A 66,239-nucleotide genomic window follows, 5' to 3' on the forward strand; every position below is an offset into this window, starting at 1 on the left:
AGTCTGCCAACACAAAATGTTAATTGAATCGTTTTAGTTTTCAGGAGGTTACGAAAAAGTCTCAAACGGTTTTGAGAAAACGATAAACGGTTATATTTAGAATCGATTTAAACGGTTTCTTGGAATCTAGATTGCAATAAAAATAAATGTTTATTTATATATTTTTTGATGCTAAGAATATCTCATGCATATAATGCCAAAATTGCAACACAAATGCCTAATCAATTTTTGAAATTGCATTTTGAAATGTATTGGGCAATTAAGCAACATAAGAAAATATAATAGCAAATAAGGACATCAACAATTTGTATAAATACAGACAATTTAATTTTGCTCATAAATTCATGAATACATGAAAATTCTGCAGATAATTGTTGATGCAATTTCAAAAATTGTTTGTTGTTTTCTCATAACCATTTGTTGTATTTTCCATAACTTCCTGTGATTTTTTAGTAACCTCCTTGCACAGACATACAAAATCTAATTTTTTTTTTTTCAATTTTAAAAAGAATTATCGAAGAACTGCTTAATGATCGATTTCATAAAAAGTTGCTTTTTTGCTTTTATTTTTTGTTTTCGATATGTTATCTTTTAATAATTTTATCCAGATGATATCCTCTCTACATGAAAAATTAGATTTAAGAAATTTAGAGTTATTATGGTAAAAAAGAGGCAGCAGTGCTTTATTGTTTCCATGATGGAAAAAAAATCTGTTTAACAATTCGAATGGAATATATAAAAACTATTTGTTAAATTCACGAATAAGAGGGTCAATTTACTTGACTTCATTTATGCTTTAGACATTGAATTTTGAATAAATTTATTCTTTTTTCTTTAGAATTCAACTGCCAACATAAAACACTTACTGAAAGTTATTTCAAATTTATTTCGCGAGACTTTTTTTAAAAAATTGAATGAAAATCATGATTTATTTATTAACATGTGGATTCATTTAATGCTATTTAGAACAATCACCAAGAAATTGGTGTTGAAAAATGAAGAAGATAAATTTGATACCACTTTATCTTACTTTATTTATTCAGGCACTTTAAAAATAACAAAGCAAAGGATTAAGGTTAAAAAGATATTTTCAAGCTTGATAGTTAATTTCCCTTTTAATGTTTTCTTTTTTAGTTTTAAGGATAATAGATTAAATAAATCAAGTTCTTTTGAATATCATTATAATAATATTTCAATATCGAATTTATAGTAAAACAACGTTGAAAGTTATTTTTTCATGTGGAGTTACAACAATATAAAATAGCGCATTCTGCAATTGGATCTCACTGGTAACAGTTAAACTTTGCGATACAATAGTAACAATCGGAAATTTTTCATTTAACAACTGCATATGTTTGAAAAACATTACAATTCCAAATTCTGTTACCGAAATCGGACGTGGAGCATTTCAATTGTGTAAAAGTTTAGAAGTAGTTGAAATTTATGGAAATATTTCGTCAATTAATGATTATACATTTTTAAATTGCATAGCACTTACAAATTTTAAAATTCCTACATCTGTTAATACTATTGGTAATTATGCATTTTGTTCATGCACAAGTTTAGAATCAATTACTATTGAAGGAAATTTAGAAACAATAGGAAATTATTCATTTCAAAATTGCAAAAAGCTCAGATGCATATATTATTATGGAAGCAATTCACCAAAGTTAGGAATAAATTCATTTTATAACATTAATACACAAACAATTATGGTGACAAATTTATATGTAAATAATTCATTTGGAACACTAAATGCAAGTTATACAGCAAATGATGGATGTCTTCCTCCATCACTTACACAATCTAGTATATTTTCCAATACATTCACGCAAAGTAATACATATGTACAATCAAATACATTTACACAATCATATACATTTTCACAACCAAGTGCATATACACATCGTAATACACTTTCAAAATCAAATATATTTTCAAAACAAAGTTCACATTCTTTCAACAATTCATATACTATGGTTTTGATAAGTTCATATTCAATAACAAAAACAATTACTGTAAAAATATCTTATGTAAACACAAATTCATTTACTCTCATTGATTTAAAACCAACCTTTACCAATACCGGATTTATATATTATGAATATACCATCATGAAATACTCATCACATTATTTTTATTATTCATTATTATTCACTAATTTTTATTCCAATCAAAATCCAAATGAAAAACGTCCAACAATTTCAAAAGGAATTTTAATTGGAATCATTTGTTTTTCAATCGTTATTGTTTTTATTGTTGTTGGAATTATTGTTTTTGTGGTTAGGTTTACCAAAAAAGCAGTTTCATTACAATCAACAGAAAATTATGAAATAGGTAAAACTACATCAAATAAGAGGAAAGAAATTGTTGATAATAAGTTTAGTGATTTCATACAAAACGAAAATGACCAATGGATTTAACTTAATAAATATTTTTGATGTTTTCTTTTATTTCAATATTTTTACTTGCAAATTTATGCAAATTTTAAACGGTCTGAATTGAATTGCGCGGTTTTTAAATTGGTGGATGAGTGAACAACAAGACAACCTCCCAACACAGCCAGAAGATCTCGCAAATTTCATGGACTCCATTTTCACGCAAATGGAACAAAAGTTCACCGACATGGCTCAACAAGTACTTGGTCGCATTGATGAGATGTCTTCAAAAATCAATGAATTAGAAAAATCCATTGATCAGTTAATGCAACAAGCTGATGAAGAGGCTAAGTAAATATCAAAATAAAGCAAAATATTTTCCTCTTTAATTTAAAAAATCAATCTGGGTTGAAGTTTTGGCTTGTGAAAATAATATTTGTACGATACATCTTGACGTCGAGCTAATACGCTCTTCATTTATCAAGAATGTGGTTGGTTTTCGTTTTGGATCTTGGGATAATTAGGGCACCCCAAAATCATTTCGGCATAATTCAAAAAGTGACAAGTGATATTTGTTCAGTAAATTTACATAATGATTTTCACAGTTGTTTTCCCTATAATTTGCATTGCTTGCTTGGGGATGATTGTTATATTTATTTTCCCATTACCATTCTCGTTTAGGGTTAAGGTAATTAGAAATGCTTCCCGCTTATTTAAGACATTTTTGATTATTTTGGGAATTCAAATTATGTTTTTCATCCAAGAATTTTTAAACCAGAAAGGACTTCGAGGTCAACTAAGTGGCAAGAATCAAACAAGCGGAAATAAAAACTTTATTGCATCAAATTATTTCCGTCATCAAAGAAACATGTATCTTATATCAATAGGCATAGTATTGTGCATTATTGTTTTAACTTTAACGCGCGTTTCCTATATTTTTGCTAATCAACATAATTTTTTATTAGAGCAACACAAGAAAAAACAGATGGAAGAAGAACAAAAAGAAACAAAAGAAAACACAGATGAAGTAAATAAGCCTAAATCAGAATAAGTTAGTGTTAAAAAAACAATAAACACCATTATTTAAAACCATAAGTTTTTAAAAACATCTTATTATATAAAAATATTTTTAAAGAGAGAATTAATTCGGTTCGTTTATGGAGCTTAATGTAATAAACAGATGTTTTTCTTCATCCGATTTTAAATTTAACGATTAAAAGTGACAGTCAAAATTGAAAAGTTGAAAATTTTTATATGTCACTGGTTCCAAAACAAATCGGAAATTACCTTGTTATAGGTAGTCTGGGTTCTGGAACCTCTTGCAAAGTAAAACTAGCTGAAAACAAAGAAACACATGAACGATTTGCAATAAAAATCTTAAAAAAAGGAACATTGTTATCTAAACCAAATCTTTATTCAAAAATACAGAGAGAAATCGCTTTAATGAGCCTCCTAAATCATCCTAATATTCTTAAGCTTTTTGAAGTTTTTGAATCAACAAGACATCTTCATATTGTTCTTGAATATGCAGAAAACGGTGAGTTATTTGATTTGGTTGTACAACATCAACACTTATCAGAACCAGATTCTATGCACATTTTTAGACAAATTATATATGCTCTTGAATATCTTCATATTCATGGAATTTGTCATCGTGATCTAAAACCCGAAAATATACTTTTGGACCAATATGACAATGTAAAGCTTGCGGATTTTGGCTTTGCTCGTTGGATGAAAACTGGTGTTGCAAATACATCATGTGGTTCACCACATTATACAGCCCCTGAAGTTATTAAATCGCAACCATATTCCGGAGTTCAAGCAGATGTTTGGAGTTCTGGCATAATTTTATATGCAATGCTTTCAGTATGTTTTTAAATATTTGGTTAAATTCCTATTTCGCTATGTTTATGAATGTGGGATTAACTAAATATCTTTTGTATGACTATCTAACACACAGGGTAAGCTTCCATTCAATGATGTCAACTTACGAAATTTGCTCTATAAAATCTCTAAAGGTGATTATCAAAATCTGACAGATGTAAGTTCTGATATTCAGGATCTTATATCACGGATTCTTATTGTTGATCCAGAAAAACGCATCACCATTCCAGAAATAAAGGAGCACCCCGCCTTTCGTTTGGGGTTACCCGACGGTTATGCCATTCCAAAACCGTTGACCCTCCCCGATGTGGGGTACCCCATTGATCCTCAAAGCATTGATTCCAAAGTTTATCAACTTTTGAAACAAGTTGGGTATCAAGATGAAAACGAACTGAACAATGACTTATTATCTGATGAGCCTACCATGATCAAAGTATTTTATTTAATGCTTACGAAGCAATATAAAGAATTTATGATACCATTTAAAAATGAACTCGAAAACAAAAAAGTTAATGAAGTTAATGAACAAATTGATGGAAAAGCAACAATGGGTTCAGTTGCAAAGAAAGTTGATTGGATATTTAATGATAATGGAAATGTAATTTTCGAAATCGAAGAATGTATTTGCGGACTTAAAATGCAATGTTCAGATGCAATGTTCGTTGTTCAGAAGCTATTGAAGAAATGTGAGTGTGAATGGTTTTATCCTAATGAGAGATTAATTATCGCAATGACTAAGTCATTGGCTGTTGTGCAGTTCGAAATTGTTAATGAGGATATGAATGAATATTCGATGTATGTGAAAATGGATGGAGCAGAGAGAAGTGAATTTAATGAATTGTTTGATGAACTCAAAAAAGAATTGGTAAATCCTATCTGTTAAATTATGTCTTTTTATTAAATTTTTTTGTTTTTACACATCCACAAAAATAAATTAAATAAAAAATCATTTTAAAATTAACGGTGACACGTTACATTTTGCCAGCGGTTTGATGTAAACAAAAGTGAAGTTAAAAGTGTCATGTTTAATTGTGTTTAGAAATCGACACTTGTTTATCTTAAGCTGTGCTTTGCCAATGTTTTGCTGCTCTATCAGCGCCAATTTCCTTGAAATCATTCTTGCTAATCCATGAATTAGATTTATCAGCAGTCAAATTAGCAAGAACAGTTGCACCAAGGTAAACAAGGTAACGACGATTTGGTGGATCTTCGACCTTAATCTTATAGCTCTTGAGTTGTTTTCTGTCGTTCTTGAGGACATTCTTAAGAACTAAGTTCTTAAGATCGTTCTCAATACGGGTAGAAAGGCCTGGGAACATTGTTGTGCCTCCAGAAACAACAATAGATTGGAAGAATTGCTTACGAAGATTGATATCAGCTTTCATGATGGTCTCGAAAATGAGATCGGAAAGTCCTGGCGTTTCAAGACCAAGTTGGTAAGGCTGGAAAAGAACTTCTGGGGCTTCGAAACGTTCACCGGAAACTTTGATTACACGGCCATCTGGTAATGTGTATGGAACAACATAAGTTGTTGTCTCTTTGGCAATGCGACGATCCATTTCAATGTCGGCTGAGATGAAGCACATCTTTTCCTTGATTTCACGAACAACATCAAAATCAGATGTCTTATGGAATGTATAACCACGAAGTGTAAGAAGCTTAACCATATGCTCTGTGATATCACGGCCTGCAATATCCATACGGCCAACAAGATGTGGGAGAAGATAGTTTTCGCAAATTGGCATAATGTGTGTAACACCATCACCTGAGTCAACAACAACACCTGTGACTAAACCTTGAGCATAAAGAACAAGGATGGCTTGTGGTGAGATTTGGATTGCTGGGAAGTCATATTTTTCAAAGAAGATTTCCATCATCTTCTTTCTGTTTTCGAGTGGGTTAAGTGGTGCTTCAGTGACGAGGACTGGGTGTTCGGAGCAGTTAATCTTAAGTTTATTCTTCCAGATATATTCAAGAACTAATTGTTCATCTTCCCAGTTTTTGACGACACCATGTTCGACAGGGAGTGAAAGGTCAAGGTATTGACGGACGTCGTTGATCTCATCGCAGATCATTTGGTCCTTAAGCTTTGCGCGTGAGAATGATTCATCTGAACGAAGGATTGGACGACCAACTGTGTTCGGGAGAACAAAATCTGGAATCTGGGAGGTGCTCATACCGACCTTAAGGAAACCAGTACCGAGATCGAGAACGACGGGTGTCTTATGTCCTGACATTTGATTAATGAACAAAAGTGCTTGGTTTCACTTTTTGATTCAAACCGCTTTCCAGGGTGTAAAAAATACAGAACCCCAAAAAATGCTACATATTATTAAATTTTTAAGGTAATACTTAAATGAAATAATTAACAAAATTAAGTTTCGGATTTCTTATATAGTGAAATGAAGAATTCTGAATTTGGTTATCGGATATTTCTATTTTGCGTATTTCTGTGCTTATTTGGTCGGATAATTTACAAAAATCGTTTTTACTTATTTCTAAATGATCATAGCTACAATTGGTAAAGCAGAAATTGCAACTTTTCCTAATGTCTTGAAGAACTTTCCTACGCCCTTCTTAAATTTTTGATCTTCTTTGAGATTACTTTTGCCTCATTGTTTAATTCTTCGATGCATTCACTTAACAATGAAGCGCTGTATGCCTTTAACTCACTTCTAATACTTTCATTTGCATCTGATATAACATAATCACATTTCCGATTAAGTCTACTTACAACATCACACGGTAATACATCCGAAGGACTTCCTGACCTATTTTGCATTTCAGTTCTTATTGACATTTTTTCTCTTTCTAATTCCATTCTAATCTTTTCTTTGAAGTCGCTTTTGATTTGTATTTTTGTTCCTTTCTTCTTCAGAAAGTTGATTTAAACTTTTCATATGTGTTTGAATTTGACTTGTGATATAATCTTCAAGTTTCTTATTAATACTTTCATTAACACTACCTGAATAACGTGATTTAAATTCATTAATGCAATTATTAGTTATCATATCATTTAAATTTCGTGAGATTCGATTTAACTTTTCGAAGTCGCTTCGTTTGATTTTATATTCTTGTGCTGTGAATTCATTCTTCATTATAGATTCCGCAATTTGTTTCAAGCTTTCGATAACTTTCTCTATTTTATGCGCGTTTTGTCCCATTTCGATTAATATACTTTTAGCTTGTGAACGTATGAAATCTTCAACTTGTTGTCGTGCAGCTTGATTGATATTAAATTGAAGACATATTCGATCGAGTTCAAGTTGACATTCATTTTCTAAGTTACGAATACGACTTTCATTTAATATTGCGGATTCATCAGTTGATAATATGTTATTAATTTTCTCTTGTGCTATTGCCATTCTTTCGGATATAAAAGATAACATTTTGTCTTCTTAATCTTTTGTAGTTTTCTTAATTCGTGTTTCTTTTTCTTGTTTAATTCATCCATTTTACCAATTAACTTATTATATATATAATTGTCAATTTTATTGCGTATTTCTTTCGGTATTTTTTCTTTGGATTCATTCTTAAGTGTTGTTAAGATTTTGCGCTTAATACTTCTTAATAAACTAATTGATATTTGTGTATATTGCGAAATATCACTGTTTTGGATATCAGCTTTTTGTTGTTCAATTTCTTCTTCTATAATATATGTATTTCAGTATTAATGTTTTCTTGTATTTCCATAATGATTGAAAAATCAATTTTTTCTTCGGATCCAATTCGATTTAATTCATTAATACAATCATCAGAATCTAATGAACATAACCTTAAAAGTTCACCTAAATCTGATGATTTACTATTAGTCATTGTGTGTTCTGATTGTTTTTTCTTTGTTTCGATATACGAATTAATTTCATCTTGTAAATATTTATGTTGTAATTGTTTCATTTGATCCCTAAGTTCATTAAATACTTTACATTTTGTTGATATTTCATCAGAAATTTCTCGTTTTAATTCTTTATATACATTTGAATCTTTTACTTTCTCTTCTTCGATTTTACTATCGAATTCTTCTGTTAATTCTTTAATAATTTTGACGGAGTCTATAATTGGTAATTCAATAATTGTTCCTTCTTTAATTGTTGATTCGATTTTATTAATTTGATTATCAAGTTCTTGAATTTTCTTTTTAATGATTTCTTCAACAATTGGTTTATATTTGTTCTCATAAGTTTTATTTTTCGTATCTAGAAAAACTTGATTAACAATCTGAATGATGTCTTGTTGTTCAGGCAAATTAATTAACTTTTCAAACATTTCACATGCGCTTTCACAATCAAATGTAAAATCTTTTCGTGCTTCTTCAATATGATTTATAAGTCTTTGCGCAAAGATTTTGAACCCGAGATTAAATTCATACCCTTGTGACATTATATCCGCATTTATAGAAGGGCGACAATAATTTCCTATGAACGAAATTCTTAGTAATTCCAAAAATAAACTCTCTGTATATCAGTTAATGCACGAAAATTCGGTATTTTTGGGATTCCATCGTAACGTTTTGTTGTTTGTATATTTCAATGCACGATGAGAATTTTTAATGTTTATTTTGTACGTTAAAACAAAGATGAAAATTTTGCACTTTGAACAGGCAACCAAATTAACGGCCATTGAGATATAAAAATTATATATTATGGTATCATTAGGAAATTCAAGACTTTTATCTTCAACTAAATATTCTACCATTAGAAGAAATGTTGAATCATCCCAATTAACTTAGTAAATTTTTCTTCTTGTATCTCTTTATAATTTTAAACGGCTTCACCATCCGACCAGATAGACTCAAATAATAATATTGAAAAACGTTACGATAAGATTTTAATAATTTCAAGATATTTGAGTTAATGAATCATATAGACAATGGATATATGATATCAAGGAATTTTGTTTAGCCGTTTTTTAGAAATTATCGATTTTCTGATTTTTCCAACTTTTAGAATGTTGTAACGCGTAAACCATTTAATATTGAATGTTGTAAAAAATAAATTATTTAATAAAAAAGGTGTTCTTACTCAATATCTGTATGTTAATATGAGATAATATTTCAATTTATATAATTCAAGACAATATTTTACAAAATATTGTATTTTAAATGATGGCATGTTCTTTATTTAGGCCAATATTCAAAAAATAAATTTTGGCGGTTTTTTAAACGGCTTTGTCGCCCCTTCTGCATTTATATTCATTAGATAAAGTGGAATAACATCATTATATTGAATCGTATTTTGATTCTTCCTGACATCTATCAAATTTGCCTTTACTTGGCTGATATTTAGGGACATTTCTTACAAGTGCAATTAAATTTTTGCTTAAATCACTTTTTAACGTTCCGCAATTATCAGATCAATTGTTTTGGGAATTTCTTTAATTGTATCTGCTTCGTCAATTGAAAAGGTTAGATTTAACATAGATATAATAACACTGGATAATGCAGCATATGGATAAATAAGTTGGCTCATAAGATAGTGACCGGCCTGAATTTGACAATTGAGCTTTAAAACCACCAGACCCTTCAGTATCAATAAAAAATATTTGAGTTTCGTTGTTTGGAATTATTTCCATTCCAAACTTTTTCCTAAAATCATTATAATGAAAAGGCCCATAAATAAAAGCGCCAGTAGTTTCTTCATCCCTCCCATTACCAACAACAATACTGTTATCGCCGGTAAGTAATTTTAATGTACTGGACTTCCCAATTTCGTATGAACCAAAAATTTTTACAAAAATAATTGGCTTTCCTTGTGCTTCCATCATTGCATCCTTGAACTCATTGAGAACATGCTTGAATTTCCGGTTTTCTCCTTTGTCATCGCGTATTGTTGTCTTGTGATGTGGGAGTATAGAGTTATTCATATTACAGATTGAGGTGGTTTTTTTAAAATAGTGACATATATAAAAGACGGTTAAGAGCAGCTCTTAATTTCTTTTAATATCCTTCAAATAATTATTATAAAAATCATAAAAATTTATTGAATTTGAAAGAGAAAAAAAATTAGAAGAATGAATTTTTTATGCATGTATAGTAAAAAATAAAATGATTCATAAATTATTTCATTTGAATTTTGAGATGTTACTTTATTTGATTAGGGAACTTTTATCAATTCCTTCTTGTTCAAGAAGTAATTTAACGATTTCTGTATAACCATTATCAGATGCATACATAAGTGCTGTTTGAAATATTTCGAATAATTTCCAAATATTATTTTGAAATATAAAATTATTAAAATAAATATTAAATAAAACAAATAAATATTTTGAGCATCCATATCAATTCCTTCTTGTTCAAGAAGTAATTTAACTATTTCTGTATGACCATTTAAAGATGCATTAATAAGTGCTGTATTAAATGAATTAAATAATTTCCAAATATTATTTTGAAATATAAAATTATAAAAACAAATATTAAATAAAACAAACAAATATCTTTAGCATTAATATCAATTCCCTCTTGTTCAAGAAGTAATTTAACTATTTCTGTATGACCATTTAAAGATGCATTAATAAGTGCTGTTTGAAATAATTTAAATAATTTCCATATATTATTTTGAAATATAAAATTATAAAAACAAATATTAAATAAAACAAACAAATATCTTTAGCATTAATATCAATTCCTTTTTGTTCTAGAAGTAATTTAACTATTTCTGTATAACCTTTTAAAGATGCCCAAATAAGTCCCGTTCTAAATAATTTAAACAATTTCCAAATATTATTTTGAAATAAGAAATTATTAAAATAAATATAAAATAAAACAAATAAATATCTTTAACATTAATATTAATACTTTCGTGTTCTAAAATATATTTAACAAGTTCAAAGTTTCCTGAACGTGCTGAAAAAACTAAAATATCTTTTGGAATTTGATTATGTTGAAGAAAATGTTTAACAAGAAAAATATTTCCAAAGTCTGCTGATACATTAATAATATCATCATTAATTTTCATTCCTTCTTTTTGCAAAAATGAGAAAATTTCAAAATTAAAATATGAAACACAATTCTTTCCTAATTCTTCCAAAATATTTTTTTTATTTGCGCCAACAATATATTGAATAACATTATTTTCACCAAATTTTTCTAATTTTTTTTCATAAATATATTTGAAGATATCATTTCGTTGAAACTTAATTGCTGTTTCATATGCATTTTGAAAAGATGAATGATTTTGTTCACATAAATGAATTATTTCTTCATTTCCACCTGCAACTGCATATTGACCTGTATTTGATAAATTTGCACCATTCATAAGTAAATATTTAAAACATTTAACAGATCCAAAGAATGCTGCATAATTAATTAATGAAGCATAATTATTAACGAAAGAACATCTTTCATAAGGTGATGGTTCAATTGTTTGATCAAAATCAAAATCTTCTTGAGATGAAATTTCTTGAAGTTTTTCTATTTCATCATTTCGAATTATTTTTGTTATTTCATTTGGGTTATGTCCATCTTCAATTAATTTTTTATGAAGTTCAAAATCATTCTTTGATAGTTCTTCATAATTATCTGTTATAAATTTAACAGATTCATAATATTCTAAATCTTTAATTTTTTCATTTGTCATGTATTGAAGAAAATACCCACCATGAAAGTTTATATCCCTAGTGCAAATGTTATCTAATATTTTCTTATCGATTAATTTACTTTCAATCATTTTAGTAATCATATAATGGAATTCTTGCCTGTTTTCATTATCATAAAAATGTGCATATATATAAATATCAAAAATATCAATTTCTTTTAGAAAGCTCATTTCCAATTTTTGAATTTCTTTGAGAAAATTCAAATACAAATCAATTTCTTTCTCTCGCAAAACTAGAGCCGCATGTGTAATTCTAACTATAAGTAAATTAAAAGAGAATGGATAAGTATTACTAAATTTGTCAACGATTGATTTTGCAGATTGTTCAATATTTTCTTTGTTTAGGTTAAAGATTAAATTTTTAATAAATAGTAGTAGATCCCACATCGTATATGGCTGTCAAAAAGGCCTTTCATTCAATTTTTGAATTAACGGTTATTTTAAATGAACGAAATTTATTTACAAGTCACTTTTTCAATTTCAATGCGTAAGGAGAACACTGGATATTTCTCTTTAATCTCTTATTCAAATATAGTAAAAGGAGATAAATTGACCCAAATAGTCAATATTCCGCATAATATTAATCCATCATATCATGACACTCAAGAACCAATGACTGTTGATACATTCACTGTTCGTATTCAAAATTTTGAATTTTAAATAATGATTTTATTGGTTATGCAGCAAACCTTTGAAGATTTTATTAATTTATCATTTTTTGCAAGTAGCACAACAGGATGGGTTACAAAAATATTTATCGATATTATGCCTTAATATTTGTATCCGAAGTATTGTATCATAGGCTTCAGATGAATCTTTACTTCTATTCGTTGATGGGCATCCTTCAAGATGGGATTTTAAAGCTAATTTAATTTTTTGGTTATTCAATATTGATGTTATTTCATTTCCGGGTCATTGTTCGAATTTACTGCAAATGTTCGATGTTGTCATTGCAAGTCTCCTTAAAAAAAGAATTAGTACTATAAAAACTCATTTGAACGCTTTTTAAATACATTAAATATAAGTAGCTTAAAAGAATTTCAAAAACTGGATAATTAAGAATATTATTAATTTTCAGTTTTATTACAGCAATGCAAGGAACATTAACAACAAAGAATTCTTTAAAAAGTTTCAGTAAAATAGGAATTTTTCCTTTTAATCCAACTGTCCCTCTTAAAAACTATTATGCAATGGATCCTCCAGAGGTATCTTCAAAGGAGCTACTCTAAACCAAGTGCTAAATGGTTAGCAAGCGAAGAATCTTTATGTCAAATGATTATGGAAGAAAATAATCGACCAATGACAAATGAAGATTTTTAAATTTCGATACATAGAAGAATGGAAGAACTTAGGAATGCAACTCTCGAGCAAGTAATTCCATCAACATCAGATCCGGATATACTATGCATTACACAAAAAAACATTTTCAATATTTAATGAAAATAACTATTTAAATCAATAAACAAGTCTGAATTTAATTTTATGTATTTGACGGAATTCAAAAAAAATTTTTTATGTAAAATTAATTTTGTGATTTCGAAAAAATATCAAAAATATTTGAAACAACATATGCGCTATAATATCTATTGGGTACTTGCTTTGTTTTGTGAGTAAAAACTATGCAATACATATACAAATAAATTTGTTTCTATAAAGGTCTCTGTGTTCATACAGTGCATGTTTGGTAATTTATCTTATAGTATGATAAATTCAAAATTGAATCAATAATTGGATAATCTTGTAAATAAAAAAATAAATTTAAAACCTCTAATTTATTAATAATATAATCCGCAGAGTGCAACGTGTCAAATTATATTTATATGTTGTGGCCTTAATCAACAAATCCACTTGTTGCAATACAGTCAATGGTTCTGTATTTTCGAAGTCCAATGCATATATTTAATCGGAAATTCCTTTGACAAAAATCATGATTTTTGATAGATTCAATTGTTTAGTATTTTTTCCTTTTTTCTTACCTAAAGTTTATTCCTTTATAACTACAAATACAGAAATTATTTGATTCATTTAAATAAAAGAAATCTCCTTTTGAAAATTGTTCTCTGATAAATATTTCCTAAGTTGGCCAACGCATGGGGAAAGTGGTGTAGTTGAAATAATAAAATTTTGTGATTTATAAGAAAATTTGGAAAGTATTTTCAATATATTTTACTCCACTTATTTGGGTATCTATTAATGGACATAAAAAAATAGTTCAAATATTACTTAAACAAAAAAGCATTGATATTAATGCCAAAAATTTATGCTTTTTCTTATATTATATTTATATGAATCTTTTTATATTTCCAAATTATTTTTGAAAACAGCTCTTATAAAAGCAATTGAAAATGAACATGTTAAAAATGATAATATTGATATGAATATTAATGATTTAAATGATTTTCATATTAAATATTCAAAATTTTAACATAATTTTTGGAATTTATTAAAATTAAAAGAAACGGCTCTTATTCATTCAACTAAAAAAGAAAACACAGAAATTGTCAAATTACTACAAAATATAAACGAAAAAAGGGTAAAAAAGAAAATATTTTATGTATGAAAATGTTTTTGTATTTAAATAGATCCGTCTTTTTTTCAAAATGTTCAACAACACATTACAAAGATACATATTTTTTCAAACGAAATTGATGTAAATTTACCTTACCAAAATATATGAAGTGATAATAATATTTTTGAAATATTAGAAAATCAAAAAAGACTAGTTCTGATATCTTCCCATTATAACTACGGCTGAATTTCGTAAGAATAATGTCGTTTTACATCTGCAAAATTTGAATGATAATTAATTTTTTCCAACGTTTAAATATTTAAAAAACAAATTTAAAATATTTTTTGCTAAACAATTACAGGAGATCAATTGATAATAGTATCAAAAGGATCGTAGTTAGTCACAGGCCTTCTTCTTGTAGGACATCTCTTAAACCAAAAATTTTACCTCTTTCCTATAAAACTGATATCGACCTTGAAGATGCCCGCCAAGTCTATATAAAAAAATGTGAAGGGCTTGATGTACCAAAAAATGCCAATTCAGAAAATCGATTTATTGAGCAATTCATGTCATCTATAAAAAATAAATCGTTATTATTTTGTAATCAGGCACTAGGTCCTTTTGGTATTTTAGCGCTTCTTGATATTATTTCTAAAACAAAGAAATATGTTTTACTTGATTTATCCATGAATCGTGCAATTGATCAAGGTGCATTCTATATTTCGCAATTTCTATCAACAGACCCACCTATCATCAGCTTAATTCTCAGGTCAAATTCGATTTCTATTGAAGGATCTATTACTCTTTTTCAAAGTCTTCACCAAAATACACATCTTGCATTTTTAGATTTATCGGCTATTGATGGGATTGAACGAAATCGCATGGGTACGCAAGGTTGCAAAGAACTTATGGATTTATTACTTGTTAACCAAGTTCTTTCTCATTTAAACATCTCAATGTGTGGAGTAACCGTTGAAGGCTGCACTTTTTTGGCAAATGCATTATCAAAAAGTTCATCACTTATTTCACTTGACATTTCAGGAAATAACATCACTTCACAAGGAGCAATAAATCTTTTTTCTAATGAAGGCTGTTTTGGGAATCTTGAATATCTTAATTTATCTAAGAATCAAATTGGTGATAAATTTTCTAATATTTTATGTAAGCAAATATCATTAAATAATACACTTAATTCATTAGACTTAAGTAATAATAATTTAACAAAAATTACACTTAAGAAATTTATAAAATCAATTAAAGGGAAAACATCATTACAACATTTATCATTATCGAATAATAAATTAAATGAAGAATGCTCCGAACTTTTATATTGGTTAATAAGTGAAAACAATTCGCTTTTAAGTTTAAATTTATCCGGAAATATCTTAAAAGATAAGTCAATACTTCGAATATCAGAAGCATTACTTACTAATAAGGCATTACTAAATATAGATATAAGCGAAACACGAATGACTGATATAAGTTCAATTACATTTTCGAATGTAATTACACAAAATAAAACACTTCAAAGATTAATACTTAATGGAAATAATATCACTGATAAAAGTGCAATTCCAATTGCAAAATCACTTATCAATAATTCGACGTTACTTCAATTATCACTTAAGAACAACGAAATGAAAGATGAATCAGCAAATGCATTTGTCGAATCATTAAAACAAAATCAAGTTATTATTGATATCGATTGTGATTTTAATGATTTCTCTTATAAATCTCATTGTAAACTTATTAAAGCTATTAATGAACATAAGAAAAAGTTGACAATGAATTCTTATATGGCTACAAATAGACGTATTAAAGTATTAAAAGAAAAAGAATTAAAATTGTTTCAATTAAAAGAAGATTTAAAAGAACGTTTCGATTCCGTTAAACAAAATCGTTTAGAAAACGAACAAAAAGAAAAAGAAATAAAACAATTTATTGATGAAAGAGAAAAAACTATAATTGAAAATGGTCAAAAACTTGAACAATTAAAAATTGATTATAATGAAATATGTGAAAAACGAAAACAACAAATCATTGAATATAATAAACTAAAATTAGAAATAGATAATGAACAAAAGTCAACAAATAATATGTTAAATGATATAACAACCAAAAAAAATCACGCTAAATATCGATTAAAAAGAGTGAAAAATAAAAAAAGTGAAGCGGAATTACATTCAAATCATATTATCGACGATTTGAAATTACATTTATTGTCATCAAGAGCACATTTAAGTACTGTAATTAATGAAGCAAAAGAAATACAAAAAGAAATTATAAAAGAACAAAAGGAAAAAGAAGAACAATTAATTGAACAACAAAACGCTATAATCGCTGCACGAAACATTAAAACGATTAAAACTCCTTTAATGAAAGAAAGAAAGAAATTATCAAAAACAAAATAAAAAAAATGATCTTGAAAAACCGTTAAAATATTGTGAAGTTTACAAATGTCACTTTTATCACTGCTTCAAGTAAATTGTTGTATAATCCATTTAAACATTTCATTTATGCCTTCACCAGTTTTTGCACTTGTTTCAAAATACTTAGCGTTAAGTTTCGTTGCCATTTCCATTCCTTCTGTCCAAGTCAATTTAGTTACCACATAAACAAACAACTTTGTTAAATTGTGTAAACATTTCATTATAATATGTTATATCATTAAATGTTTTTCTGTGCATTAATAGAAAGATTTCTGTCGAGCAATTTTATGTCTAAATCGAAATTTCGATATTTGGGCTCGAATCAAATAGTTCAATTTTTGTGTGACAAAAATTTTTGATATACATCCAATTGTAGCTAACATCATATATTTAAATCTGTTATGTAAAAAATATTATACAAATTAAATTTTTGTTGAATAAAAGGCATTGATGAGAAAAAACTTACAAATTTTATATTTTCCTTTTGATTTAAATAGTTCCATTTCCTTTAAATGGTGGATCAAGGATACATAACTCATAAAGAATACATCCCATCAATCAAATGTCTGTTTTAAAATCATATCCTTTAAAACCAACAAGTTCAGGTGACATGTAGTGTGGCGTTCCGATGAATGTGTTACATTGTTGATGAACAGTTTCAAGTGTTTTGACATCATCAAGATCACCAATTCTGATTATATCATTTCATAATTTATTATTTCCTTCTTGAAATATTTTAACTAATTCTATATCACCTTTTTCTGATGCATAGGTGAATGCCGTTTTAAATATTACAAATAATTTCCAAATATTCTTTTAAAATATCAAATTCTTAAAATAAAATTTAAATAAAACAAATATATGTTTTTAGAATCAATATCAATTCCTTTTTGTTCAAGAAGTAATTTAACTATTTCTGTACGACCATTTGAAGATGCCCAAATAAGTGCTGTATTAAATAATCTGAATAATTTCCAAATATTATTCAAAAATATAAAAACATTAAAATAAATATAAAATAAAATAAATAAATATCTTTAGCATTAATATCAATTCCTTTTTGTTCAAGAAGTAATTTAACTATTTCTGTACGACCATTTGAAGATGCCCAAATAAGTGCTGTATTAAATAATCTGAATAATTTCCAAATATTATTCAAAAATATAAAAACATTAAAATAAATATAAAATAAAATAAATAAATATCTTTAGCATTAATATCAATTCCTTCTTGTTCAAGAAGTAATTTAACTGTTTCTGTATGACCTTCACAAGATGCCCAAATAAGTGCTGTATTAAATAATTTAAATAAATTTCAAATATTATTTTGAAATGAGAAATTATTAAAATAAGTATCAAATAAAACAATTAAATATCTTTATCATTAATATCAATTCCTTCTTGTTGAAGTAGTAATTTAACTATTTCTGTATAACCTTTTATAGATGCTTCCATAAGTGCTGTATAAAATAATTTAAATAATTTCCAAATATTGTTTAAAAATATAAAAATATTAAAATAAATAGCTTTAGTATTAATATCAATTCCTTCTTGTTCTAAAATATAATCAACAAGTTCAATATTTCTTGATACAGATGAATGAACCAAAATATTCACAGGAATCTTATTTGATTTAAGAAAATATTTAACAAGATATATGTTACCAGTTCCTGCTGATTCATTAATAATATCATCATTAATTTTCATTCCTTCTGCAAACAAATCTGCTAATATCTCATAATTACAATATCGAATACATATTCTTCCTAATTCTTCTAAACTAGTAATTTCTTCCAATTTATTTTCATAAATATATTTAAAGATATCATTTCGATGAAATTCTATTGCTGCTTCATATGCACCTTCAAATGTTGAATGATTTCGTTCACATAAATGAATTATCTCAAGATTTCCACCAGCAACTGCATATTTACCTGTTTTTTCAACATTAGAACCATTCATAAGTAAATATTTAAAACATTTAACTGATGAAAAAAATGCAGCATAATCAATTAATGTAACATCTCTTTTATTAACAAATGAACATCTTTCATAATACGAAAATTTAATAAGCTGATTAAAATCAAAATTTGTTTGTGATGATATTTCTTGAAGTTTTTTTATTTCATCATTTCTAATTATTTTTGCTATTTCACCTGGATTAACTCCTTCTTTAGCATATTTTTTCTGAAGTTCAAAATCATTCGCTGATAGGTCTTCCAAATGAAGATTTTCATTTGTTAATAATACATTTATTTTATTTAAGTATTTCGAAGACATGTAATGCAAAAAATATGGGTCAAAAATATCTTGTACAAGTTTTGGTTCAACAAAATTTTGTTCAATCAAATTTTCAAGAAAATAAATTGATTCTCTTGTATTTTTGTCAACAAGAAAATTTATGAACACATCGGAAAATTTTGATTTATTACCATTGTTTTTTTCTAATATATCAAATTGCTTTATAAAATTGAAATATAAAGAAAATTCATTGTTTTTTAGAGTAAACGCAGTGCATATTAAATTACTAATAAGTATGTGAAAAGACAATGGATAATTTTCATCGAATTTATTGATGATTGAATCGGCGCATTGAATAATATTTTCTTCTTTTAGTCCGAAAATAATTTTCTTTAAAGATATGAATTTTTCAAATTCATTATAATATTTATTTATTATTTTTTGCTTGCATTGCTCCATTGGGATAATGAGGAACAAAATGAAATAAACGGTTTCTAAATCAAACATTAAATAGGAAATCCCAACATAAGAAATGGACCTAACACAAAAAATGGTTTGTTCCATCTCAATGTGTGAATAACAGTTTTTAAATAGTTTTTGCTCTATTCAATCAAAATGAAAATAATTATTTCAAAATTCCGCATTTTAATAAAACATACTTTAGGATATACCTTAATTAACTACAACTTAACAGCATATAAATTTTATGATTTTATTTGTGAAGATTAAATTTCAGTCAATCTTATGATTATATATATTTTGATATTATTCCAGATTTTGATTGTAACTTTGATTTGTTAGCATTCTCTTTTCTCTCACTTTAGTGTACAATTTCTTGATTCTTATTTGTTCAAATCATTTGCCGAAATTTCCAAATTGAATGAAAAATTTTTAGTCGAACGTTCTAAACTTTAAAATTTTTGTCAAATTCGTTTTCTTTGAAAAGCAAACAAAGCGCCCAAATTTTGTGAGTTTTGTATTGGCCGGCCATTTTTTAAATCAAATGGGCTCGAAAGAAGAACCCAAAGAGGATTTACCTCAATATTGGGATTTGCTTTCTTGCGCTGACCGAAATGGGTACAACAATTTAAAAATGACATTTAATGCAAGCTCAATAAGAAGAAACAGAGGACATGGAATTGAAACATTTGATGGAATTTTAGAAGCAATAAGAAGATATGCAGAACAAAGAAACGATAATGATTGGAAGCGTTTTTTGGTGTGTGGTGTTTGTTGGATGGATCAAGCTATTGCAATAAATACAAGGCAATTAAGAAAACTTATTTCAAAGTGTAAATCATCTATTAATGGTTCCTTACAAAAGCTTGGATACCTTACAAACACTTCTCATTCAGAATCGTGGAAAATTCTTTTTGCTAGAATTCCTTTGTTAAAAGATAATTTTACTGAAATCAGGCAGTGGACAATACGTTACAAAGTTTCACCGGGAATAGCAATTCAGAATGAAAATACACAGAATAAAATTAATCATAAAATTTTAATAATGCAACAGCCTCCAAATATTAATACAGTTGTTCACCCACTCCAAACAGATATGAACTTTATTCAATTTCCAGTAAATGTACCAAATGACCCAATTAAGAAAGAAATTTTATCAGATATGAATCGTGAGCAATTTTCACTTCAAAACAACAATATGACACAAATTGCACCTTTAAGACCTCCATATACTTCAGAACAGCAAGAAGAAACAAAAGAGAAAATTACAAATGTACAACAAATCCAGATTTGCCCACTAAAGTTTCGTGCCAAGTTTATGCAGTCGGGGCAGGTTAGCGTTAGAAGTTAATCCTGTGTTTATATTTTTCGAAATAAATTATATTTTCGATATTTTTTTATGATCATAAAAACCCATTCTTCAACTTCTAGTAATATTAAGAATTATATGGATTTGTTTCTTTTTGTGTTTTACATGATTTTTTTATGCAAAAATTTTAAAAAAGTGACAATATTTAGAGGTTTTGACACATCAAATTTTTGATGTTTATATTAATAATCAAATGACATTATCTTTTGCAATTGATTCTCTGGAATCAGCAACAAAATCAGGAAATTTTGATGTTCATAATGATATCTCGAATATAAGGAAAATTTTGGTTGACGAATATCCAATTAAATTATCAAATCAAGAAATTAAAGAACAAATTTTATACTTATGGAATATTGCTGTTAAATTGTCGATGACTATTGATAAGTATGGTGAAGCTGATAAAGCAACTCTTAAACTGTCAGTCATTCCTTCAATACGTGTGTTAGTTGTTGATGTATTACAATTATATTTTACAAATTCAGAGAAATATTTAATATTTTATTGTTCAGTTCATACGTATAAAGCTTTATTGGATTCTGGGGACAATGAAAATGCGGAAAAACTTTATAATGAAGCTCGTGAACTCTTTGATAAAGTTTCACAATCACCAGAAGCAACACAAACCATAGTACAATTAATTATTTGGAAATGTGATTTTTTATTATCACAATATAATTCTGATTCAGCATTAAAACTTCTTCAAAGTTTTTATTCTCAATATGACATTGAATCATCATATTTAATTTCATATATTTATGAAGAATCAATTTATTTAAAGTCGATTGAATGGTGTACATTTTGTTTAAATCGAATTGAGAAATCGGAATATTTAAAAGAAAAATGGAATCATCAAGTTACAACGTTACTAGTTCAACTCTTATTAAATAATAACCAACCAAACGAAGCGATGAGTTATGTACAGAAGTTACCATCTTCATTAAACACATTATATTTAGAATTAAAATGTTCAATTTTACTTGAAGAACCAAATGAAAACTTAAAGCAAAAAATGATATCTTTTATACAACAATCAAAAAATGATTATCGACTTTTAGTTGCTTTATGTTTCTTTGTATCAGATAATTATGAAAAAATTCAAAACATTGCAATTAGTTTTTTTACAGAAGTAATTAATATCAAAAATATTCCAATCGAATTAATGAAACATATTTGGATATCTTCGATACAAATTTCATGTAAATCAAATGATATTAATTTCTTAAATAGTTTCATCAATATAATACATGATTTAAATAATAATGAAAGAAAAGAAATCGCCGGAATTTTATGGAATAAAGCATTGGAATCTTTCGATGATGCTGATTTCCCAATCGCTACACAATGGATGAGTTTTTCGAGGAGTTTTGTTGCTGATGATGATTATCAATCTCAATCACGATGTTTTAGATTTATGTCACGTTGTATGTATGAAAGTAATGAGTTTTCGACTGCTTTATCATTTGTTGATGAAGCAATTCTAAGAGAACCTGAATCAGAACATAATTATCTAATGAAATATAAAATTTTAAAGAAAATTGGAAATGAAAAAGAATCAAAAGAAATGATTCAAAACCTTTTAAAGTCATCGCCTTATTTAGAAAAGTTTTCTGCAGTTTTTTATACGTCATTATCTGCAGAGTTATATGAAATTAAAGATCTTCAATTATCATTACAAGTTTTAATTACAATATTCGATTTAAATATACAAATTCCTGACGATTTATATCCAAATATTATAATTTCGACATTTTCAATTATACAAAGTATTGATGACTTATCAAATTCATATAAAATTTTTCGAATTATTTCTGAACATTGGAATATTAATATTAATTTTGATAAGTCTTATCATACTGCTTTTATGAGTCTTGCTTATAATAGTGGTATTTTATATGCTCAAAAAAGAAAATGGGAAAATTCCGCTTATTGTTTTTTATGTGGTGCAAAATTTTCTGGGAATTTCATTGACTTAAAGTTACAATGTATATTTAAAGCAATCGAAAGTTTTTTACAAACACATGAAACTAATAATATACAAAGAGCAAATTCAATAATTAATGAATATTCAGCAATAATTAATTCATGTGAATCACAAAGACAAAAAGATTTACTTATTCTTTCTAAAATCGAAGTATTAATATGTCAAAAAATTTCCGAAGATGAAATTATCGAATTAATTGAAACTATTACATCATCAGATGTTATACGGCAAGCGAGTAATTTCATATGTGAATATGATACACAATTAAATGTAATAAAATCATTGTTAAAAAGAGCAGAAAGAATTAGTTCTAATTGTGAAGTAATATTATCAATTTATCATCAATTTGTAATTAAAACAACTTCTTTAACTGATTTAAAAATTATTTATGAACAAATAATTGAATATATCAATGAAAATATAAATGAAATTAAATCAGATCAAATCCAATTCTTTATGGCACATGGTTGGAATATAGGAATACAATTAATTCGATCACAAAAGATTAAAGAAGGCGAATGGTGGTTAAGTATAGCATTACAAATAATGAAAACTAATAATGAACTTATTGAAACATATTCGAAGAATATGGAAGAAAGTTATTCAAGTTTCTTAACACAAGCAAAATCACAATTAACATTTTGTTTTTAAAATTTTTAAAGAAAATAACAGATTTATTTAAAGGAAGAGAAATGAAGAATTTCGGCAACTTCATTATATAATTCAATTGACTTATTTACATCAAGGAAATTACTCAATGCTTTTACATTTAACAAAAATAATTCGAAATCATTTTGTAAAGATATTGTAGATCTATACCAACCAGATTTTAATCTTTCTGATATAAAGTTTAAATCCATTGGTTGTATGATGAAACTTGTATCGAAATTACTAATATCATTAAATTCATTATATTTTTCTTTGGTAAAAATTGGATATAACGTTTGAAGCCAACCATTATTTGAAGAAGGTTTAACAATTGAACCAATATTTATTCCATCAATACTTAATAAGTCCCATGGAGAAATTTTGATGACTCTCGAATTATTTGTCATTATAGTAATTGATTGATAAATCGAACGAAGATAATTTTGATTAACAGAAATAACTTCACCATAACAACATTTTGAATTTAATTCGAATTCAACTTTTTGTCCTCGAGAAAGATCTTCTAATAAACCTAAATAAGTATTAAATGAAGAAAGTGGGAAAAGACAATCACATTCTGAATCATATGAATATGTAATTTGAAATGAAAAATTAGTGTTTTGACTTACATTTAATGTTACAAGAAATCCTAAATTTATTGGTTCTAATCTTAAAATTTTAGCACGAGTAATTTCAGGAAAAGTTATACCTGATAAAGATTGAGGTATATCAGAGTTTAAACTATGAAGATATATTACATCATCACCAACTTCAGGAATATAAACTTTCGATAATAATGATATTACCCATGGAGGTCTATTATATTTATTAAATGGTTCATAAATATTAAAATGATTCAAATTACATTCAATGAATTGATTATTATTATCATTAAATAATATAATTGTATCATTCGAAGTTTCTTCAATTGTTTGAAGATTTTCTAATGTTTCTTCTTTAGGAAAATCGAAATCTTCATCTTCAATATTAAATGGATTTAAAGGACGAACATATTGAAGTTGTATATGTTCCGGTGGTTGAGGAACTATAATATTTTCTGGTTGTTGTATCATTGGATTAACAGTATTAATATCTAATAATGAATGAGCTAAATGTTCTTCTAATTCATTACATCTTTCATTATATGATAAATCAACATCAATTTGGAAATTCATTGATGAATCCTTATCAAAGATTGGTGATGATAATTTACAAATTTTAGTAATACATTCACCAATACTAAAGTTTAATAATATGATATTACCCATAACATCTGATGCTATTATATATTTCCCACATTTACTCCATTGAATTTCGACAAGTTCAACATTCGATTGTTTATGTACCCACGTTGTAAGTAATTTTGGTTCATAAAAATCCCAAACAGAAAACACATTTCGATTAGTCGAAAACACGACAATGTTATTAATCTTTGGATGAATTGCAACTAATTCGACTCCTTCAGTAATACTTTTTTCATCTGGAAGTTGCGATATTATTTTACCAATAACTGTATCATATATTATAATATTTGTTTTCCGTACAATAATCGCTAAATGATCATCATTATCCCAAACAATTTCAACTATTGGACAAGTTTTCCGTGATGGTGACTTAAATATATTCGCTGGTATAAATCCATTTTGTTCTAATTTCCAAATAACCATTGATCCATCTTCTACTGAATATGTTAATACTTTAGGTGCCATCCCATGTGGTGATGGATAAAGTCTTTTCGAAAATGTTACATACATAACACTTCCAGTATGATATCGTAATTCATATTTCTTCGATGTAGATATCGAATATAAAATGACATGATTAGGATCACTCGTATATCCTATAAATTCTGATCCTGGTGAAAATGAAACCCAATCAATCGGATTACCTTCTGGAGAAATAATTTTGATATACGTATTCTTTGATTGCATTAAATCTTCAATCTTTATGATATATAATGTACCATCTCCATATGTAACACTTAAATATTTACCATCCGGTGAAAAATTGGAATAATACACTGGCGATTGTGATAAATAATCAACGTTACATAACATTTGTCCATCATTTAATGACCATAAAATTATTGATCCATCATGTGATGAAGATAATAATATCGAAGATGTACAATCAATAGAAACACTAACAACAACACTTGAATTATGTTGGAAAGTACAGATTTCTTGTATAAATGGTAGCCGAAATAATTTGATGGTACTATCATCAGAACCTGTAACAAAATATCGCGATAATGGATCAAACGCAATGCAATAGATGGCTTTGGAATGAACTTGTTTGCAGTCAATCAGTCGAAGTACACAATTTTGATTGTCGGAGATTTCAGGAAATGGTGTTAACCTTCGAAACAAAGACGGATAGTCATCACTTGGAGCTAATGTTTTGAGAAATGTTAGGAATTGATCTGGATGAAAATTTCGATATTTTACATCAAGTGCTTCATCAAGTGAATTACAACCATTCGGAAGTAACTGGTTTGAAATACAATACTCTTGAAGCCTTGCATACACATTTGGATTCCTCTGTCTGATATAATGTGATATTAGAACGCATAAGTCTTTACGAATTTGTAATTCATCCATTGTCACTTTTCTTTACACCTTAACGTTCGCTGTGATATTTCATCATCACTTTAAGTGAATACAATGTTTCAAAAAAAAAAAAGTCAATCAAACAACTTCTTTAAAAACAAATCAAAACACTTCGCAAGTGTTCTTACGAATCAGTTTGTCCTTTTCAAGATATACATCAACAATTGTCCAAAAAAATTCATCCAAAGCTGAACATTCGACATAACGTTATGTCCAATCAGCATTTGTAATTCTTTACCTTTAGATGTTGGTATGGATGTATATTCTTCCAAACTTCAATTTGGATTATTTAAATATTTGGTTTAAACCACTAAATATATGGAAGATGATTTCTGACCTTTTTATCTCATTGATCTAGAAACTATATACGTTTCCAAGTGAAGAAGATGTGTTCAACCAGCTGAGGATGGCAACACTCATTTTCATTAAGAATTCGCTTCTTCATAATATACATCCACAACTGACAATTACGCCTTGTCAAAGCTGTTTCGTGCCAATGATTCATACTTAGATGTTGTGCACAACCACTTTCCAAACTTATTTTTCATCACTTTTAACAAAAACATATCGTTTATCGCTTCCGTGCATTGCTGTCTCAGACCTTTTCAATTGATTTTGAAAAGCAAATAACAACGGTGCGCAGCATCCATAAAGCGTATGCAACGAATTCTTCAATCACTTTCACCTTCTTCAAAAATAAAAAGTGCACATAGTGATACATCTTAACTTTTTAAGTCAAAAAACGTTTTGCCCAAATAATCAAACAAAAAGTTTAATTGATTTTGCTGATTAAATTTGTTTTTCTTGAGCCACACATAAAAATTTCGATTGATAATATATTTATTTATTTATTTATTTACCAGTTCTGAACATTTTCCTATATGCGGCCTTCATTTGCCCTTTATATCTTTTATTAACAATTTTCGATGATAAAGGTGCAAATGCGAAAGGCCTTTGTCCGCTTTTTTGGTTATCGCCTTTACCGTTCTGTGTCTTAAATCGTTTACCACTTTCAGCCACGAATGCGTTTTCGATACTTTTCTTTTGTTGTTCTTTTTGTTTCAATTTTCTCTTCTTAATATGTTCTGCGATTTCATTCACTCCGTCTGATTCATCACTTTCGTCGTCACCATTTTTCATTTTTTCGTTTTTCTTCGGCGCCTCTTTCAGCACAAGTCGGCCTCTTTTATCGAATTCGAGTCCTTCGTCCTCTAAGTTCTGTGGCTGATTCATTATTCGTTGTACTGTTTCACGCGGATCATTTAAATCGTGGACATCTTCGTCATATCTACTGTCTAATTCGATGTCATTATCATCGAAACTTTGCGTTTCATCTGTTTTATTATTTCGACGTCTTAAGTTCTTATTCACTTCTTTACGCGCATTACGTAAAAGTTTCTCTTCGTTAGGTGGGAAACATTCAGTAACTTTCTCTATGCCAAACATTGATATGCATTTCTCTATTAATTTATGTCCTTTTCCTTTAATTTCCCAATTTGTCTTTTTACTAGAGTTAATTCCAAGTATTATCATGTTGCCAAGTTGCGAAGATTCAACAAATTTCGGTAATCGAGAAATTAATGTTTTCGAAAATTGTAATGCACTACGAAATACTTCTGATGTCGGATTAGAATCAGTTGCCTTGAAACATATCAAACAAAATTGTCCGAGGTCTTCAGGGTTAATATTTTCTGCAAATTTGTTTATGATACATTCAATGGCGTCAATTGTAGCACTTACAAAATTACTTGAATTTGATGCTATACCAACAGATATATGTAATAACAATGGAGTTAATGATTGTCCTCGTTTTATGAAATCACTTGCAATAGTATTAATACATTCATTAGCTGCTTCACGTGTTTTTGCTCCATGTTCTTTTAATGCTCCAACAATTTCTGGTAAGAAACTATTTAACATTTCATCATAATTTTCTGTGTTCGGTATTTGTAATAATGTTAACATTAATAATAATCGATAACGTAATGTTGATGATGATTGAACTTCTGTTGTATTATTTAATGCATTAAGTAACTCAGTTGTAACTGAAGGATTTGGAAACTTTTGGATATATGTACGTAATGAACGAAGTGCCTTTTTCTGGAAATTATTTTTTTGTTCGATAAATGATAATAACATTCTATAAAACACATTTCGATATTCTTCTGATATATATGACATTAAAGCTAATGCGATATCCATTAATGCACATGCAATGTTAATTTGTGATGGATCACCAGCTAAGACTAAAATCTTATTACGAATTAATGAGCCAAAAAATGCATTAACAGAATTTTGATCCATTAATGAAGCAACAACAGATATTGCCGGAATTACACATGATGCAGTGGATGGATCAACAGAAGCATTAGCTAATGAAATTAACATTTGTTCATGTCGATCAGTATATGGAGCAATGATTTGTATTATTTTACAAATCGGTCGATATAATTCTAATTTGAATTCTTCAAATCGATTTAATACTAAGTCAACAAAACCTGAAATATCAGTTAAATTCGTTTGTGCAACAATTTGGTATAACATTCCATAAGTTTTGCCATAATATTCGAGATGGATCTTGTCGTAAGTTTTCATACATTTCTTCTTCAATAGGTAATAAATAATTAAATGTGAATGTTAAATCATTAAGATTTTTCCCATTATAAGATTTTAAAATTGGAATTACAATTGTTTCTAATATATGTAAATCACTAATAGGTACTTGCGCTTTCTCAAAAAACTCTGTAAGTCCAATAGCTTCAGCACAACTTACAATAAAATTAACAATCATTGTGAAATGAGTTGAATCAATATTTGTCATTTTATCAAGTGATGCAGTAATTGGAGCTTGTAATACTTCGAATGTATTTTCTCTTGTTTTTTTCAGGAATTGTTTGTAATATAGAATATACTTGTGGCCAAATGTTAATAAATTGTACACTCATAGTTTGTGTAAGTTCATTTACAATTGGTACAAATGCATTTAAATCGCCATCCGAAACAGTTGCATGAATTCCATATAATATTATGTTATTAATTAATGTTTCACATTCTTTGTCATTCATTGTTAAAAATATTAATAATTGATGTAATATTCGTGGAAAATTAAATTTAAGAACTTGAAGATCTGAATGCGCTAACATAGTAACACATGATTGTATTAATTCACATATTGCATATAATATATCTCCTGCTGATTCTGGTTTAGATGAAATGTACTTATTAATAATACTAATGCATGTGTCAGTAGGCATATAATGAACTGCATTTGATAAAACTTGAATCGCTTTAACTTTTGTCGCATGATTTGGACTTTCTGTATATTGGATAACTTTTTCAATGTATTTGGGCCAGATTTGACTGTTAGCGACATGTGAAATATTATTAATGACTGTTAATGCTCGAAGTGGATTTCGATCTATGATTTCAAACATATAACTAAAGGCTATTCCATGAATTTGTGTAAAATCATATATTGCTTGTGAGGCACTATTTCGAAGTCGAGAGTCATCACTAAGAGAACGTTGGCAAAGTCTTGTACATACATCTCGAACCATCGTGTCAGACATTGAGGAATGTTTTGATAATTGAACAAGAACTGGACACATGGGTATTGAAAGTTCTGTAGAACAATTGGAAAAAAGTGGTACAAGAGAACTAAGAAGATGTGATGAAATAGTTGAATCAAGAGGTGCTGATTCAAGTGCAATATGAAGAAGTCGAAGTAGTTCAGGAAGACCATCTATTTCTTTTTTATCAAGTCTATGAACTGTAAGAGATGTGATTGCACCTAAATATACAGAAGCTGATGGATATGGGTCAAATGAAAGTGTCCCTTGATTAACTTGATTTTGAATTGAAGATCTAACAAGATCTAATATTTGAATAAAGCGCTTTTGATTTCTATCATTTCTAAGACATTCATAAGCAGCAAAAATATCAGTATCAGAACTTGTCATTGGATTTTAAATCGATGGTCGTATGTTTTGAATGTGAAAGATTTTTACATAAATATTTTCATTGAAATTATGATGACAAAATATCATTAATATTCAAAAAGTTTGTATGCAAAGGACGCAATCAACGTGAAGTGATTTAACGTTCTCCATTTTATCTTTCATCTCAAATTCGTTCATAGAGTCTATATTGATAAAATATACACAAAAAATGTATCATATTCATTGCATATGAAAAAAATTTTAATTATTGTATTAAAATTAGATTTTGATAAATAGTCTATATAATTCTCTGAGTCAAAAATAATATTTTTAATGTATTATTTCTGTATGACCTTTACCAGATGCTAAAATAAGTGCTGTAATAAATAATTTAAATAATTTCCAAATATTATTTTGAAATATAAAAATATTAAAATGAATTTCAAATAAAACAAATAAATATTTTTAGCATTAATATCAATTCCTTCTTGTTCAAGAAGTAATTTAACTATTTCTGTATGAACTTTTGAATATGCTTTAACAAGTGGTGTATTAAATAATTTCCAAATATTATTTTGAAATATCAAATTATCAATATAAAAATTATCTTTAGCATTATTATAAATTCCTTTTTGCTTTAAAATGTATGTAACAAGTTCAATATTTCCTGAAAATAATTTTGATATAATATTTTCTGGAAGTTGATTATTTTTATGGAAATATTTTACAAGAAAAATGTTTACAATTTTTGCTGCTTCATTAATGATATTTTCATTAATTTTCATTCCTTCTTTTTCTAAATATGTAAAAATTTCAGAATTAAAATATGAAACGCATTTTTCTCTTAATTCGTCTAATTGACTAATATCTTCAAATTTATTTTCATAAAGATATCATTTTGATGAAACATAATTGCAGTTTTATATGCATCTTCAAATGATGAATGATTTTGTTCACATAAATAAATGATTTCTTCATTTCCACCTGCAACTGCATATTTACCTGTATCAATTTTATTTGCATTGTTCATAAGTAAATATTTAAAACATTTAACTGAAGAAAAAAATGCTACATAATCAATTAATGTAACATTGTTTTTATTAATAAATGAACATCTTTCATAAGTTGATTTTGGAATTATTTGATTATAATCGAATTCATTTTGTGATGATATTTCTTGAATTTTTTCTATTTCGAATTATTTTAGTAATTTTAATCGGATTATGTCCTTCTTCAATTAATTGTTTATGAAGCTCAAAATCATTATTTGAAAGTTGCTTAATGTTTGCAATGGTTTGTTAAAAAAAATAAATGTTATCTCGTTTTTAATTTTCTTCTTTAGACAAATAGTGGATAAAATATGGATTTAACATATCTTTTAATATTTCATGATCAATAATATTATTTTCACACATTTTATAAAGTATATGATTTATTTCTTGATCAAGGATTCCTGAATGATGAAGAAAATTAGTAAAAACATCAAAAATTTGAGATTTGACTTTATTAATATCTTGAAATATTTCAATTTCATTCATAAATTTTAAAAATATATCAAAATCATTCTTTGCAATATAAATACATATAACAACAAAATGACTCATAACTAATATAGTTTTTTTTCTTTTAAACTTTTTTAAAAGAAAATCTTCTTTTAAAAGAATATGGGGAAATATAGTCAATTATGGAAATAATTAATTGAACTACTTGAAAAATATTTATTTAAGCCAAATATGATTTGTTGAATTGCTTCAATGACTATTCATTTAATTTATTCTTGAGTTCTGTATTAATTGCATTTTAAAAATTTAAAACTAATAATGTAACTAACATATGAAAATTATTATAATTAAAATTATTATTTTTTTTTTAAAACAACGAAATATAATTAGAAAAATGGACAACGAATTTTTATTGCATATATTCTTCGTCTTCTTGAGGCAGAGGGATAAGATCTGCTTTAGAAAGTTCTTGTTCATACTTCTCAACAAGAATTGGATCAAGGATAACTGGTGGAGGACTGAACACTGGTGCCGTTGTGAACTGAAGATTGGGACATCCGGTCATTGATCTTGCCAATGATAAAAATGGCATTTCAAAATGATAATTTGTTTTAGCAGAAACTTCAAAGTACTTGAGCTTGTTTTTCTTGTGGAATGTGACTCGTTTTGATGGAACTTTTCTATCGCGTATATCTATTTTACTCCCAACTAAAACAATTGGTATCTGTGGACAAACACATGTAAGATCTTTGTACCATGTTGAAACACTTCTGTAGCTTGATGATGATGTAACATCAAACATTATAATTGCACAATTTGCATCTAAATAATATCCTTCTCGAAGACCACCAAACCTTGCCTCCCCTGCCGTATCCCAGACGTTGTATAAAATGATACCACGTGTCGTTTGAAATGTTAACTGAGATACTTGAACACCAAGAGTTGGGATATATTTATTTTCGAATTCGCCAGTTTGATGTCGTTTAACAAATGTTGTCTTGCCAACTCCACCATCACCAACAAGAACAAGCTTTGCAATCATTGTTGGGGTTCCCTCCATCAGTCTTTAGGGTGTCAAATCTAATATTGAGAGAAAATATTGATGACATTTAGTATTTTGAACGATTTTATTTTAAAACATTCTATAGGAAATGTACGTTTAAATATTCAACAGAAAAAAAAAAAAAATGTATCATAACAAATGTTAATATTAACATTTGTGAAAAAAAAATGTTCACTCATTCCAAAAGATTTATAACAAAATTGATTACATTAAACATTTTAATCATCTTCTATAATAGGTTCGAAATAATCGACCGAAACTTGCATTTCGTTCGATACTTTCATCACAGCTCCAGCGTTTTTCATTGACCCGCAATAATTTGGTGCAGAAAAAACAGTACAACAACACTTATTCTCACCAAATGGAAACTCGAAACCATCCATAACCATTTCATGAGCTCTACACAACAAATCTAATTCATTTTCATTCAAAAAATCCTCAACAACATCCGCACCAAACTCTACAGATGTACCTCGCTCACTTTCTTTCCATCCATCATGAGTAGCTCTTGGATCAGCCCAAACAATATCGGCAGCAAGTCCTTGGATTGGTATATCAAGAGGCCGTTTTATTTTCTCAATTTGTTTGCAGTTTTTGAGTTCGGGTGAAATTCCTCCATGAACACAAAAAATGCGGCCTCCAATTATGGCTGCTAAGGGAATCCAACGAAATACTTCGGTAAAGGAATACCAGAGCTTTTGGATTCCTAAGTCAATGAACTCTTGGAAAAATCCATCTTCCCTGGAGATTTCATCAGTTTCATGATTCCCTCGTAATAAAAATATTTTATCGGGATATTTAACTTTGAGTGAAAAGAGATAAGAAATAGTTTGGATACTGTAGAGACCACGTCCAACATAATCTCCTAAAAAAAGATATTGTGTATCAGAAGGTGAGCCTTCTGTTTTGAATATACGTAAGAGATCTTCGAATTGTCCATGAATATCGCCGCAGATAACAATTGGTGGTCTGAGTGATAAAAGAATGTTTTCTTTGCGGAAAATTCTTTCAACTAATGAGCATAACCACATAAGTTCCTTACTTGATAGAGAGCATTTGACATCAGATAATTCATCTGGGCTTTTTTCGAGTTTAGACAAAATACTCTCTATACGGAAGCTCATAATGATTTTGGTTGCGTGGCAAAAAAGACGTTAACAAAATATTTTCAGTAATGAATAAACTATTCAAATAGTATGGGACTTGTGATATGAAATTATATACAGAAAATGAGCCAAAAAAAGAATTCTGAAACAAAGGTATTTAGAGATAAATCACAATCACCCGAACTCCCAAAAAGCGAACTTACTTTATACTATGATTTAATAAAAAAATGTATATTTAATTTTAATCAATCTGTTATTTCGCAGAACATAGTAAATACTTTTCAAACATTGAAACAACTATGTGAAGTACTTGCTATAGATTTCAAGATCTCTAAAGAACTTTTTATGGTTGATGATTTTATTCAAAACCTTACTTCTCTTTTTTATTTAAATAACTTTGAACTCATTATAACTGCCTCTAAGGTTACTTCACTAATTTTATTTCACACAGATGATTTATTTAAAGAATTTCCCAATGACTTTTTATCAAACTTATTTTTAATCCTACAAAGTTCCCCTCAAGGTTCCAATATTACTTACTTAGTGGATCTTATTTGTAATATCTGTGCTGAAATTTCGGATTTATCTGATTATGCCAAAAATATTGATTCTCTCATTGATGCTTATAGTTCCAGATCAATAACTATTTCTTTTTCCACTCTCATTCATCAATTTTCACCATACATTTTGCCAACCAAAAATTTTTTTGATTTTCTTTTTTCTCTTACTCAAAATTCCAATAATGAAATCACATGTATTTCCCTTTGGACGATTTCAGATATGTGTCGTATTAGAGGTACTGAGGCAACAAATTTAATAAAAGATTATTATATTACCTATTTAATTGATAAAATATCTAACAGTATTTCTCCAAAGCATATTGAAGCTTCTTTTTCGATTCTAACTTATTGCGTTTATTATTCGCAAGTTGATATTTCTATTTTCCCAATTTCTTTTTATGTGGAATTATGTCATTCTAATAATCAAATGATTCAATATGCAGCATTACAATTCATTCAGTGCGTTTCTGTTAAGGAACCATTAATTGTTTGTCAAAGCAATGGCTTATCTTTAATTGAACTTGAAAATTTTTCTAGCTTTCGAGTTCTTAATCAAATAATTTGTATAATTTCACATATTTTAGTAGCAGCTTCTTATGAACTTCTTTCACAAATTCCACTTCAGAGAATACTTTTATTCTTACTAAACAAAATTAATGATAATGAATCTATTCAATTTACAATATTGCAATGTTTTCTTTCATTAAAGATGAAAATGGAAGCAAATAATATTCAATTTGAAATGATATTACAAAACGTAAATGGAATAGATATAATCGAAAACATGATATGCTCTGAAAATGAAGAGGTATCAAACATAGCATTGATGATTATGCATAATTAATATATGAAACATTAAAAAATTTCTTGGTTTTGAACATGTATAAAAATATTCAAATTGCTTTTCTCAAAAAGCAAATGACATAATTGTGAAAATTATATTTATTTTAAAATTAATCAAATTATTTGAACAGCACTAATTTATGCAGTTTAAAATGCTTTCCATAATTTCGTTATGGAAAACATGATATAAATAACAGTATCATTTAACACTAAAAAATAAATAAAAATTTATCTAAATGTTTTTATCAAGAAAGACATTCTAACAAAATTTAAAATATTTCAATTGATAATTTATTTATTTTTTATTTATATTCAAAACATAAATAAATTTATTTAACCGGCGGCTTTGGACCATTTGGAAAGTTTCTTATCATTTCCTCAGGCGTTCTCATCAACTTTAAGTACTCAGGCAAACACATATTACTTCCCGGAACTTTCACATCCTCATTAAACAACTCAGCAAAGAATGGATGCTTCATGCATTCATCCGCAGTTAATCTTTTATCAGGCGCGTATAAAAATATTTTCTGTAATAAATCCACAAAGTCGTCTTGTACATAATTAGGTAACACAGCTCTTAATGAACGAATTTTACCACCAAAAAAAGAAATTTGTTTCTTATGAACAAATGTATCTAAATCGGATTTTTGTGGTGGACCAATAATACGCATAATTCTGTTCAATAATTCGTTGTTATTCGATCCATAAAAAAGTGGTTTTCCTTGAAGTACCATTTCAGCTAATACGCAACCTGCGGCCCATGTATCAATGGCCGTGGTATAATTAGGGCAATCTAAAAGAAGCTCTGGCGCCCTGTAACATCGGGTAGAAATATATGAGACGGAAACTTCGTTGGGTAAAAGAAATTTGGCACTCCCAAAATCACATATTTGAAGGCGGCCATCTTGTGGATCAACAAGGACATTAGAGGGCTTGATATCACGATGGCAAACTCCATGATGATGTAAATATGATAAGCCTGCAAATAATTGATACCCAAATATTTTGATGTACAAAGGCAGTGGAAATGGTTGACGATTTAGAAATGTTGTCAATGATTCAGGAAGATAACCAGTGACAAGGTGAAGGTACACAGAATTGTTTGTTCCTTCTTTGGTAGTATAATGTGTTATGTATTGAAGACAATTAGGATGCTTAAGCTTGCAGACAATATCAAGTTCCCTGTTCTTAAATTTTGGATCTAGGTATACTTTTTTAATGGCTACTTTATTTCCTTCAGAATCATTTGCAAGAAAAACAGCACCAAATGTTCCAATTCCAATTGTAGAGATTGGAGTATACCCATCGTACGTTTCTAATTTTGTTGTATGATTAGTAATGTGACTATGTGATTTATGTTTCATTTTGGTTAATAGTGTATCGAAAATTCAAGTTTTTCACTTTACATGTCATAAAAAAGAACGTGGTTCGAAGTAGAGTATGGTGAGTTTTTTTATTTTAATTAGAAAATTATTCAATTTTTTTAACATAGAATGTCAATTTTTAATGTCCGTTTGTTGTTCTTGCAGAAAAGAAGTTGAATTATTTGAACTTCGAAAAGATGTCAAAAAATGTGCTCAATGTTTATGCGATCAAGTTGGCCGTTCTATAATGGATTTATTTAAAAAAGGCCTAAAATTAATTCCAGCACCAGTTCATGTTTTAGTTGCTGTTTCTGGTGGGCCCTCATCTCTTGTTTTATGGGACTTACTAAGTAAGCGTCTTAACACAACACATATTGGTAAAAGTGCTGTTGTTCGTAAATTATCTGCCATTTCCACTCAACCTCTAAATATTCCAAATCTAATTGAAATTCCTCATTTTTCTATTCCAGACATAGTGTCGTATGCCAAAGAAAACGATTACAATTGCGTTGTTTTTGGTTTTAATGTAGATCATATATCTTTATCCAATCTAGCTGCAGTTTCATGCGGAAGACCAGATTTATCTCCATGGCTTTCCAACGATGATTCTGAGAACTACAGACCTGTTGTAGTTCTTAAACCAGTTCGAAAATGTTTAGAATCTGAATTGAAATTTTATTGCGATCAAAACAAAATCAGTTACGACGACACGCCTTCAGCACTTTATAAAGCTTTTCCATTTGAGAATAAGTTGCTACAACGCATTAAAGAAGAAGGTCATAATGATACTTCATTTGCAGTGCAGAGAATGGGAGAAAGGCTGCAGACAATGAAACAGAGCTACAAGTGTCCAACATGTGGACTTCCGTCTAATATAGAGGGGCCATGTCAAATGTGTTTGAAATTATCAGATTGAAAGCATCATAAATATTTATAAAAAAATTGGTTTTGTTTATCATGTATTGTTATTTTCTGGAAAAGAAAAACTTTTTTGGTATTAATTTTAGTTCATTATGTTTACTTGAATGCTTTGATTATGTATTTCAAAAATTTGAATTTATTCTGATATATCATCTAAGCAGTATTATTTTTTTATTATAATGTTAATAATAAGTAATTTTTATAGATTATTTATAATAGGTGTATAAACTTAAAATATTAATATTTTAATTGTCATTTATATATAAACAAAATTATATGTATATGTCGTTAATATTATCACATAATATTTTATTAAAAAAAAAATCTTGCTTTTTCCGGAAGAAATTTTTAGAATCAAATAATATTTTTGAAATTGTATAAATTAAAACTATCTCAAGAAAAGATAATAAAAACTATATTAGAAATAATAATCATAGATGAACAATTCATTTGAATGCATGAAAACTTAGTTTTTATAAGAACAAATTGAAGTTATTATGTCCCCAAAGCAGATTTTAAAAATATAATCTGTTCAAACTCTTACTTGTTGGTTTCCGAGTGAAAAAATAAATATAATTGAATATCATAATAATTTCTAAATCGAAGCATACTTGCATTAAATATCAATAAAAATATCACAAGATAAACCAATATATATATATATATAATTTTTTTACATATATTAAAAAGCAAAGAAATTTTTCATCAAATTTATTTTGAAAATAAATTAATAATTTTGATTTTAAATTTATAACAAGAGAAAAAATATTTCAATTTTTTTTATTAAACAAAATTAACATCTCTTATTTTGAATTGTACTTTCACATTGAAATGTGTATTTCAATTCTTTCTTTATGACTTGATAAAGTACACATCAACATTTTCCCCGTGAAGTCCAGTGATCGATGCGACAGCGCTTTCATGATCAGCAACTCCATTTCTCATAATTTTTGCAAAAAAAAACATTTAAAATTTTGATTCTATACCATGTGCAAAAAGCAATTTTTCATTTTTACACACATCACATATTTTAACGAAAATTCTTGAAAAGGTTGAGCAAAGATTGTACAAAATAAAGCTTAGAATATAATTCCCACTTTTTGATATTCTTGATTCAAGCTTGCTCCAACATGAAGAAGGTACGTTTTGGTGTTATTGGAACAAATTTTATTACAGATTGGGTTATTGAAGGTGCAAAACTAGACACCAGATTTGAGTTAACAGCAGTTTATTCACGAACTCAAGAAAGAGCCAATGAATTTGCTTTAAAGCATCAAATTCTTCATACTTTTACTTCTTTAACAGACATGGCCAAAAGTCCTCTTATTGATGCTGTTTATATTGCTTCACCAAATTTCTTGCATTGCCAACAAAGCATACTTTTTATGCAGAATGGCAAACATGTTCTTTGTGAAAAACCTCTCGCTTCAAATTCTAAAGAGGTACTTGATATGATTGCAACATCAAAAAAGTATGGAGTCACTCTTATGGAAGCCATGAAATCAACACTTGCACCAAGTTTCAAAGTATTACAATCGTATGTTCCGAAATTAGGAACTATTCGTCGTTACTTTTCATCTTATTGCCAATACTCATCCCGCTATGACAAATTTAAAGAAGGAATTGTTCTCAATGCATTCAATCCCGAATATTCAAATGGAGCAATCATGGATATTGGCGTCTACACAATTTATCCCATGGTTGTTCTTTTTGGTCGACCAAAAAAAATTATTGCAAACGGAATTGTTCTAAGTTCTGGTGCAGATGGACAAGGAACTGTTGTTTGCGAATATGATGGATTTGATGCCACTGTTATACATTCAAAAATTGCAGATTCTTCATTGCCATCTGAAATACAAGGAGAAAATGGAAGCCTTATTATGAATAGAATAAATAAAATTGAAGAAGTGACATGGAATCCAAGAAAATCATCTCCAGAAAAACTTGCTGAAGGAATGGAGAAAAACGAATATTATTACGAAATTGAAGAGTTTATTAACTTAATAGAAAACGGTAAAATTCAATCAGAAATCAACACGCATCAAAACTCCCTTATGACAATTGAGATCATTGATGAAGTAAGAAGACAATTGGGTGTCAAGTATCCAGCAGATAATTTTTTAGAATAGAAATAATATAACTAAAATTTCTTTTTATCAATGGACTTCATATTTTTCTTGAAATTAATGAATTATTGTGGAATGGGCCGATATTTTAAACGTCCGCTTTTCACTTCACATGGGGTACCCCTACATAAAATTTTAGAAAATTTTAAGAATTCTGAAGGTTTGTTCGAACACAAAAACTTTCTCATGGAAGATAGAGTTTTCATGAGAGAAACATCAAATGTAATAATTTTGTCAGGATGGCTAGTACGCAGGTTTACCATTGGAATGACTGCTAAGAGATTTTGTGTCTTATCAGACAATCAATTGTATGTTTAAATTTTAACATCAGAATTATTGCAAAAAAAGAAAATTTTTCAAAAATTGACACCATAGTTAAAATTCATCCAGGAACAAGCATTCAAATTGTTGATGGCGAAAAATATTTTAGATTTCGTGTTGAAGATGAATCAAAAAATCCCATTCTTTTGGAAGCCAAATCATTGGAATCAATGATGACATGGGTTCTTTCACTTCGAAGTTCATGTTTCACTTCGCATGATATATCAATGGATAATTTTAATGTTATATCTGTTATTGGTCGAGGATATTATGGGAAAGTTTCTCTTGTACAATCTAAGAAAACCAATAAATACTATGCATTGAAAACCATAAGGAAGAACAGGTTGATCAAAATGCAAAAAATACAGACCGTCCTTAACGAACGCAATATCCTCCAAAAAGCTCAACACCCATTCATTGTTTCCATGAGATTTGCATTTCAAACAGCTTCCAAGTTCTACATTGGTATGGATTATGTTCCTGGAGGTGACTTATTTTTTCATCTTAAGAAAAATGGTGCCTTTCCGATTGAAAGCGCTCGTGTTATTATAGCTGAAGTATCTTTAGCAATTGAATATCTTCATGAAAAAGGAATAATTTATCGAGATATCAAACCTGAAAATATTCTTCTAGATGCTGATGGTAATATCAAACTGACTGATTTTGGTCTTTCTAAAGAGCTGAAATTCGGAGAAGATGTAACAGATACTTTTTGTGGAACACCTGATTATTATGCTCCGGAAGTTGTTCAACATCAAAACTATGGAATGGCTATAGATTGGTGGTCAATAGGAATTCTATCATACGAGATTCTATTTCGTAAGTCGCCATTCCACCACAAAAATGTGGATAAAATGTACAAAAACATTCTGAACAACGAACCCACTTTTCCAGAAGGAACCGATCAAGTAACCATTGATTTCATTTCAAGACTTCTCACAAAAGACCCATCAAAAAGAGCTGGATTTGAGGAAATTAGTCATCACCCATTTTTTGCTGGAATGGACTTCGATGATGTTCTTATGAAAAGGATACAGTCTGGTTTCAAACCAGAATTATCATCAAATATCGATTACTCTTGTTTCGATAATGAATTCACACAAGAAACGCCATCAGATTCATTCGTGGCACCTGTGATTGGATCCGTTGGAAATGTAACAGATTTTTCTTGCGCTTGGGTTCCGAGTGAATCCCCTTCAGACATGGGAAGCCCCATATTGCGTAATAATGTGAGCTCTTTGGGTCAAAATCATACAATTTTGGAGGATTCTCCAGTAGCACACACAAATAAATAGAATATTCGAAATAAATTAAATGTTTTTTATTTTCAACAATGAAACATTAAACAAAGTGAACTGCAGAAGAGCCCAAATTGAATGGTTGTAAAACCGAGATGATCAATTCCAACACAATTCACCTAACCGTTGGCATTTGACAACGATAAATATTCAATTCTGGAAATCTATTTTCCACCGGTTGCTCATCGTTTTAAATTCAATTATTCAATGGTACCATACGCACATTCAAATTAAATTTTTTAAAAACTTTTTCATGCAAACTCAAGTATCAAAAAATTAATTAAAAAATCTAATCGTATTTTATTCTAGCTTCTAATCTAATTCTATGTATATGGTTTTAAGTCCTAAAAGCAGCTTGGCTGAATTGAATGTTGATAACCAAAAACATTATAAATGTTATCATCTAATTTGGCAGGTTTGAATTTTGGGAATGAAAATAGCCCTTCGAAGAGACTTAAAGGTTTGCTTCTCATCTTTGGCGTTATGGGATAATTACGAAGAAGTTCTTGTTTTCTTTGAAGGTCATTTTGAGGGATTTGCATTGATATTTGAGGCATTGGAATTGGACTACCTCTTTGCATAACAGGAGGCTGGAGAGGAGGACGAGAAAAAAGAATATCTGGTTGGCGGTGAATAAGTCTTCCAGTTTCATCTAACTCATGTCTTTGAACAACGTTTCCCTTTATATCATAAATAACAATATTTTTAACATAGTGCTGATTTCTTCTTCCCATTTTGCACTTGGAATAAAAGATTTTGAGCGACCATGGTTACCTGATAACGTATTCAAATTCAATCTGCACGATAAAAATTTATAAGGTTATTTTTCCGTTTTGTGTGGCAACACCCTTAAAAATTCAAAAGATGCCGCCATTTAGTGTGACCGTTTACATAGAAAAAGTTATATCGTTACTGAATTTGCACGACCAATTTTCCACAAAAAAATCTCCAAAAAAATCTCTTTTTTCTCAAGATATTCAGATTAACAAGATTTTTTGTGAATTAATAAGGCGCATTAAATTAAACACCAGCATTAAATAGTAATAAAGTTTGGTTGGAAATGTATGTAAAATCATTCAAAAATAATGGTTTTTTGAATGAAACATAAATGCAAAAACAAAGGCCATATGTAAAAATATATTTCATTAATTGAAAAGATATCTTAATTTAATATCATTATTTAAATGAATTCTTTGTGAAAAATAAACAACAACAGAATAAAACTACTGTACATGTTTTTGTCTTGAGATAATTTTGTTTAAAAAGACATGAAATAATATAATTTAGAAATTAATTAAAATTTATGAAAATTTGTAAGACTGGTTTTTTCGGTGTTATCAGGTCTATCACTCAGTAGGTAGCTAACAATGAATTTGTCGATGTTCATAATAAAATAGTACGGTATTAACAACAATTTCTCTTTGTGCCAAGTTTATAAATCTATTTGAATCTTGACAAAAATGGCAAAACTCAAGCTCAAGGTAAAAGTTCTCCCAAAGAGCGAAGAGCCAAAGGAAATGAAATTTAAAGAGACGTCATCACGAGCAAAAGTTTTAAAAAAAATTTCGAAAGAATTTAATGATCCATTAATCCTCAAATCTTTTGTTATGCTCAAGAGATCAAAAGAAGACTACATATGTTTTGAAAAAAACACAAAGATTGATATATTAAATCCTCAGAATGGCATGAAATTGATTATTTATAAAAATCATTTTCCTATCAAAGTTAAATCACCAGATAATAAAACTAAAGTGTTTAAGATAAATCCAGGGCTTCCAGTTAAAAACCTTATTTTTCATTTTGCTAAAAAGTTAAATATCAAATATTATCTTGGTTATACAATTTCTCTCATTAACAAACAGCAAATTCAATACCTCGACGAGAACTTACCAGTATGTGTTCAAAATCCCAAATTTTCCAGATTTTCATTTGGCATAAATTATTATTTTATTATGGATAAAGATACAGAGAACTCAACATCACTTGAACGCACTTATTCCCTTACACGCGACTTTGTTATCTCAGGTCTCTCAGAACTCCAACCAGAAAATTATATTTTACTGTGCGCCCAAATTTCAATCATCGAAAACTATTCAAAAATTGAAACAATTATAAATTCCAATGATTCAGCATTACTTCTTCAATATCTTCCTGAACGTCTTCAATCAGATTTGAATTCAGAAGAAGATTTATTTGACGAAGTAAAAAGTTTTAAAATCGAAGAATTACAACAAATGAAAATCAACTTTATTAATTCAGCTCGATCATTTCCAACATTTGGTTCACATTCATTTTATGTCAAGTATTCAAACAGCCAAACATTACCATATATTTATTTATGTATAGATTATAAAGGAATTATTCTTGTGCAAAAATCAAATTTAACAGTTATAAAAAGATTTGAATATAACGATTTTTCATTAAAAATAAAAGAAAACAAATTAATTATAAATGAAAGTGATGAATTAATTGTCGAAAATCCGAATCGTATCAAACAATTAATTGATGGATATTGTTATTTAAACTCAATTTTAAAGGATCATTTAGTTAATGAACAAAATCTTGAAGAATTAATTTATCATCAAAATAAAACAACAGATGATATCGAATTAGAACAATTAATACCTGTTAAATTTAATATTGAAGATGCTATAAGTTATCAAACATTTACTTTCATGAATGATAAAATATTTTTAAATAGCGATGAATTAAAAATTTGTGGTAATACTGATTTAAATGCTATAAAACAATTACAATTTGTAATTTCTAATGATTTAAAATTTACAAAAGATTTTGATTATGACTATGATGATTTAATGAATGATGCTTTAAAATTAGAGTCAACACTTAAAAACATTAATTTTAAATATTCATTATTTGAGTTAAATGAAAATTATGGAAATGAATTACGTTCTGCTTTATTTTTTATAAGTTTAATAGAAGAAAAAGATGAAAATTTATTTAAAAACTTATCAAAAATTTATAAAGAAATTAAAATTAAAATCGAATCAAAAATTATTGGGTTTCATTATAAGAAATTATGTCCACCAAGAAATATGAATATAAAAGAACATTTAAAAAATGTATTACAAACAATTCCAAATATTATCAAATTAATTGATGAAGCAAATAATCAAAATAATGAGTTTCAAAGTAAAACATATAATGAATTAACCGAATTATTAAAAACAATCACAACAATATTAACAAATATTCCCGAAGAAAATGATGAAATTACATTTGTAAAGTACAAAAAGAAGTTTTATGAATTCAAAAATGATTTAATAAATTTAATTCCAATTATAGCATTTTTCGATTTATTAAATTCAACAAAAATTTCCGGTTTATTATCAACTATTTATGATGATTTAGAATCATCTTTAATATATTTAACATCATTTATGATTCCAAAAACAAATGTTTCTGATGTATTTATAGGAATTCAAACAATAATTGAAAAATCAATTCGATTATATAACAAAAATAGTGAACAAAATTCATCGAAATTTTTCGTATTTCTAAGTGAAATGATTCCAATTCTTCAATCTAAAATACCGAATTGGGATACTCGTTATATTAAACGAACATTTTTACAAAGTGTTGATGATATTTTATTACAATATCAAGATTATATTCATGAAAATGATTTTCTACTTAAAAATTTAATTTTGTTAACTCGATATTTTTTGAAAAATGTTCCAAAATCTTCAATTTATGAAAACCAAAAAGATTTATCAACATTGAAAGAACCTAAAGAACCAAGAAGAAAAGTTCGTGGCTTCAAAATTAATGATGAAATAATAAAAGATGATGAAATTGAAATATCATTAAATGATATAAATTCATTAAATTTAGATGAATTTAATCCTTCTAAATCTTCATCAGATTCAATCTTTAATGAATTTATACAAGACTTTAATGAAATCAGCCCAATAACATTAAAAAATATTTATTTGTTTTTAGTTAAATGGAAACCTAAATTAATTAAAATAAATGTTGAACCTTCATCATTTAAATATATTAAAAGTATTTATGATTCGTGCTTAAAATTATTGAAATTTAATGCCGAAAGACAAGAACAATTTCAAACTCCATTTATGCTAATCAAGAAAGCATTGTTTCATGCAAATAATATTTCATCAGATAAAAATGAATTAAAAGATTTTTTAACTGATTTACAAAATCATTTTTCAGATATTACTTTAATTCGAAATTCTGCAAAAATTGAAAAGTTTTTAAATAACTTAAAAGAAATCGAAGATAAATCAATTTCAGTTTTATCATTATGTAACATTTTTACTAAATTATTGGAATATATTTCATTATTCTCTAAGCATTCAAATTATAATTCATTGGATATATTAAATGAACTTAAAGTAATACAAAATAATGCAAAAGAAATTTATAGAGTAATTTTAGAAGCACAATGTAATGAATCATCAACAAAAATAATTAAAACTCTTTCAGAAAGAATTCTTGAATTGTCTGAAATATATTTAATAATATCAAAAACTACTTTAGATGAAATTTTAGCGCAATCAATAATTAAACAACTTACAAAAATGTTACATGGCTTAGAAGGACTTTCTGTAATTTTACTTGATCATCATCTATATAATAAAGCAGGAAATTTATTAATATCTATTTCAAGATGTATATGGAAGTTACAACATTGTATTTATGAAGATCATAAACATAATCGTTTAATGATACTAATTCAGAACTCAACTACAAAAATTAATGATTTAGCTCATGATTTAACTGATAAAGATTCTGAACATGATTTAGTTAACTCATTATTTTTCATATCGAAAGAAATTAGCAAAAATCAAGATCCAAATCGTTTGATACATTTTTGTGATGGGTTTTATCAATTATATTATAAATATAAGCAAATCGATGTAAGATATCAATTTATGGATATAATTAACTCAATTGAACTAATTGTATCACGTTTATTATCAAAACCTTATAAATATTTCCCACAAAATATTTCGAATTTGATGAATTTCACAATTAATTCATATGATGATAATAATTTATTTTCAGGATCATCAAGATCTTTAAGATCAATTGGGTTTTCAGATTCTTCTGATGATGAACATAATGAAGAAATTATACGGAAAAAATCATTAACTTCAAGATATCAAAGTGACGAAGTACAAATTGATTTATACCCAATACAATCACAAATTGAAAAAATTCGTCCTTCAATATTACTTGATCCTAAAAATACAGTAAATCGAAAACCTAATGGTCCACATGTAACATTTGATTTATCAAAAGATAGAAATGCGCCAATTTTTTCGACAAGTACTTCATTGTTTGTTGATGAAGCTCCACCTGAATTATTACCTCATTCTGTACCTTCCATTTATAGGAATAGTTGGAATGTACAATTATTTTCTCGGACTTTTAAAGTTCCTGATTATACAAACAAAAATAAGCGAAATTCTACATCTAAATTAAGAAGAAAATATATGAATTTAGAAAAATCATTTGATTTACTTTTAATACCTGAAAATATTAATGTGAAAAATAATTCTATTTATTCATCCAAAGATAAAGCTGAAGAAGATATTAATATTATTAAAACTCAAATTGAAGAATTGGAAAATAAATTTGATAATTTACATAGTTTTACTGAAAAAGTATTTTTAATTGTTGATAATTTGCCTTTATTAAATGATATATGTTTACGTAATCAATCATTAAAATCATTTAATATAATGACTATAAATGAATTATATAATTCTATTCGAAATAAATTAAATACTTTTGTTAAAAATATTATCGTAACTAATAATTATATTTATCCATATGAAAATCTTAAAAATATTGACGTTTTAATTGATTTATTATTAATTGCATTAGAAAAAGCAAAATCGTATTCATTGTCTTGTAATCAAGAAATTCAAGATATTATAAGATCTTCACTTTATTCAAAAGAAGCAAAGAAATCAATTCAAAGTTTAATTAATACAGAAGATCATTTATTAGTTTTATTTGTTAATGATTATATTAAAATACTTTTAAATAATTATTTAATATTTGGTAAATATACGGAACAATTAGATTCAAATGCACATAATAAAATTAATATTATTAGTATAATACAAACTCAAATTTGTAATCAATTAAATATCATTTATAGATTCATTAAAAAACTGAATTTACAAAAAAATGCTCCAATTTCTAAAATTACAAATATAATTTCATCAATTAAATCAAATGAAATTTCGGAATTATTAGAAAAAATTAATAACTTTTTACATGAAAAAAATATGCAATATAGTCAAGCAGATAAATATTCAGTTGAACTTAAATTATTTTCTAAAACTATATATAAGACAAATCAAAAATTATTTTGTTTAATATGTCAACTTAATTATTATCTTTTATCAATTAATTTTATACCACCTAATCATGAAGAATTATTAACACAATTAATAAAAAATAGTATTAAAAATATTGTACAAATTATTCAAGAAATTAAACAAAACTCGAGTAAACTTGATACGAATTTTTCACATACAATATGTAATGCTTGGTCTAAATTTTTGGCTGATGTTAATGGTAATATGACAAATTTACAATTTGTTGCATCTGTAGCGATAAATACAAAATCTAGATGTGATCAATTATTAAGTTATTTGAAAAACATTTCAAAAGAAATTTGTATTTTGGAAGATAGCGCATTTCCTTTTTCACCTTTATCAAAATATTCATTATTAGTAATTGATTTAGAAAAGGCAATTGATTATTTGAGTTCGACAAATCAAGAAAAGAAAATTGAAGTTGAAGAAATAGAACTTCCAAACATTGAAATTAAGAAAATTAAGAAGAAAATTATTATCGAAAAAATTATTTATATCGAAAACCATAAATTAATTTTAAAAAACATTAAAAAAGTTAATAATGAAAATATTAAAAATATAAATTTATATAAATTATTTAAACAACAAATTAAATTCTTTGGTAGAGAAATACAAAATTCATTAAAAGTTAATCATCATGTTATTTTAATGATATGTAATCAAATGATTTCAGTATTACAAAACATTGATAATGAAAAACTAAAGAAAATTGTTCAAAATCAAATAAAAATTCTTTCAACAACAATTCGAAATCAAAACAATTATTTAATATGTAAAAAAGATAAAGAAATAACACAAAAATTAAATCTTTTCCTTAATTTTTTAGCTCAAATTACACTTTTTAATTTGTATTTTATTACAAATCAAGAAAATAATTTTAATGAATTAAAATTACATTATGATCAAATTAAAGATTTCATTAATTTCGATATACAAAAATTCGAAAACATCGAAAAAATAGAAATAGAAATTGAATTATTTGAATCTATAATTAATTCGATTAATCAAAATATAATTAAACCTCAAAACTCATTCGGACTTAATCAATCACAAATTACTATGTTAAATGAACTTAAATTTGAAGATGTGACACCTAAATATATTAAATATGATAAATTATTTAATTATATTCAACCGATGAAAAATTATTTTTATTCGATTTTTTGGGAAAGTTCAAAAACTTTCATCAAAATGTATAAATATTTCATCGATGTAATTAATACATTTTCTAATTGTATTTCATATTTAAACATCAATTTCCTTAATCTGAAAATGAAATCTATCAAAGATTTATATCTTAAACTTAATAAATTACTTGATAACCCAATCGAATTTAATTCATTATACTTCGAAATTGTGGAAATCTTCGAAAAAATTCATAATAATATTGAAATCATTAAACCAATAATTGAAGCTGAAACAGAAAAACAAAAATTCATCGAAGCATTCGAACTATTAAAATCGATAAAACAACAATTAAATCCTTTGAAAAATAGATCAATTTATGAAAATATTGCGTTTTACTTAAAAAGATTAAAACATTCATCAATGCTAAAGTTAAGAACTTCAATGTCACCTTATGAATTAACTGATTTTCTGCTATATATAAAACAATTAATCGATGCGCAAGAGACTGATAGAATTCATATTAATACAATGAAAAAATTATATAATTGTATTTTGCCAGGTTTCCCTGAATCGAAAAAGATTAAACAACAAATAAGTGTATACTTACAGAAATCATCTTAATTGTTTAAACAAAAAAATGTTTTTATTTTTTTTTATTTAAATTGTGATTAAAAAAAACATTTCATTATATATTTATATTTCAATTTTTTTTCTTAAATTGTGTTGCTATAAACATATCATTAATATATATTAATAAGAGCACTAATAAAAAAAAATAATGTATTAAAGTTTACTTATGAACGTGTACTTAAATATAGTTTGAAAGGATTTTCGTTTTTTCCACCTTTCTCCTTAATTAGATAAGCTAATCCAGGCAAATCAAAAGAAGTTGCATACATATAAGCTGTTTTAAAAAATTCGAATGATCACCAAATATTATAATTAGGTATGGAATAGGTAATTAAAAAATTAAATTAACTATAAGAATATCTTTTGCATTAAGATCAATACCTTTTTGATCAAGAAGTAATTTGACTATTTGTATTTTACGATTTTTCATTGCTATTAAAAGTGCTGTTTCAAATGAATTTAATAATTTCCAAATATTATTTTGAAACATAAATTCAGTAAAACAAATTTTATATAAAGCAAATAAATATTTTTAGTATTGATACCAATCCCCTTTTGTTCAAGAAGGAGTTTAACAGTTTCTATTTCATCATACATAGAAGCATTAATAAGAGCTGTATTATAAAGTAAGAATAATTTCCAAAAATTTTAACGAGATTTCAAATTTTAAAAAATAATATCAAATAATGAAAATAAATATCTTGAGCATTAATAACAATACCATTTTGTTCAAGAAGCAATTTAACAATTTCTTTATTACCATTTTCAGATGCAAAAATAAGTGCTGTTTTATATATTATAAATAATTTCCAAATATTATTTTGAAATAATAAATTATTAAAATAAATATTCAATAAAACAAATAAATATCTTGAGCATTAATATCAATTCCTTCTTGTTCAAGAAGTAATTTAACTATTTCTGTGTAACCATTTTCAGATGCACAAATAATTGCTGTTTTAAATAATTAAAATAATTTCCAAATATTATTTTGAATTATCAAATAATACTTTGAAGTTCTAAATTATTAAAATAAATATTCAATAAAACAAATAAATATCTTTAGCATTAATATCAATTCCTTCTTGTTTAAGAAGTAATTTAACTATTTCTATATGACCATTTAAAGATGCCCAAACAAGTGCTGTTTTAAATAATTTAAATAATTTCCAAATATTATTTTGAAATACAAGTTTTAAATAAAATAAATAAATATCTTTAGCATTAATATCAATTCCTTCTTGTTTAAGAAGTAATTTAACTATTTCTATATAACCATTTTCAGTTGCAAATATAAATGCTTTTTCAAATATATAAAATAATTTTCAAACATTCTTTTAAAATTTCATATAGTAGAATTTAACATGTTAAAAGCAAAATAAACTTTAATATCATCATTTATTTTAATTTTTTCTTGTCCAAGAATTGACTTGACAATTTCTGTAGAACCATAATAAGATGCATATGTAAGAGCTGTAAAAAATATTTTTTTTAATTACCAAATATTATTTTAATATACCAAATTGTTAAAACAAATATTGATTATAAAAAATTAATATTTTTAGCATGAATGTCAATTCCTTTTTGTTCAAGAAGTTGTTTAACTATTTCTGTATAGCCTTTTGAAGATGCTAAAATAAGTGCTGTATTAAATAATTTAAATAATCTCCAAATATTATTTTGATATATTAAATTATTAAAATAAATTTCAAATAAAACAAATAAATATCTTTAGCATTAATATCAATTCCTTCTTGTTCAAGAAGTAATTTAACTATATCTACATAACCATTCCGAGAAGCTATTACTAATGCTGTTTGAAAAAAATTAAAAAAATTTCAATAATTGTTTTGAAATATTATTTTATTAAAGCAAATATTATCCTTAAAATTGAAATCAATTCCATCTTGTGTAATAATATATTTAATAAGTTCAATATTTCCTGACATTAATGATTGAATTAAGATATCTTTTGGTATTTGATAATTTTGAATAAAATATTTAACAAGATACAGATTTCCAAATTTTGCAGATTCATCAATTATATATTCAATGTTATTAATTAAATCTTTTTCCAAAAAGAAAAGTATGATGTAATTTCCACAATGAATACATTTACTTCCTAAATTATTTATATTTTCAAATTTTTCAAATTTATTTTCATAAAGATATTTAAAGATATCATTTCGATGGAATTCAATTGCTGTTTCATATGCATCTACAAATGATGAATGATTTTGTTCACATAAATGAATAATTTCTTCATTTCCACCTGCAACTGCATATTTACCTGTGTTTTCTACTTTTGCGCCATTCATAAGTAAATATTTAAAACATTTAACAGATCCAAAAAATGCTGTGAAATCAATTAATGTAACATTTTCTTTGTTAATAAATGAATATCTTTCATAAAGTGATGGTTGAATTGTTTGATTAAAATCAAAATTTGTTTGTGATGATATTTCTTGAAGTTTTTCTATTTCATCATTTCGAATTATTTTTAAAATTTCATTCGGATTAATTCCTTCTTTAATTAATTGCTTGTGAAGTTCCCAATCATTCTTTGAAAGTTCTTCATAATTTTTGATTAAATAATTGTTAAATGGATCAATAATATTAACTTTATTTTGTTTTTCTGTTTTATAATGAGCAAAAAATTTTGTTCTAATTTGGTTTACAATATTTATATCAATTAAATTTCGCTGAACCATTTTTTCAATTAAATAATATGCTTCTTGTGATTTAATTTTCGAAATAAAATCACCAAAAAATTTAATAATTTCTTGATCTTTTGTTTGAATTGTTTCCAAAAATTTTATATAAATGTCAGTTGAATTCTTTTGCGAACAAAATGCATAATATAACAAGTTAGTTAAAACAAAATTAAATGAATATGGAAAATTTGGCTGATGCATATCAAATATTTCCCCAATTGATTTATCAAAATTTTTTTCATCCAAATTAGTTATGACTTGCTCAAGTATGATAAGTGTTTCCTTTTCATTTGGTTGGGACATGAAGATTGGAGCTGGATTACAAGGAACAGATTGAATTTACTCATCACAGCGGTTTTTTTGTCAGTACAAAACGATCAATTTCAACGCAAAACTCAAACCGTTGATATCAAAAAGACGATTGAATATAACTATATACATTTACAATGTAAACATTACATAATAATAATAATAAAAGTCACATTTATTAATATATTTTTTGCCTTTTATTTGCGAGAAGATTATTCATAAACAAAAAATCTAGTTATTATTTACTTATAAAATTTGTTTATTAAAATAAATTGTTTTTCATTCTTCAAAGCATTTGAATCTTTCAACTAACGTTGCTATTTCTTCATCTTCTGTTTCAATTTCGAGTACATCATCAATAAATTCTGCTATATCATCCCTATCGCATGATTCGATTGCTTTTAATTGATGGATTATATCGAATGATAACTTTAAAACATTTTTTCTAGTGTAATCATCCATTTCTAAAGGATCTTTAAAGAATACAAAAAGATTTTCATTAACTAATTCCAATAATATTTCTAATGGAACATTTCTAATAAAATATTTCAAAAAATCGCAAATTATTCTTTTAACTTTAAATGTTGAATTTTGAAACATTTCCATTAATTTATAATGTAATTTGCTATTTATAATATTTTCTATGAACTGTGGATCCTTATATTTTAAGATATCAGTATAAGCAGTGATTGCATTAACAAGTATATTTTCATTTTGACATGTAAATATAATATATTGAATAGATTCATAATTTATAGTCTCAATAAAATATCCAATGTTAATTAATTTCCCAATTATAATTAACGATGGATTACAATATTTTTCTTTTAAAGAATCAAGTCCAAATTGAAGAAAGTTAAACACATTTTTAAAATCATAAAAATGGATATCAAAATCTTCTTCAAAAATAATTTGTTTTAGTGACCAAAAATTATATTTAAATGTACATAAAACTCGTAACTCAAAACATTTACTAAAATATGTGATACATTCTTGTGTAATACCATTCGGCAATGAATAATTGGTGAGCTCATAAATAAGATGGCTAAGTGATTTGGTTACTAGTGAAGAAGTAAAAAATTCTTCAATAATTAAATCAGATAAGGAAATTTGATCAAATATATAATCAAGTGAAGGTGGAAAATTTGATAAATATAAACGAATGCATTCATAGAAGCAAACTATGTGGATTGGAGGTGAGTGATGTAAACGTTGAAAAACGAAAATTAGTAAATTTGTTTCACTAAAAATACGACATAGTTCTGTTGAAAATGAAAGAAATTCATTGATGCATTTCATAAGATTTGGTATAATTGGTTCGTTTGGTTCGTCAAATGTATAAGAAATTAAAACATTATGAAAATTGATTTCAAAGAAAAATTTCGTTAATGTAAGTGATTCTTGTTCAGAAAGTAGCTGCGTTAGCTTTGTAACTTCGTTTACAACTTCATTTTGATTTGACTGAACTATATTTGAATTAATTGTTTCAAGGAATTGATTAAAGACCGAACAAAAGTCATCATGTTCGGAATCTGTGTCTGTGAGTGCAGACTTTCTCCTTTTTTTTGGGAAAACTGCTTGGCTTTTGTAATTTGATTTCAGTTATGTATAAATTTCACATCAAATGTCACTCTTTAGTTCCTTGACACTAAAACTTTTTTGTATTCTATAGAAAATAGACAAAAAGAAAACCCATAATTCGAAAATAATTGACAATTTATTTATTAGTTGAGGTGTTACGTCCACTATTAGGAACTTCATTATAAGAAGCAAGCTGTTCTTCAAGATGCAAAATTTTCTTTTTATTTTCATTAATTTGTCTTTGAGCCTCAGCAGCAGGAATCAATGAAGTATTTGTATTTGATCCTTTCTTCGTTAAAGCTGCATTTTGCATTTCTCTTTTATTAATTGCTCTATATCTTTGTAGTTCTTCAATTAAAGCTGCATTTTGCATTAATAATTTTGTTTGTTCTTTTGCTTGGAATTGCTCATCTCTTGCATGTTGTTGCTTTAATTCTTTTAACTGTCTTTGTAAAGTAGCTTTTTGCCTTTTATGTTCTTCTTCAACAAATTTATCTAATTTAATATCATTAATTTTTTGGTTTTTTACGTATTTTGCACAAAATGTCTCGAAAAGTGATTTCAATTCATCTTTAACATGAAACTTTTGAACAACTTCATGTAGATCATGTTTTGCTTGTTCAAAATATGAAGTTGCTGATGTTAATTTTCGTGTTTGCTTTCTTTCTTCTTCAATTACACTTTGTAATTTTTTATGCATTTCAGCAATTGTTTCATTTTGTTCTGTTGCTTTTTTATGTGCATTTTCGAGTTGCCCATCTTTCATTGAAATTTTTGAAACTTTTTTCGAAATTGTTTCATTTAATGGGCCAATTTGTTGTTTAAGCATAGCTTCTTGATGAGATAAAACTTGATGATATTTTTCTAATTCTTGATTTTCTATTTTAACTGAACCAATTTTAAGTTCTCTGTCACGAATTGTTGCTTCTTTTTGAGCAATTTCTTCTTTCAGTCGATCAATTTCTTTTTTAAGTTCAGATAATTGAAAATGAAGTTTTTCTTTTTGCTCTGAAAGTTTATTTCTTTCTATTTGTTGTGATTCATAAAGTTTTTGAAATGTTGTGCATTCTTTTGATTTATTTACATGTTCATCTTGTAGTTTTGTTCTAGCTTTTTCTTCTTCAATCATTATTTCATGTAACTGTTTTTCTGTTGCTTCAATTGCGGCTTCTTTTTCAGAAAGAATTTCTTGTTTCATTTCTTCTATTTGAAGAATTTTCTTTTTCTTTTTTTCTTGATATTCTTTAAGTTCGTTATTTGCTATTTGTAATCTTCGAATATGATCATTTTTAAGTTGTTCAAGAATTTGTAAATGCTTAGTTTGAGCATTTTGTATATTTTGCTTCCATTCATTTTCCATATTTTCTTTATCTTTTTGAAGTTGTTCACAAATATTATGTGAAGCAATAATATATTTACGATGTTCTTCATCTTGTGCTGTAATTTTATCTTCCCATTCTTTGGTTAATTGTTTTTCTTTTTCATTGTTACTCATTTCAACTTCATCTTTTTCTTTTTTCTTATTTTCATAAGCAATTCTATTTTTATCTTTATTTTTCTTTGCTTCTTCTGCTTTTTTATCATCCTTTGATTTATAGGTATTTTCGATCATATTTTTCCTCATTTTAAAAGAAGAATTTAAATCATTTTTTTCAGCTTCAAATGATTTAAGTTGATTAACCCTTTCTTCAATTTCGGCACGTGTTGTTTGAATTTCATCACTAAAAAATGAACGTTCAGGATTATGAATACGATTATCTTTGTCTTTAATATTAAATATACAAAGCATTCCATCTTCACCAGTTGTAAATAATAATGAATCATCAAATGAAATTGCCATTGATGTAATAGCACCTATATGACAATTAATAAATGTTTTTTCTCCGCCTATTGGTAAGTTATATGAATAAACTTTACCATCTTTTGTTCCAGAAAATAACATTTGTCCATTATTCGACATTACAACTTGAGTATGAGGGATTTGAAATAATACTTCACGAACAATTTGTCCATTTTGAATTTCTTTTAATTTCATATCAGTTCCACATATATAAACACTATTAAAATCAGGTGATGAAGTAATTGAAGTATATTGAACTTGTGGAGTTGTACAATTTTCATCTCTATTAATATTATCTTGTCGATGTATATACATTGCACCATCATTTCCTACAGAAGCAATTACAGTATCACATTCACCCCATATTAAATTATGTACATTAGAACTATGTCTATGAAGTGTGTTAATAAGTTGAAAAGTTGTTGTTGAATAAATTTGAATTTTTGTTGCATTAACAGCAGCAAACAAATGTCCACCATTAGAAAATTTAGCACAACGACATCCACGAATTGGAAATTCTCGAAAAGGTCGAATATCATCATAAAAAATAGAACATAATCTTAACTTATCACCAAATCCTATCAATATTGTAAATCCATCAGGATGAAGTGATACACAATAAACTGTTTCAGTAAATTCTTTAACTATTTCAAGTGAATTATCAAGATAATTCCAAATTCTGACTGTTTTATCAGTTCCACAAGTTGCAACCAAAGGTTTTCTGCAACATGTTGAACAACTTAAAATTGCTCCATCATGAAAATTCATTAGTAAAGGTTTTTCTTCATAATTTAATAAAAATTCACCACTTGAAAGTGAAACAGCTATAAGTTTATTTTTATCCATGGTGACAATTGCTGTTTCTTCAGTTGGATCAATCGCAATTGAATGAGCTGAAATTGGTAATTCAGTAAATAATGGAATAGAACGAATTGCAGTAAATAATTTTGGTTTTGAAGAAATATCAAAAATTGTTAAATAACCACTTTCAGTTGCTATTATAAATCCTTTTTTAAAGGGAACCATTGAAACAATTGCTGAATCACGTCGTTCGAAATCTTTTTTAACATCTAAAACTGAAATTTGTGGATCAGAATTAACTGATATTATATCTCCATTAGAATTTGCACATAAAAGTAATGAATCATTTAACCATAAATGACATGTGATAATATCTATATTTGGGTTTGAAATAATTACTTCTGAAAGTGAATTTTCTTCAAGTTTATATATTTTAAGGAAATGTTGACCTGTGACTGCTATAAAAGGAATTTTTCCTTGTGAAAAAGTACATTGTGAAATTGGTGACTCAGAATTACCTGTTTTAATTGTTGTTATGATTTGATTGGAAATTAAATCCCATATTACAAGATTATAACCAGGTTCTTTGCCTTGACCAAGTAAATATTTACCATCGCTACTAAAAGAAAGAGAAACAAAACCGGAGGAATTAAAATCGTCTCCTAAGTGAAAAAAATTACGAGGGCGCATTGTATGAATATCAAAAATACAAACTGATGGTTGGATTGAACAATCACCAAAAGCAACATTGGGTTTTCCATCCATAACTGCAATTGCTGATACGCCTGATGAAAATTCTTCGGGTGGCAAAAAAATCTTTTGAGTTCGATTATTAATGTTATGAACTACTATTGTATTTCCACTTGGAAAAACAGCATGTTCCTCACCAATAAAAAGAATGTTTGGATTTGGCATTTTACTAAGACCCAAAACATTTTTAAAAGCAAGGTTTCCTTCTACCATCATCTGAAAAAACGTATTAAAAAAACGTTTAATTTTAAGTAAAAAGAAAAACTGAATTAATGATAGAAATTATGTGATTTTTAAACGAAAAAAGTTATTATTTATAGGCTATACATAATTTTTTTTCTCCAACAAGGAGCAAAAAATTAAATTTTTATTAATGCTTAATTATTGAAATTTTTGGTGTAGTTTCGGAAGTAAAATCATTTTCAGTATCGCCATCAGAGCATCCGCTTTTCTCGTGAATGTCAAGTTGAGGGATTTCGCCAAACACTTCAATAGCTTCAAGGTTTAAATTTACGATTCCACGCATAAAAGCACGTTGAAGTCTTTGTTCCATTTCTATATGGTGCTTTTTGTTTTCAGCTAAGAGCTTTTTCACAGCAGTTAGCTCTGTTTGTAAAGCAGAAATTCTTTGTTCCATTTCTAATTCTTTTTGCATAATTTTATTTTTACAATTTGTGCGAATAAAAGTAATCAAATGTTTTTGCCTTACAACTTTGAATCGCCTTATCCATCTTTTGAACATTATCCTTTCTAGTGGATGCTGAAGATAAATACGATTAGAAACGTTTGTAATGAAATCTTTTCCATTGGCCAAATCAGCCCATGCTTTAAAAATGCATGATTTTTTATTTGCAATTTTATCTTGTGTTTGTAAAAAGGAAATATGTTGAACAAATTTAGTAATGCATTTATCGGTTTTTTGAATTTCCATGTCTAACTGTTCACACCTACTTTGTTCTGTATTGTTCTTTAGTTCTTGATCATCAATTTCTTTTTCAAGTTTTGATGAAATTGGAAAATATTGTTGGCGTAAATCTTGAATTAATTTCGTTTTCCTTTGTTGATACATTAATTGTAAATCATTTTCCATATTTTTTTGATGTAGATCAACACATTTTATGAAAGGTAATGTTTCCGCTTGCAAAACTTTTGAAAACTCATGAGTTCTCTTTGAGAGAAAATGTATACATTTGAATTCAAAATCTATCGTTATCATAAACAAAAAATGATCGTCCCAAGCAAACCACATGTCACTTTTGGGAGTTGGCTATGAATTAAAATGTTCGGAGGAGGATTGAGTAACACCCCTTGGGGATCGATGGGCAGCAACAAACCTACAAACTCTAGTGTGCCGTTTCAAAACCAAAACCAAACGGGCTCTTTTGCCAATGGAAATAACCCATTTGCAAACAACTCTAGTTCATCTACAGGGGCTACAAACCCATGGACAGGGGGCTCAAGCCAATCTACATGGGGCAAAGTCACATTTGCAAACAACTCTAGTTCATCTACAGGGGCTACAAACCCATGGGCAGGAAATTTCACAAATGCAAATCCAAGCGATAAATTAAATAGTCAAAATTCTAATACGAATAACGCTGAGCCAACCAAAAAAATTAAAACCATTCTTGATCCACCTGATGATATTTTTAAGCCAACTACAAATAATAATCCAAATAAACCAACAACAGTAGCACCACCACCATCAGCATCATTTGGAGCAAATAATAATGCGAATAAACCGACAACAGTAGCACCACCACCATCAACAACATTTGGAGCAAATAATAATGCGAATAAACCGACAACAGTAGCACCACCACCATCAACAACATTTGGAGCAAATAATAATGCGAATAAACCGACAACAGTAGCACCACCACCATCAGCATCATTTGGAGCAAATAATAATGAAAATAAACCGACAACAGTAGCACCACCACCATCAGCATCATTTGGAGCAAATAATAATGCGAATAAACCGACAACAGTAGCACCACCACCATCAACAACATTTGGAGCAAATAATAATGCGAATAAACCAACAACAGTAGCACCACCACCATCAACAACATTTGGAGCAAATAATAATGCAAACAAACCGACAACAGTAGCACCACCACCATCAACAACATTTGGAGCAAATAATAATGCGAATAAACCGACAACAGTAGCACCACCACCATCAACAACATTTGGAGCAAATAATAATGCGAATAAACCGACAACAGTAGCACCACCACCATCAGCATCATTTGGAGCAAATAATAATGCGAATAAACCGACAACAGTAGCACCACCACCATCAACAACATTTGGAGCAAATAATAATGCGAATAAACCAACAACAGTAGCACCACCACCATCAGCATCATTTGGAGCAAATAATAATGAAAATAAACCAACAACAGTAGCACCACCACCATCAGCATCATTTGGAGCAAATAATAATGCGAATAAACCGACAACAGTAGCACCACCACCATCAACAACATTTGGAGCAAATAATAATGCGAATAAACCAACAACAGTAGCACCACCACCATCAGCATCATTTGGAGCAAATAATAATGCGAATAAACCGACAACAGTAGCACCACCACCATCAACAACATTTGGAGCAAATAATAATGCGAATAAACCGACAACAGTAGCACCACCACCATCAACAACATTTGGAGCAAATAATAATGCAAACAAACCGACAACAGTAGCACCACCACCATCAACAACATTTGGAGCAAATAATAATGCGAATAAACCGACAACAGTAGCACCACCACCATCAACAACATTTGGAGCAAATAATAATGCGAATAAACCGACAACAGTAGCACCACCACCATCAGCATCATTTGGAGCAAATAATAATGCGAATAAACCGACAACAGTAGCACCACCACCATCAACAACATTTGGAGCAAATAATAATGCGAATAAACCAACAACAGTAGCACCACCACCATCAACAACATTTGGAGCAAATAATAATGCAAACAAACCGACAACAGTAGCACCACCACCATCAACAACATTTGGAGCAAATAATAATGCGAATAAACCGACAACAGTAGCACCACCACCATCAACAACATTTGGAGCAAATAATAATGCAAACAAACCAACTCCATCACTAACAACAACAACTCCTTCACTAACAATACCAACTCCATCACTAACAACAACAACTCCTTCACTAACAACAACAACTCCTTCAATCTCCGATAAGGAAAATAAAACAATCTCAACAACAAAACATGACCGGACTAAACACAAAATTCAAAAAAAGAGAACAGTTGTCCACACGTATGGATTACCTTCACAGTTTTGTATTGCATATCGTTACACAATGAAGTTATACAACAAAGAAATAACTTCAAAACAAATTGATGAATCTATCCACGAAGTTGCTAAAGCACTTCAACCATGGATCCTTGCTGGATATTCAAGTGAATAATATAATGATGTTTCTTTTGTATCATTTGTTTCATTTTTATTTGTTTGAACATGTCGTTTTTGATTTCTTGAAAAAAATTAAATTGTTCCAAAAATGTATAAACTAACATAAAAGCACAAGCAGCAAAAAGAAGAATGATAAAAAATCTGCTATAAAAGGTGGTCGATTGTTGGATTTCTAAAAGATTATTGATGTTAATTTTTCTGAAAAAAGTTTCGCAATGTGATTATAACCTTTCCATATGTTTTCATACGTTGCAAAATAATATGAAATGCAAACAACATTTAAATATATTTCTTCTGGAACTGATTTTAATTCAACTGTTTCAATAAATTTGTTCAGTTCAGTTTAATATAACAAAAATCTGTTTTTAATTTTTCTTGAACAATATTTAAATACAATACAAATTATGAATTTTTTCTTTTTCATTATTTACTTGAAATGTTAATTGTTAACATTTGATCATTTAAATACGCTGCAATTGGTTCGCCATGTTTCATTAAAATATGTTCGGCTGAATATATATCGCCAATACTTAAATATGATGTCGCAGAAAGATAAATATTCCCTTTTTCTATATGGTATTTCGATCGTTGATATCCAAATTTATATTCGAGATAAAGATCTTGATTTTGAAATTCTTCGTCAAGAAATGGTTTCGCGCGCTGTTTCTTATAATTCGTTGTCTTCGTTATTTTGTTTTGATTTAAATTTGAATATTTTCGTTGAAGTGCTATAATTAATGCTTTATCTTCTTCATTAGTTTCAATTAATATTTTAATCGCTTTGTCAATATTCCCAATTGCAAGATGATAAATACAAATTTCATTATTACTTGTCATTAACTTTGCGCGATTGTTCATCATTTCACGCTAAAATTCATATGAAACTGACACTGATGTTGCAACTGATAAATCATATTCACCTGAACTAAACATTTTTTCACAATAATGTTTATTATTACCAAGAAATAATTCAACTTCTGCAAAATGTTGAAGTTTTTCTTTTGATTTAATGACACATAAATATATTGTGTCTCTGTTCTAAATACAAATTCTTTAGTCTCAATATTATAAATATAAATTCCATAACATTTTTGACAAATAAGTAATAATTCGGAATGAAAATGGTTAAAATTTATACTTAAAATTGGTTGTTTTTAATAAAATGAACTAATCCAATGTTATTCCGAATGTCAAAAATTCCAATGCCATTCTTAAAGATAACTAAACAATTCGTTTCACAATTCGGATCAAGTTCAACTGATGTAACTAAGCCTCCATTAGTGTAATATTTTGTATCAATTTCATGTACGTTAATACGAATTATATGTCCAAGCCCATTACCTCCAAAAATTATTCGATATTTATCATAATTAAATTGTGTAATAGTCATTATAAGCATATTAGAAAAATCTCCAATTTCTGTTTTTGTAGTTGTCCCATCAAGTGAATAAAGAAAAAAGATAGAAAAATAACACAACCAACAAAATAATGTTAAATCTTGATTCCGCCAATAAATCGAGATAATTATTTCTTTATTAGGAATTATTCGTATAATTTCTTGACTTAAAATATGAATTTCTTTAGAAGAATAATTAATAGATATTAGTTCTGTTTGAATACTTGCAAGAGAAATAGGTCGAATGGCATTTTGTGTTGTTATAACATTAATATTCTTTAATGTGATTTGATCATAAACATAAACTGATAATAACGTTGCTTAAGCAAAATATTTAGAATTTTGTGTTAAAACACTTGTGGATAAATTTTGTATACCTGGATAATTCATATTTATAAGATCTCCTTTTTGATATTTTAATAATTGATGAATATCTTCTTTTGTTTCATTCATTAAAAATAAACGTGCTTATATGATGGAAGCCGGCTTATAATGATATACGTTTAAAAAAAAATTATATGAATAATTCTTCAAAATCATTAGATTTTCAGTGTATAATTCATAAAATACAATGTGAAAGAGCTTTAAATTATTATTTATTATCATTATTTAAAACAGAATCTGAAAATAATTTTGAACAAATAACAACAACATTAAATTCTATTATTCCTAAATCTTACTTAAAACCAATAAATCATACAGAACAAGAAAATTCAGGAGAAGATGATTATAATGAACTCAATCAATATTTAGAAGAAAATAATTTAACGATTCCTCAAAATAAATTCGAATTCTTTCAAATCTTTGAAGATAGTGTTTCCGATATAGATAACTTACGTAAAGGAATTTTACAATAACAATTTTCAAGCAATTTATTCACATCATTTGGAAAATTATTTGTTGATTTTGATGATATTGAAAACCAAAATCAGAAACTTAATGAAGAACTAGCGAAACTTAAATATGAAAAACTAAAAACACGAATAACAACGAATGATGAAGAACCTAAAACACCTCAACGACAAATTAATTTTGATATTAGCACCCCAAATATTTCAATCGATGAAAGATTTCACGAATTAAAAGAAGAACTTCGTTGCATTAATGAACAAGGAAAAGAACTCATCACACAAAAATCAAATTTAGAAAGAGAAATCTAGAAAAGAATTAAAAGTGATAACATAAAACACGAAGAAACAGAAATTGAACGAGAAATTCAAGAAATATCAAGAGAAATTTCACATTTAAATACGAAATATACAAATTGAAAAATATTTTTTAAAAAATAAATTCGGCTCAGTGCAAACGATAGAAATATAAAATATTCAATAATTGTGAAGTTTATAAATTGACCCCAAAAAATTAGTTGCACTTTTGAATAAAACACTATGGTTTCTGATGTTACTTGTTAATGAAAGAGCACAATGTCAAAGTGAAGGAAAACATATGTTGGTTTTTTTATAATGATTGTTATAATGCATTACAATGGATTGATTGGGCAATTAACAAATTTAGTGATTCCATTTACATATTTCTTCCGGAATATCAATGGGTGGTGCTACATCATCATTTCCAATTCTCCAAATTACGATATTATAAACAAAAGACTTGCCAAATACGGAATGTTTTATAGTAATTCGGCAATAAAAATTGATTGTAAAAGGTGCTGGGCATAGTGAAAGTTATTATATAGAAACGAAGACATACGAAGAAGCGTTGGATTCATTCATTAACGAAATACTTATTGAATAAAAATAATATATCATAAATTATCATTGAAACGTTAGTTATATCATATTATACATTTACATGTTCATTACATTTTTGCAAAAAATAGGGAAAATGATTAATATGTATTCATAATTTCGATTCTTATTATAAATTTCATGACCGGCCACACAAATTATGCTCCGGTGGCTTTGATTTTGAGAGGACAATTTCTTAAGTTGTGACCGTGTTGTCTACATAATCCGCATTTATGTTTGCCAGGTATGTCAATGGGTTCGTTTTTCAGCAGCCATTGAAGTTCTCCATAAAATGGACAATCGCTAATTTGATGATTTTTATCACAAATTAAACACTTAACTACTTTCGTGTGTTCATTACATTTGCGAAGCTTTGGTGGCCTTCCTCTTGGTCTTCCTTGAGCATCGATGTGATCAACAATTTCAAGGGTTTCACAATAATCGACCTATCCATATGTTCTAATGCTCCTAAGTTCTTCTAATCTTTGGGAGAAATCAGTGAGAATTATTCCTGATTTTTCCAAATCTGGTGAAACTAAACACACACACACACAGCGCTATTGAAGCTTCGCGTGATACGCTCGCTTCAAGCCGCGCTACATAAAAGAAAGCATTAACGATAGAGGATGATTGAAAATTAGGATTAACGGTCGAGTTTAAAATAAGCATGTGCGAAAAATCTAACTATAACTTGTAACGTAACGTTACCTGTAACTTTGACATTTTGGAAAAAAGAAGAAGAATAAAGAACATGAGATGCAAAAACCAAGGTTACGTTACGTTACAGGTTATAAATTAAGTCTAGTTTTAAAGTAGTAATTTGATTTTTTAATGCAACTAAAAAAGATGTCAGAAGTTACAACCGATATAAACGACAAATTCTGTTTAATGGACAAAAAAAAAAAAAAAAACTATGATTTAAACGGAGATGAAGCAATAAATGATTTAAAGAAATGTTTTTTAGTATGTGATTCAACACCTGAAGTATTTATGTTTAAAGATTATGACGCAGTGAATGATTATGTTAAAGTAAGTTATACATCAGAAAACGTTGCGAAACAAAAGCTAAAGAAAATAATTATTGGAAGAAGGACCGAAGGAAACAAAACAAAAAATATTAGCGCTTGGGATTTATATTTAGAAAATACAGAAATATTTACGGTAAAAGCATTAAAATTTTATTCCGAAGACCCTCAAATTTTTTCTTACTTTAGAGGTTATGATTATAAAAAGCTTGATAAAGTAAAAACAGAAATTATACAACCGTTTTTAGATCATGTAAGAGAAGTAATAGCAAATGGTAATGAAGAAATTTATAGATATATTCTAATTTGGATCTCAAGCATTCTTCAAAAACCAAATTTCAAAACTGGAGTTGCTTTAGTTATATTAGGAAATCAAGGAACAGGAAAAAATACATTCTTTACAGATGTAATTTGCAAATTAATGGCAAGATACGCAAATGAAAATGTTACGAATATAGAATCAGTAGTCGGTAAATTTAATGCAACATTGGAAAACAAAAAATTACTGGTTTTAAATGAACTACAAAGTATTGATACAAATAAATTTTCAAATTCCGATGCATTAAAATCTATTATAACAGATAAAACAATAAATATAAATCAAAAAAATGAACCGATGAGAGAAACAGAAAATGTTGCGAATTTTATAATGGTATCGAATAATGATGTTCCAATAAAGATTGAAAGTTATGATAGAAGATATGTTGTAACTAAAAACAAGTGATAAGCATTTACAAGATTTTGATTATTTCTCAAAACTTGCTGATTCATTCACGCCTGAATTTTATGAAAATTTATTTACATTCTTTATGTTAATGGATGTGTCGAAAGTAAATTTAAGAAGAATTCCGAACAGTGAAGCAAAAGAAAATATAAAAGAAGCTTCAATGTCAAGTTATGAAATATTCGCTAGAGACAATTACGAAAAAATCAAAAACATAACAGGTCCTGATTTATTTAATTTATATTGTGATTTTGTTGAAAAAAATAAATTCAACAGTTGCAGTTCAAGGACTTTTATTGCAAATATGAAAAAATTCACTGGAAATGCTTCTGCAAAAAGGATTGATGGAAAAGTATTTAAAGTATATAATTTATTACCAGAAGTTTATGAAAGATTTGATAAATATCATAAGAATTTAGAAGAACAAATAGTTTATGATGAAATTGACGAAGATGCTTTATGAATATGTTTATTTTTATCAAAAAAGTACCATTAAAATTTCAAATATGTTTTTTTAACCCTTTTTCTAACCCTTTTTTTAACCCTTTACGAATCGGAGAAAATGAGCATTTTTTGAATGATTTAACGCAAAAGTTGAATGACCAAAAATCAAA

General features: G+C 27.4%; 14 protein-coding genes across 14 annotated transcripts; 5 read left to right on the forward strand and 9 right to left on the reverse strand.

The window, feature by feature from the left end:
- Positions 1-2,529: 2,529 nt before the first annotated feature.
- Positions 2,530-2,733, forward strand: GO595_000593 (heat shock factor-binding protein 1-like; the record flags this gene model as incomplete). The annotated part of the gene is made up of 1 exon (XM_067919229.1): positions 2,530-2,733. One exon carries the CDS (start codon positions 2,530-2,532, stop codon positions 2,731-2,733), a length of 204 nt encoding a protein of 67 aa, XP_067779237.1.
- An 899-nt stretch (positions 2,734-3,632) lies between these two features.
- Positions 3,633-5,145, forward strand: GO595_000594 (CAMK family protein kinase; the record flags this gene model as incomplete). The annotated part of the gene is made up of 2 exons (XM_067919240.1): positions 3,633-4,244; positions 4,339-5,145. 2 exons carry the CDS (start codon positions 3,633-3,635, stop codon positions 5,143-5,145), a joined length of 1,419 nt encoding a protein of 472 aa, XP_067779238.1.
- A 175-nt stretch (positions 5,146-5,320) lies between these two features.
- GO595_000595 (actin-related protein 2) lies at positions 5,321-6,499 on the reverse strand (the record flags this gene model as incomplete). Its single annotated transcript, XM_067919251.1, has 1 exon — positions 5,321-6,499. The coding sequence occupies one exon, from the start codon at positions 6,497-6,499 to the stop codon at positions 5,321-5,323; it is 1,179 nt and encodes a 392-aa protein (XP_067779239.1).
- Positions 6,500-26,953: 20,454 nt separating this feature from the next.
- On the reverse strand, positions 26,954-28,696 carry GO595_000596 (RRP12-like protein; the record flags this gene model as incomplete). Its single annotated transcript, XM_067919262.1, has 1 exon — positions 26,954-28,696. The coding sequence occupies one exon, from the start codon at positions 28,694-28,696 to the stop codon at positions 26,954-26,956; it is 1,743 nt and encodes a 580-aa protein (XP_067779240.1).
- Positions 28,697-28,926: 230 nt separating this feature from the next.
- On the reverse strand, positions 28,927-30,060 carry GO595_000597 (uncharacterized protein; the record flags this gene model as incomplete). Its single annotated transcript, XM_067919273.1, has 1 exon — positions 28,927-30,060. One exon carries the CDS (start codon positions 30,058-30,060, stop codon positions 28,927-28,929), a length of 1,134 nt encoding a protein of 377 aa, XP_067779241.1.
- A 1,890-nt stretch (positions 30,061-31,950) lies between these two features.
- GO595_000598 (GTP-binding nuclear protein Ran) lies at positions 31,951-32,601 on the reverse strand (the record flags this gene model as incomplete). Its single annotated transcript, XM_067919284.1, has 1 exon — positions 31,951-32,601. The coding sequence occupies one exon, from the start codon at positions 32,599-32,601 to the stop codon at positions 31,951-31,953; it is 651 nt and encodes a 216-aa protein (XP_067779242.1).
- A 221-nt stretch (positions 32,602-32,822) lies between these two features.
- On the reverse strand, positions 32,823-33,728 carry GO595_000599 (serine/threonine-protein phosphatase PP1-like; the record flags this gene model as incomplete). The annotated part of the gene is made up of 1 exon (XM_067919297.1): positions 32,823-33,728. The coding sequence occupies one exon, from the start codon at positions 33,726-33,728 to the stop codon at positions 32,823-32,825; it is 906 nt and encodes a 301-aa protein (XP_067779243.1).
- A 1,714-nt stretch (positions 33,729-35,442) lies between these two features.
- GO595_000600 (CMGC family protein kinase) lies at positions 35,443-36,477 on the reverse strand (the record flags this gene model as incomplete). The annotated part of the gene is made up of 1 exon (XM_067919308.1): positions 35,443-36,477. One exon carries the CDS (start codon positions 36,475-36,477, stop codon positions 35,443-35,445), a length of 1,035 nt encoding a protein of 344 aa, XP_067779244.1.
- Positions 36,478-36,619: 142 nt separating this feature from the next.
- GO595_000601 (uncharacterized protein) lies at positions 36,620-37,393 on the forward strand (the record flags this gene model as incomplete). The annotated part of the gene is made up of 1 exon (XM_067919319.1): positions 36,620-37,393. The coding sequence occupies one exon, from the start codon at positions 36,620-36,622 to the stop codon at positions 37,391-37,393; it is 774 nt and encodes a 257-aa protein (XP_067779245.1).
- A 1,390-nt stretch (positions 37,394-38,783) lies between these two features.
- On the forward strand, positions 38,784-39,527 carry GO595_000602 (Gfo/Idh/MocA family oxidoreductase; the record flags this gene model as incomplete). Its single annotated transcript, XM_067919330.1, has 1 exon — positions 38,784-39,527. One exon carries the CDS (start codon positions 38,784-38,786, stop codon positions 39,525-39,527), a length of 744 nt encoding a protein of 247 aa, XP_067779246.1.
- A 743-nt stretch (positions 39,528-40,270) lies between these two features.
- GO595_000603 (AGC family protein kinase) lies at positions 40,271-41,140 on the forward strand (the record flags this gene model as incomplete). The annotated part of the gene is made up of 1 exon (XM_067919341.1): positions 40,271-41,140. One exon carries the CDS (start codon positions 40,271-40,273, stop codon positions 41,138-41,140), a length of 870 nt encoding a protein of 289 aa, XP_067779247.1.
- Positions 41,141-41,487: 347 nt separating this feature from the next.
- Positions 41,488-41,877, reverse strand: GO595_000604 (uncharacterized protein; the record flags this gene model as incomplete). Its single annotated transcript, XM_067919352.1, has 1 exon — positions 41,488-41,877. One exon carries the CDS (start codon positions 41,875-41,877, stop codon positions 41,488-41,490), a length of 390 nt encoding a protein of 129 aa, XP_067779248.1.
- A 12,141-nt stretch (positions 41,878-54,018) lies between these two features.
- On the reverse strand, positions 54,019-57,489 carry GO595_000605 (cilia- and flagella-associated protein 57; the record flags this gene model as incomplete). Its single annotated transcript, XM_067919363.1, has 1 exon — positions 54,019-57,489. The coding sequence occupies one exon, from the start codon at positions 57,487-57,489 to the stop codon at positions 54,019-54,021; it is 3,471 nt and encodes a 1,156-aa protein (XP_067779249.1).
- Positions 57,490-58,848: 1,359 nt separating this feature from the next.
- GO595_000606 (uncharacterized protein) lies at positions 58,849-60,611 on the reverse strand (the record flags this gene model as incomplete). The annotated part of the gene is made up of 2 exons (XM_067919374.1): positions 58,849-60,492; positions 60,597-60,611. 2 exons carry the CDS (start codon positions 60,609-60,611, stop codon positions 58,849-58,851), a joined length of 1,659 nt encoding a protein of 552 aa, XP_067779250.1.
- Between the last annotated feature and the right edge of the window lie 5,628 nt (positions 60,612-66,239).

This window comes from Histomonas meleagridis (assembly GCF_020186115.1).
Source record: "Histomonas meleagridis strain 2922-C6/04-10x chromosome Unknown contig_109, whole genome shotgun sequence".
Classification (NCBI taxonomy): Eukaryota; Parabasalia; order Tritrichomonadida; family Dientamoebidae; genus Histomonas; species Histomonas meleagridis.